General features: G+C 34.7%; 2 protein-coding genes, 3 long non-coding RNA genes and 2 other non-coding genes across 9 annotated transcripts in view; 4 read left to right on the forward strand and 3 right to left on the reverse strand.

The window, feature by feature from the left end:
- Positions 1-8,554: 8,554 nt before the first annotated feature.
- On the forward strand, positions 8,555-10,927 carry LOC113299864. Its single transcript, XR_003335229.1, has 6 exons — positions 8,555-8,765; positions 8,857-9,021; positions 9,345-9,413; positions 9,529-9,798; positions 9,927-9,984; positions 10,114-10,927. It is a non-coding gene; the product is annotated as an uncharacterized LOC113299864 (long non-coding RNA).
- Positions 10,928-33,735: 22,808 nt separating this feature from the next.
- Positions 33,736-38,065, forward strand: LOC113299866 (ribose-phosphate pyrophosphokinase 4-like). Its single transcript, XM_026548963.1, has 7 exons — positions 33,736-34,030; positions 34,634-34,949; positions 35,718-35,813; positions 36,066-36,134; positions 36,222-36,350; positions 37,518-37,617; positions 37,707-38,065. Exons 1-7 carry the CDS (start codon positions 33,912-33,914, stop codon positions 37,841-37,843), a joined length of 966 nt encoding a protein of 321 aa, XP_026404748.1. The 5' UTR covers positions 33,736-33,911; the 3' UTR covers positions 37,844-38,065.
- Positions 38,066-38,748: 683 nt separating this feature from the next.
- On the reverse strand, positions 38,749-42,984 carry LOC113293503. 2 transcript variants are annotated; one of them, XR_003332336.1, is made up of 4 exons: positions 42,849-42,984; positions 42,637-42,695; positions 40,961-41,102; positions 38,749-39,007 (listed from the first exon to the last, which is right to left on the reverse strand). It is a non-coding gene; the product is annotated as an uncharacterized LOC113293503 (long non-coding RNA). The 2 variants fall into 2 exon arrangements; XR_003332335.1 differs by lacking the exon at positions 42,637-42,695.
- Positions 42,985-44,390: 1,406 nt separating this feature from the next.
- Positions 44,391-44,462, forward strand: TRNAP-AGG. Its single transcript has one exon. It is a non-coding gene; the product is annotated as a tRNA-Pro (tRNA).
- A 179-nt stretch (positions 44,463-44,641) lies between these two features.
- On the reverse strand, positions 44,642-47,190 carry LOC113299867. The gene is made up of 7 exons (XM_026548964.1): positions 46,805-47,190; positions 46,627-46,721; positions 46,424-46,523; positions 46,169-46,287; positions 45,826-46,009; positions 45,458-45,601; positions 44,642-45,045 (listed from the first exon to the last, which is right to left on the reverse strand). Exons 1-7 carry the CDS (start codon positions 47,114-47,116, stop codon positions 44,755-44,757), a joined length of 1,245 nt encoding a protein of 414 aa, XP_026404749.1. The 5' UTR covers positions 47,117-47,190; the 3' UTR covers positions 44,642-44,754.
- A 17,403-nt stretch (positions 47,191-64,593) lies between these two features.
- On the forward strand, positions 64,594-64,665 carry TRNAP-AGG. The gene has a single exon. It is a non-coding gene; the product is annotated as a tRNA-Pro (tRNA).
- A 4,233-nt stretch (positions 64,666-68,898) lies between these two features.
- The window catches only part of LOC113299868, a 5,223-nt gene continuing 2,032 nt past the window's right edge, over positions 68,899-72,089 (reverse strand). Inside the window, exons 4-9 of one of the 2 annotated variants that reach the window (XR_003335233.1) lie at positions 72,047-72,089; positions 71,793-71,871; positions 71,019-71,201; positions 70,243-70,315; positions 69,506-69,636; positions 68,899-69,264 (exon numbers count right to left, since the gene is read on the reverse strand). The exon at positions 72,047-72,089 is cut by the window's right edge and continues 644 nt beyond it. This is a non-coding gene — a long non-coding RNA (uncharacterized LOC113299868). The remainder of the gene's footprint in view (positions 69,265-69,505; positions 69,637-70,242; positions 70,316-71,018; positions 71,202-71,792; positions 71,872-72,046) is intronic. The other variant, XR_003335232.1, reaches the window with a different exon arrangement.

The raw sequence follows: 72,089 nt of genomic DNA on the forward strand, positions 1-72,089 counted from the left end.
TAATAGAAGTGAAATGTATGTAAATAGTTAGAATACATTTATTTACTAAAATAAAGTGAATTCTAGTAATTAGTTAATTTATTATGTATATTTCTCACATGATGCCTAAATATTGTATTTGATGAATTTATTATGAAATTGATAAATGAAAGTATTTAGACGTATTTTAGAAAATAAGAAGAAGAAAAGTTTCAATTTGTAACGTAGATAATTTAAAGCAAACACAAATAACATTTAAGGTTATTATGATTTTAGTGCATGTACTTATTATGGATTAGTGAAAATAAAAATTAAAATGCATGAAGCCTAACAATTAATTTTATTTAATAGTATTGCATGTGCATGGAAGTATTGGTGGAAAATGATAGAATTTTCTTGTTTGATGCGTTATACATAGAGAATTAAGAAAGAGAAAGAAAATGAATTAATTAATTTTTTCTTTGAAGAGGGTTAATTGAGTATGAGTATAAATATGTACTTGCATCCTTGAAAAGGCTAGATGTACCACATGCTTGTAAGGCCATATACCCTTCTTCGTTCTTTCATTGTCCCTTTGATAAATATCTTTGCTAACTAATAGACTCCATCATAGCTGCCTGTCATATATTTATTATGTAGATCATTTGGTAATAATATTATGGAGTAGAAGAAATATGTTGTTGTATGGATGATTTATTGGTTATATTGGAGTATAAAACTGTGAGATGCTAAATTAAAATTAAGGTAGGTTTACTTGACCATTCTCTTGGGGTGCTTTATTTATTTACTGATTTCAACATCCAATTTTGAATTGTGTGAAATAATCCCGAAATGTGTATATTTTCTATGAACCAAATTTATATGATGTATGAAGTCTGCAGTTTGTAAAGCTTATTCTTATTTGCATAAATGCTTGAAAGGAATTCATCATTATTTCTTTATCGTTTGTTGCTATGCAATGGCTGCTAGTATTTTAAGAGTGATTTTATGATAAAATATATATGATTGTTTGAAAGGCGGGGCACGGACCGAGGATACTCGTGCAACTTGTCGGAATGATCCCGACAAGCGGATTGGCAGGGCACGAACTGAGGAAACTCGTGCAACTTGTCGGAATGACCCCGATAAGCGGACTGGCAGGGCACGAACTGAGAAAACTCGTGCAACTTTATAATATTGTGAACTCATGTGGTTGAAACTGAATTGTTTGATTCGTTGAAAATGTTATTGGAATCGTGAGCTTCTTTATCGAATATGTAATTGAATCCTTGAAGTTGTGTTCATATGTCCGTTTTTTTTTCGTGATTGTTTTATGTATCTTTTGAAGGATGGGAAAGTATGCCTATTGAGCCGTCAACTCACCCCAATTGACTTTTTTCGCAGATTTATTAAATGGTGGAAGTGTAACTTATGGATTGGTGACCATGTTGTTCTTGTTAATATTATTTGATGTGTAATTTAATTTTAATATTTTATTGAAAATGTTGTTAATGGACTTATATACTTAATCATAGTCATGTATAATAATAACTTTTCAAGCTTAGTGAAACAACTATAAAAAAAGAATAAACTTTTAAGTCTCTTTCGGACCCGTAAAGCTTCGAGTTCGGATCCCTAAATGGATTTGACCCTGGTCCGGAACTCGGGGTGTTACAACAGCAATACCCTTTTTTTTGGAAATTTAAGTTTCTTTTCACAAACACATGATGTGCTATGCTAGAAACTCTATTGAAGACTTGGTTTTGAGAAAACTCAGAACTTTAATGAATACCCAATACTCCATTTAACAAAATGAATGAATAACAAGTTCATTTAAAAGTTAAATTGTTCATGGAGAAATAATAAAACTAGGGAAAGTACTTTGAATTGAAGTGCATGCAAAAAATCATTACCCAATGAATATTGAAAGAACCCAAGGATGCAATTACATGTAAAACGATTTAAATTTGAAACTAAGAGAAAACCCTTAATTCTTCATGAACCCTAAAATCAGATTGAAGAACAATCACAAATACGTTTTGAACATCTCTAATTCATCACATAAAACATCATAAGAGCATAAAAAAGCTTAAAAACCATTGATTATGGAATTAGAGAATCAAAAATCATGAAAATTAATTCAAAAAAATTTCAAAGATGATTTTCCCCACTTTTTTAGCAACAATAGAAACTCCAAGGCAACCAATCCAAATTAAGCTACCAAACGGTTGTTAAATTAAGCTTCCAAAATCAAGTTTTCTGTGATGGAAATTTCTATTTTATTCTTTGTTGTATGATGAATGAAAAGAATGAAAGAGATGGTTTTTGAGATAATATCACGGGGAAATGTTTATTAAAGAAGGTAAAAGGTCAAAAATACACTTCTTGCAATTTTTACTCGACACATAGTCGAGGCAGGTGTCGTTTTACCCAAACCTGGGTTTAAAAACCCTATTAACGTTCGTGCACGCTAAGGGCAGGCTCACACAAAGAGAAATATAATTTCTCAAGCAATACACAACCAGGATTCACGCTCCACATTGCGCTATTTCTAGTCTTCCAATCCAAATGGATTGGGTTCGCACCCTAATATATTATTAAAAAGTATGCGGGTATTACAGATCTACACTAGGGTCTTAAGAAAAACTCTCTAGATCTAGGATTTGAGAAGAAGAAGGAGAAGAAAGAAATGAAGAAGATAAGTTTTATTATTCATGAAAAAAACTATACAAGAGTCTGTCTTTTAACAACAGTCACAGAAATAACGTGATTAAAACACGTAATAAACACACGATTGCATAATAATTACTAAAGGCACTAGGCACCTTGCTAACCACTATCAACAGGTCATCCCTTAACCAAACTAATGGACGAATCACTACACATACCAAAAAGAACATTGACTTTGTGTTTCAATCGATTGATTTCATCAGCCTGGATTCTAACGAGTTTTAGAATCATTGTACTCTCTTTGGATGCTTCCTTTTCTACTTAAGAGTCAGACTCGTAGGTAAGATAATCAGGATAACACTTGTGAATGCAAGTCTGTTTCGTTAGAACACTAGGTTCATCTATATTCGAGATTGACAAATCTTTATCTTTAATATATTTCATAGAAACAAAACTTTTGTTTCTGATGATGCGTTTTTCAGAGATAACACTACTGTCCATAGAGTCAGATTTCTACAAACACAGACTTATAAGGTCTTAAACATGTTTGCCTGCTCTGATACCAATTAAAAAAGCGGGGGTTTAACAACCACACCGAATATTTCGTTTAGGCAATTTGTATGGACAACTCCAATAAAACTTCAAGAGTATCAACTAGACAGTCAGACTCAATCTTTAGAAAAGTATATCAAAGAGTTATATATAAATTTCTCAATTCTATCTGCAATCAAACATATAGGAATTTGCGAGCCCGATTGAATAAGAGAAATAAATTGGAAGGTATCACAAACCAATATCCAAGTGTCAATCAATTCAATCAATAACCAAAGGCCGGATTCAAGAACTGATTGAACTTACGCATAATTTGTGATATTTCAATTATATAGAAAATATAATGCGGAAAAGAAATAACACAGACACCAGAATTTTATTAACGAGGAAATCACAAATGCAGAAAAACCTCGGGACCTAGTCCAACTTTGAACACCACACTATATTAAGCCGCTACAGACTACAAGTTAACTTCGGACTGGAATGTAGTTGAGCTCTAGTCAATCTTACATTGATCAAGGTACAGTTGCGCTCCCTATGTCTCTGAACCCAAGCAGGATTCTACGCACTTGATTCCCTTAGCTAATCTCACCCATGACTAAGAGTTGCTACGACCTAAAGTCGAAGACTTGATAAACAAATCCGGCTCACACAGAAAAGTCTATTGAAATAGATAAATCTGTCTCCTACAAAAATACATATGAGTTTTATTCCGTCTTGTGATTAATCAAGGTGCACAAGAACCAATTGATAAACCAGACTCAAATCCCCGAAGAACACCTAAGGATTATCAATCGCCTCACAATAATATTAATCGTATGGAAGCGAAACAAGATATTATGGAATCACAAACGATGAGACGGAGATGTTTGTGACTTCTTTTTATCTTACATATCGGAAATGAATCTCGAGCAAATCTTAGAGAATATAATATTCAATAGATAGAACAAAGTAAGATCAGAATATGTAGCTACAGAGAAAATAATTGGGTCTGGCTTCACAATCCCAATGAAGTCTTTAAGTCGTTAACCTATGAGGGTTTTAGGAAAAATATAGGTTAAAGGAGAATCGAATCTAGTCGCAACTAGTATCACAAAGGAGGTGTGGGGATTAAGTTTCCCTGTTGTTAGAGTTCTCCTTTTGATAGTCTTCAAGTCAGGGTTTGATAGGTTTGGAACAAAGCAATCAATATTCACTGTTAGATGAAACCTGATCTAAGATCCAAGCTAAGTTTGCTTGAAACCAAAGCAACAAATTCCATTATTAGATGGACTTAACTTGTTACACATACATGAAATGTATTTTCATTTAGCTATGGGTAACCTTACGTAAACATGTACACTGGGTTGGCTCAACAATAGTTTACCGAAGTTAGCCAGATGAACACTTTCATATCAACCTTATTCATCTTAACCACAACTAGTTCAAATGAATAAAATGAAACTAGTTATAAAGTTATTCAATTGTTTATATTCTCATAAAAGTATACGACACATAATTGAAGAAAAATCGATTTGAATCACCTGAATCAATTCAAGAACATTTTATTCATGGTTTTCAAAAGATTGCATTCCTTATTATATAAATTTATTAAGTCATGTCACAGGCGATTCTAGAACATAATCCACTCAAGTATGCAACCATGTACGCATACCTAAATATCCGGAATTGGAATGTGTTCGATAGTACGCAAATGGGTACATATACTGTCACACATCCAAACTTAAGTTAAAACCAGTATGCTTAAGGGTACGCATACTATAGTTCCAGGACTTCAACTGACGTCGCCAGTACACGTACGAGTACGCATGTTAAAGCTCCCGGACTTTACCTGACTTTGCCAGTACGCATACGGGTATGCATACTACATCGATCTTGGATCAACACATATGCAAGTACACATATTATGCCTATAGTCCAATTATGGTTAAGTGTTATAAACTCCATTTCAATCATTGAAATATTCTTAGAATACGATAATAAATGTCTCACACAAACTATCTTCAAAGCAATTCTCAAGTGATTGAATAATCAATACGAAACATTCCGAGTGTACATCAAATGACTGTCTCACTAAAATCATGTTACCAGGCGATTTCACATGATTAAGTTTTTATTTTCATCAAGAATATAAGATGAACTTGGTTAAAGCTAAAGCTTACAAACACATAATATTTCAAGAAATATGTAAGCGAGCTAAACTCAGCTCGAAATATCAAATGTGTATAAATCGAATACTGTACAATTACACGAATTTTGTCTCAGATAGGAGATAAAGTAGAAATAGACTTCTGAGTGATAGATGAGTTTCAGTCTCCACATACCTTTTGTTGATGAAGTTCCGCAATCTCTACTTAGTAGTTCTTCGTCTTCAATTGATGAACGCCATGAAGTTTAAATCACAAGTAGACATTCTATCCTAGTCCGAGACATAGCTATAAGTAGACTAGAAATAAGGACTTATAATTTTGATCACTAAACTTGACAAACAAGCTTGAGATAGCAACGCTTGCGAGTTTGACTGAACAGTGCTCTAACAGAGATGGATGCATGCACCTTCAACCAAATACCCTTCCTTATATATATCTTATTGAGATTTCTAAAACTCAAAGTTGGTGAGCACTTTGATATGCTTGCTTCACTATTCATGGAAGTTTGCCATGTATCTTTGAATAACGCAACATCATGGTGGTATTTCCTTCTCTGCCTGACGACCAACTTGAATATTGCACTTTCCTGGTCTCCAGCTGGTATGAAGCATGATTATAGTGCAACTTTTGTCTTGGCCAAGATGCCCTAAACATACAATATATACTTGAGGTTAAGTTTCACCTCATGCCAATGACAAACCTTTAAACATGAGCCACGCGAAAAATGCAGATGCTACAAGTAGTCATAACATCTACAACACAATCCATAAGATGACTAGTAATAAGCCATTTAAGAATTGAGTCTTTAATACCTATGTTGGAGTCTACGTCTTGTAAGACATATTGACCAGTTCGAATGACAGCCCAAACAAATCTTGAGAAAGAACAATACTAGATAATTATTTTCACTAATTTCGTAAATTCCAGATTCAGGCATGATGTTATAGTTTCTTAAATTCCAGAGTCAGACATTTTGCAAACATCATCCCAGTCGTGATTGTACCTAGCTAGCTTGCACTTAAACCTTGTTCTTTTTTATAAATAGGTGAATCTTCAGCCGACTCCCCAAACAAATCTTGAGAAAGAACAATACTAGATAATTATTTTCACTAATTTCGTAAATTACAGATTCAGGCATGATGTTATAGTTTCTTAAATTCCAGAGTCAGACATTTTGCAAACATCATCCCAGTCGTGATTGTACCTAGCTAGCTTGCACTTAAACCTTGTTCTTTTTTATAAATAGGTGAATCTTCAGCCGACTCGATCCACAGATGTAACACTAAATGAAATAAATACATACAAAGGAAGGGTCCCTTCGTACTTTTATTATCACACTATCTCACACGTTGTATGTCAGTTTTGCGAATAAAAATCAAACCGCAACGTATTTGAAGCTAATATTTTGGGAATATGCTACTATCATATATCTCTACGCTCCTACAAAAAATGAGTATATTCCGAGATGTATAACACCACCATCTATTACTTTGAAAACGAGCCGCTGAAAATCAAAGGAATTCTGGCCGTCGAAATTATGGTTGGTAGAATGTGAGTTTTATATTTCGAAATGTGGTCATTTTTAACAAGGCATATAAAGCTTGATAAGAGGTACATATCTTCAAAATATTAACTTAAAACCCGTTACAATTTAATTTTTGATCAAAATAAATGACGTCCATCGTGTGCGATAGCGTAATAATTAAAGTGGGAAGGAATCCCCTCTCTTGCGTAAATAGATGAATCGGTAAGCCGACTTGAAAAATTGGGTGAATCGACAATCCATGGCATTAACCTCCTCTGGGTCCTAATCCGTGCCCAAAACACCTAAGCGGCTTTGGAAAAACAAAGGGAAACTCCTTAATCCGGATGACACAATTTCAACCAATAGGAAAAAACCGTATTACTTTATTATTATTAATAGGGATCAAAGATTTCTTCCATTTCTCAAATTTTTCCTTCCGAAAACAAAACAGCATCTCAGACGATTCAATGGAGACGATCAAATTCAAGTCAATTCCTGAACTCCTTCCACCCAAAATTTCTTCTGTGAATCGAAGCATTACCTATGAAGCTGAAGAAGAAGAAGAAGTATTGGAAGATCAAGAGGTTACTGTCATGAAGAAGAAGAAGATGAAATTGAAGAAGAAGAAGAATTTCAGTCTGAATCCTCTCAAATTTATGGGAGATTCTCTCTTGTCATCTGTTCATGGGGAACTTTCGGTGTTCAATAACAGTTTTTCCACAGCAATTTCAAAAGCTGATCATGCTATTAGGGTTGCTGAAGAAGGAGTTAGGGTTGCTAAAGAAGGGGTGAAAGTTGGTGATAGTCTTGCGTTTTGGTTTAGGGGGTTGGTGGTAACAGTTGCCGTTATTGCTGGTGTTCATTTTGTTAGGTCTGCTCCTCCTCCCCCTCCTCCTCGTCCCAATGTTTAGGGTTCATGGTCTAATTAGAAAATTGTTAGGGATTTACAGTGGGGATTAGGGATTTACAGTGGGGATTACATTAACTTTTGGTGGGTATAATTTTTGATGGGTATAATTTGGAAATTATTAGGGTTTTATAATGGGAAAGTGATATGATGTGATGTGAACGAAGAAACAAACTACATGAATATAAATTTTAACTTTATCAATTGTTATCTATTATTGCTTTCCATTTCCAATTTTATTAAGCTGGATGTTGATTTGTTCCTGTGTATGCTTAGTTTATGATTATCTGTAAGTTTCTCCTTAGAATTTGTTGTGTCATTGAAGAACTGTAATGTGTTCATTATACATAGGAAAAGGAAATACTAAATTCACTAATCATGGAAAGATGTTGGAGCAGTACCATAGTAAGTTCTCTGTATAGTCAATTTGGAGTATGACTTGCTTGTAAGTTCTCATTAGAGGTCATGTTTCTAGGGTGGAGGTTGCCAGCTAAATGGCTAGCTCATAGCTGCAAACCTACCCTGCTTGGCGTTTAGGGGTAGATTTTATTTGCTTCTGAAACAAATGCAGACAACTGTAACCAATCAGCTGTAGTGAATGCGACAATGTGTGCATGTATGACATATTTGCTTGTCTTATTCATCGGAGGGTCACAATCAATACTGTTGCTGATGTATGCAAGAAACTCTCATTCGATGCTTTGTCACATTTCATGGTTGTTGTTCCTGTTTTGTGCAATCTTCTTCAGTATGAGGACCAAAAGGTAACCATGATTCTCCTATGCAACTCAATCCGGATCTTTCTCTTGAAACTGCTTTAACACTTCTTGCGTCGTCTGGATTTCACAGATTGTTCCAAATGTAGTTGTTTGATTATAATAACGGAGGCAATCAGCGACTCTCTTAAGATGGTGGGTCAACTTTGCGATCAAGATTTATCCAGCAAGTAATACCTCTTACAGCCTTGGCTAGTCAAACCAGCTTCAACCAGTGAATCTATGGTGTATGTCAGCGCCGACCTTTTATTTCATAATGTATACTAGCAAAATGTTATTGCTGATTCTTGACTTCATTTCTACATTATGTATATGCAGCCTCTAATTGGGCTTCTTTGGAGACTTGCATCTGGTTCTGCTATGGCTGTCAAGATGCTTTTTCAGCAAAAAGAAAGGTGCATATTGAAGAATATTTTATCAAGCTATGACACCTCACACATCAAAGCCTCTTCCCTTGTGGGTGGTGATGCAAACTCCAACCAGGTTCCCATTCCACTTTTGAAAGCCGACTTTTCAGGGTTTAAGTTGCAACTGTCTTCTAGCTTAACTATTGAGGAAACCAGTAAGAATGCCTTAGGTTAATTTACGCATCTTGTAAATCCATTACTGTGCTATTCCCAGTCATGTCTAAATTGCAAATGTGCATATTTCAGTCTGTATTCAGTCCTGCATTGCTGGTTTTAAACATTTTAAAATTTTTGAGCTAGCTACTTGTGATTATTGCAAAACTGACATTTTCTCTATAGACATATTTTTTCAGGTAACTGCAGTCCTGAAATTGCTTAATGTTCTTCTTCCTCCTGCAGAAGGATATCTAAAGGATCAACCTGAACTTCTGAGGCGTTTTTGTAGACATGATTCCTGCTTTGGCGGGGGTCAGTTCTTCTCCTTCTTTCTTGTTTCCTAATTCTGTATAATTTGGTTTTACTCTGTAGTGTTCGTTTTCTTTAATCATTCCGAGCTGTAACATGATCTTCCTTCGTTTTGCAGGTTGTAAATGGTGATGCAAATCTACAAGCCTGTGATGGATGAGTTTCTGTAATCTATTCCAACTAAGCATGCCAGTGCGCATCTGTGCTTAAAGGGTTCATTTCGTAAAGGAAGAGTGAGATATTTTTGTAATGACTCTTTAGATGCTGTGATTATTGAGACCGTTACCTCTTTCAATGCTGTTGAAAGATATTTGTGGCTCCATGTCAACGCCAGGAGAAATGACGCTCAGACAACATCTGCTGTAGATATGCAAGCGAATTAAAAGATGTATTGATCCTTTTCTCCCTCTTGCACACTGACGCAATTTTTTGATTCTGCTGAAAACTGCATTTTCTGTCCCTCTCTTTTAACGTAGACAGGTAACTCATGCGTTGACCACACATTTTCTGTTATAGGATTCCAAAAAGCCTGAGGAGCAGTCTTCCCCAGAGGTTAAAGCCACCCCTAAAAGAAGTCAGTTGGTGTTAAGTTTTCAGAATAAAGTATCTTAAAACTTTTTTTTCATCAGTAGTTATTTTGAGCTTGAGAAATTATATATACATCTACAACCCTCTCAGTTGGTGCCTTCATTTTCCTATCCAGCGAGTTCCTCTGTTTTGCTTCTGCTGCCAAAGAACATCATGGATCATGTAGTGTTGATGATCGCCATCAGAAGTTGATATTTTCTGTAGATGGAAGAAAGCTGGATCAAGCAATTCCGTAATTACAAGTGAAGGAAGAAAATGATGTGGCAAAAACTTTTGGTACGAAGTGTATAGTATACCATTTAAGAAGGCTGCTGAAGTAAAGGCAAGTAGTACCGAGTCCACTGCCTTGTTGGAACTTAAATTTCTATTTTGCAAAGTTATTCAGGGGAGGTTTACTCTGCTCTGGTCTGCTGACAGAACTTGCGTATAATCTGGAGAAGGCGGATCCGCTGTACGAGATTATTTTGCTTCTGGAAATTTTGGAGTCATATATAAACAAGTTAACTTGTCATCTGACGTCTCCAGAAAGATAACAGCTCTAGCCCCTTCTATTTCACAAGAAGACCAAAGTCTCAGCCAGATATCTAGGTACCAGACCCATGATAATCTAGGTAATGATTGGCAGCTTGTGCGAGTTAACCCAACCTTCAGCAACAGTGATTTAACCATGGAAGAAGCTGAAAAAGTTTCGATTGCAGAGAATCCCAGCCACCCTGCTGCTGCTGGAGATCAATCAAGCTATGCAGATCACTCTAAAACTTTTTATACTAGTGTCTCAATTTTATTTTGTTCTTCAATTCCTTCTTCGATTCACACTGATATTATAAACTCTAGTGTTTCTTATTGTTTATTGCGTACATTAAGTGATTCTGATAGTCTTAAGGTTGTTACTGTTTTCAACCCTCCCAAGTATAATCTGAGATTTCATCCTATTTGTTTTCCGCATACTATTAGGAAAGAAATAGACAGGAAGATATCTTTCTTTTTGTTGTTTGGTTGCAATACTGGAGAAATGAAAGTCCTTTCTCGGAATGTCCAAGGTTATGGAAATAAGGATACTAGGAACTACATGAAAGACATCATTAAATCAAATGACCCAGATATTATATTCTTGTGTGAGACTACCATCAAAAAAAATGGAAAGACAACCATTGAATTTCCCTAATGTTTGGTACCTAAATCCGGTAGGAGTTGGAGGTGGTTCTTGCCTGTTGTGGAAAGATGGTATTAGTCTTAGAGTTATAGAAGCTAGTTTAAATATGAGCAACTGTCTAGTACAATTTGATGCTAGAGGGGGAAAAACCCTGTTGTCCTGTATTTATGGAGCTCTTGGTGATTTTAACTTTGTTTTGTGTAATGAAGAAAAGCAGGGTGGATTGCAATCTCCCAAACTCGGTTAGACTACTTTGGAAATCTTGTGAGGTCAGTAGGTCTTTCAGATATCGGCTACTCAGATAACCCTTTTACTTGGTCCAATAAAAGACAAGGAAATGAATTAAATTTAGACAGAGTGTTTGCTAATGATGTCTGGTTTCAATTTTTTCCTAATTCTATAGTCTATCAATTTGATGCCTTTGGGTAGTGACCATGTACCAATTATGCTGGCTAGTACTAAATCGATAGGTATAGCTAAGAAGCCTTTTAGGTTTAATAAATGCATGCTTAGGGATGATTCCTGTAAACAGATTGTGGCCAGACACTGGATACATGACACTCAAAGCTCCCATGCTTTCAAACATTCCAAATCCTTATCTTATGTTAAACTTGGTCTTAGAGATTGGTCTAATAGAGAGATGAGGGATTTTAATATGCTTATTAGGGGTACTAAAGCTGAAATTGAAAGGGTTACAAATCTTCCTCATACGACGTCAAATTCTGAGTTGTTATCAGATCTTAATGCTAAATTAAAATACTGGTACGATATTGAACATGATTATTGGAGTCAAAGAAGCCATGATGAGAACTTAGTCTTTGGGGACACTAATACTAGATACTTTCATGAAAGGGCCAACTGTAGGAGAAGAAAGACTCATATAAAAACTCTTCAAAATATTATGGGCATCTGGCTAACTGATAGACACAAAATAGCTTCCGAGTTAACCACTCATTTCTCAAAAATGAGTATATCTACTAAGCCTAGTATCCCTCCCGACTTTATGGAAGATATCCCAGCCCGTGTTTGTAATGAGGATAATCTGAGGTTATTAGCCATTCCTAGTAGTGAGGAAATCAGAGATGTCGTTTTTAGAATGAAACCATGGACCTCTCCGGGTCCGGATGGGTTTCCACCTGGTTTCTACCAGAAAATGCGGGATATTGTTGGAAATGACACTGTCTGTAGGTACAGGCTGTTTTTCACTCTTAAGTATATCCTTAAGCAATGTAATCATAACTTCATTTCTTTGATTCCTAAAGTTACTTATCCTAGGAATGCTTCTGAATTCAGACCTTTAAGTCTATGCAGTACATATACCAAATTGTGTCAAAGATAATTTCTAATAGACTAAGGCCTATCTTGAACAAAATCATTAGTCCTTTCCAAGCAGCTTTTCTGCAAGGAAGACAAATGTCGGATAACATTGTCTTAGCACATGAATTGGTAGATACTATGAAGAAGAATGAAACTAAGAAGAAAGGGTTGATGGCAATAAATTAGACATGTCTAAAGCCTTTGGTCGTGTCAAGTGGTGTTTTGTTATTCACTCTTTACTTAAGCTTGGTTTTCATGAAGATTTTTGCAGAATAATTGAGCAGTGTATCTCAAAAATTTCTACTTCAGTGTTGCTAAATGGATCTCCAGTTGACATCTTTTATCTTGAGAGGGGACTTCGTCAAGGAGATCCGCTCAGTCCCTACCTTTTTTTCTCTGCATGGAATTTTTTTCCAAGTGTCTGTTGATGGCTGAGAGTAAAGGTCTTCTTCATGGCATAAAGGTTACCCCTGACTGTCCCCCAATTAGTCATTTATTCTTTGCAGACGATTGGCTGATTTTCCTAAATGCCAAGTATAATGAAGCTAGATTGTTGCATGATATTATAGGGAAGTTCAGTAGTCTGTCTGGTCAATCTATTAATTTTGAGAAAACGGGGTTGGCTTTTAGTCCTAAAACCGATAATAGAGTTAAAAATGACATTGCTAATATTCTAAGTATTAAAAGAATGGGATTGCAGGATAAATAATTAGGAGTCCCTTTACTTTTACAAAGAAACAAAACGGTGTCTTTTAAACCTCTATTAGGAAAATCAGAGATAAACTGGGTATTTGGAAACCAAATTAAGCATCTAAATTTAGCTGGTAAAGCCGTCATGTCACACACTGTCCTAGGAACTTTAGCATCTCACCGTATGGCTGTGTTTCTATGCCAAAGGAACTTACTAAAAAAATGGATTCGTATCAGATGAGATTCTGGTGGAACCAAGATCATGAGTCTAGAAGGCTAATCCTGAGGAAATGGGACTTTGTTGCTATTCCCAAAAAATTTGGTGGTCTGAATTTTAAAAAGTCTGATATTTTTAATATTGGTTTGCTTGCTAGGCTGGCTTGGCGAATGTTAGAGAAACCTGATGCTCCTTGGGCCATAATTCTAAGACATAAATATTTCATGATCATAGATCCGCTTACATATGACCTTACACTCATGGCCCCTGGATTCGGAGGGGAATCAGGTAAGGTTTAGAGATTGTTAAATCAAATTACTGTTGGGAAGTAGGCGATGGTGCTAGAATTAATGTCTGGAAACATAAATGGGTAACTAAACTAGATCGTACAGTGGATACTAGTAGATAGTCTATGAGTATTAAGAAGGTAAACAATGAAACTAAAGCATGGAACGTTGATTTGCTTGAGGCCCTTTTTGATGATCAGACTGTTGGAAAAATTACTCAAATTAGGATTCCGTTTTAGGGGAGTGATAGAATTAGATGGACTCAGACTTCTAATGGTTGTTTCAGTGTAAAATATGCTTATAGGTATATCCTTAATAGTAGATTGGATTTTGCTACTGTTTCTAATACTCAATTCCCTTGGAACAGGTTCTGGCAGGTTAAGTTTCCACAAAAAATTCTCTTTTTCTTATGGAAATGTATTCAGGAATGTATCCCAGTTAGAAACCGTATTCATAAGGTCATGAGGAACATAGATAATTCCTGTCCCTTTTGTAAGAACCATCCTGAAACAGCTCAACATTTATTTGTGGACTGTAGTTATGCTAGATAGATCTGGTATTCTCTAGATCCTGATTTCAATAACAGAATTCAAAATAAAAATTTGCTTGTTTGGTTTAGTGAATGGTTTGTGATATTTCCTGGTGGAAATGCTCAGATGCAGAAACATATTTAATTTGCATAATCATCTTATACCTGGGGGATAGTACTTTGGCATATATGGACATCAAGGTGTCAATTAGTGTTTGATAATCATCTTATATCTGTTTCAGCGTTAACTTCGCAGCTTACCAAGTACATAGCTGACTAGGAAAGGAATATGCTTACACTGACAGATAATAGTCAGATGGTGAATGACAGGGTTAACAGAAAGATTCGATGGACTCCCCCTAACAGTCCTTTTATGAAGATTAATTTTGATGCTAGTTTCAAATATACATAAAATAAATGTGGCTTGGGGACTAACCATGAGATCTGATGCAGGTGAATGCAAGGGGACAACAAGCATTCCTCTGACATCTTTTGACGAGGAGCAGGCTGAAGCTTTAGGTACATTACACGCAGTCTTATGGGCTAAGGAAAGCAACATTGAACATCTACATCTGGAAGGGGACAACATCAATGTAGTGGCTGCGCTGAATGGTTCACCTATGGCAGTAACATGGACTACCAATTCAGTTATAAATGATAGTTTATTTCTTTCTTTTTTTTTCTTTTTTTTTTTTAATTCTTGGAAATATAGTTATGTTCCAAGGGAAGCAAATGAAACGGTCCATCTATTAGCCAAGGAAGCTTATAACGCTCCCAACAGTCTTTTTAGGTCTCTAGTTGATTTTGATTTCCCGTGTGGTTAAATTCCTCTTTAGAGGAAGTCAATGTCGTTTGATCTTTCAATTAGTGAAGCTTCTTTTCCTAGTAAAAAATAAAAATAAAAATTGTTACAATAACAAGCAACGAAGAACCTTCACGTAGCAGCAGCAGAAATCAAACATCCCTCTATACAGGTCTCCTACCTCTTATTTACTTCATGTGTCTAGATGAATTGCAGGGTCCAAATGGTGAATTTCCTTGATGCAAATCTTTACAATTTTTAATTGACTGTTTACAGTTTCAGAATGACTTCTAGACGCGACATAATGACTTCTAGAAACAAAAAAAAATTAACCTTTTGTAAAGCAAAAATATTTTGTTTTTGACTTCTGCTTCTGGAAAAGTAAAAACACTTCCACTTCCGGTTCCAAATATAATGAAAGTAGAAAATAGCATACAGTCCTAGAAATAATAGATTAGAGAGAGTCTAATCCAATTAACCCAGTCAATTGTTTGTTTGGTCCTATTTGAAAATATAAATTATCATTTGGTCATAAAAATTATTATTTGGTCCTAGGATGGACAATACCCACGCGGGATGATGTCATCAATGATGTCACAGTCCTTTAATAGTGTCAAAAATACCCTTTTTTCTTTTTTTCTCTCTGTTAATAAAAATAAATAAATAACTTAAAACTTAAATTTTTTTTGAACCATATGTCCGACGATAGCTTTCCAACGAGTACCATAGTCGCTATGTTTCTGAACTTTTAATTTTTGCCTTATTTTTTAGCTATAAAATGAACTATATACGAGTTCATTTCTTGTAACAGTTTATTCCAGAAATGAAGTCCATATAAAAACCTAAAAAAACAGACTTCATTCCAGAAATGAAGTCTATATAAAAACCTAAGAAAAACAGACTTCATTGCATAAATGAAGTCCATATAGAAACATACTTCATATTTCTGGAATGAAGTCCATATAAAAACAGACTTCATTTCTACTTCATTTTATAGCTAAAAAATAAGGCAAAAATTAAAAGCTCCGAAACATAACGACAATGGTACTCGTTGGAAAGCTATCATCGAGGGCTTTCCAAATATATAAAATTTATCATTTTTGGACATATGGTTCAAAAGATATTTAAGTTTTTATTTATTTATTTTTATTAAGAGAGAGAAAAAAGATTTAAAAAAGAGAATGTGTAATTTAGATATTTTAATATTTTTAAATAATTATGGACCAAATGAAAAAGATGATTTTCTGAAAGGACCACCTACAAAAAACCAAAGGATATTTTTCCCATAATGAAACCCCAAAAAAGAGTGTGGCTTTAAATGGGAAAAACTTATCTTATATTTATTTTAGATTGCTTAAAATCTAGTTATTTTTTGATGAGTGGGACTTTTAGGACCTTTAAAACAACTGATTTTCCATTGTGACTACAATATTTTATTGAAGAGGAAAATATTGGATAAACAAAATTCTATTTTTTTATATAAAAAATGGTCTAAGAGTTAGAACTCCAAAGGCGTCATTATCCATATACAAAAAATCCATCAGAACAAAAGTAACACAAAAACCTCAAAAAACGAAAGTAACACAAAAATCCCAAAAAATTTGATGAAACCAATTTTGAAATTTGGGGTTTTTGTATCAATTTTATTTAAAATGGAGTTTTAATAGATTCCAACAGGATTTTTGTACCACGAATTTGGTCACCTTGAATTTTTATGACTAATTTTGTATAAAAAAGATCTTATTCTTTAACGTGATCTTTTATTATATCACGTGTTGCCTACTAAATAAATGGTAAATTTCTAAGTCATTGTAAACTCAAACATCTGCTTGTTGAGTGATAAAATAATTGTCATATTTCTATTACATTCTACTACAGGATTTTGTGCACAAAGGTTATATCTTTGTTTTGGGATACTAATTTACTCATAGGTACGTTTTTAGTATAACATGAGGAAACTAAACATGAAGTTTCCATGTCCAGTTCATGGAGATTATATGAGTATCATGTTTTCTTTTTAACTTAAAAGGTTGATGTATAAAAGAAAATGTAATAAAGTACAAGACCCCCATTTTAATGATTACAATAGGTCATGCTCGTAGCACTAAATCAAAACAATCTTACAAAAATTGTTATATGGAATGTATAACTACTTTCCAGTGAGTTATCAATTCTCTAAAAGTTAAAGCACCAAACCATTTGTGATGGCCTCCCCAAATATAGATAAGGTTTTTAATCTCCTTTATGTTTCTTCTTCTCCTTTAGGACGTTTATAAGCCACAACTCTTTCGTTTCTTTCGTTCCAGAGAGCCCAACAAACTGCAAATATGATCAAAGGCCATATCTTTCTTTCCCTATTTCTTCCTTGTCTACATTTCCAGGCTTGCAATTGCATGGTTATTGTGCCTCCTTGAACCCATCTAAGATTATAACCATTGATGAAATGTGACCAAACTTTATGAGAGTACTTACAATACAATAGTAAATGATCTACTGATTCTGGATGAGAGTTGCAAAGTGAACAAGTTGCAGTTTGAATTTGACAGCCTCTTCTGAGCAAGTTATCCACTATAGGAATGGCATTTTGAGCAGTAGCCCACATGAAATATTGAATTTTTGGCGGCACAAACTGCACCGATATGCAGGAGTAAGGAACTGCATTCACTGATTCTGGTAACTGCTCAATTATCCAGTTGTAACAAAGTTGGGCTTTAAAGCCTCCTGGAGTATTAAAAATGAGATCATCTTCTGCAGCATCATTAAGATCTGGTGGAGATCCCAAGACTGCAAATAACTGGAGCATCTCTGGGATTTCTTGTTGTGTGAGATTTCTTATTAGCTGGAGATTCCATGCCTCATTAGTCACCATCTCTTGAAGTAAAGCATCTTTCTTTGTTGCCAGCTTAAAGATATTTGGGAATTTAACTTTCAGTGTTTGATCACATGTCCACTTATCCCACCAAAAATTAACTGCTTTACTATTATTGATCTCCAGGGTAGTAATATGCTCTACTATGTGATTTTTTTAATATTCTTCCACATGCCTTTACCCTGTGGTTTGGAGGAATCTTTAACCCATAAAGAGTCTGATTTGTATGCATTTTTTCTTGAATAACTCTTCTCCAGAGTTGCTTCTTTTCTTTTGAGAATCTCCAAGACCATTTTGAGAGTAATACTTTGTTGTAGGTCTCAAGTTTCTGATTCCCAATCCTCCATTCTTCTTTGGAAAATTGATTCTATCCCATGCTATCCAATTAATTTTCCTTTTATCAACTGAAGATCCCCATAGAAAATATCTCATAATTTGGTTTAACTTCTTTTCTACACTTGCAGGCATTTGGAAAATAGACATGTAGTAAACAAGAAGACTGGATAGAGAGGTTTTAATGAGCAATACCCTTCCTGATTTAGTGAAGAATTTTCTTCTCCATGGAGCTAGTTTCTTTTGAAAATTTTCAATAATTGAATCCCAAATGGCACTACATCTAGAGTTTGCTCCAATAGACATGCCCAAGTATTTTAAAGGAAGAGACTCCACTCTGCACTTCAAAATGTCAGTAATAACTTGAACCTTATGATATTCTCCAATGCTTATGATTGCACTTTTGCTATAGTTTACCCTCAAGCCAGTTAGAGCTTCAAATATCTGCAAAAGGATAAAGATATTAATTTTCAGCTTCTTCAGTGCCATCAAGAAACACAAGGATATCATCTGCAAATTAGAGGTGGGAAATTTGAGTGGAATTGACGGAGAATCCTGAGATCATATTTAGCTGAACTACATTCTTCATTAATTTGGAGAAGATTTCTGCCACTAGTATAAACAAAAAAGGAGATAATGGGTCTCCTTGTCTCAATCCTTTTTGTGGCTTGAACTTTGGAGTGGAGCTGCCATTGATTAAGAGAGAATGTTGGGCAGTGGTAACACATCACCCAATCCATTTGATCCATTTATTTCAAATCCTGAGCTTTGCAAAACACTGCTTATTGTGTGCCAGCTTACATTGTCAAATGCCTTTTGAATATCCAGTTTGCAAAGAATGCCAGGATTTTTTGACTTGAATCTAGAGTCTATCAATTCTCCAGCAATTAAAATTCCATCCAGGATTTGCTTGTATTCAATGAATGCCCTTTGATTTTCAGATATTAACTTTGGTAGCACTTTCTTGAACCTCTGAGTAAGTGTCTTTGAGATTACTTTTTAGACACTACTGATTAATCTAATGAGTCTGAAATCTTGAGGAGACCCTACTTGTTCTTTTTTAGGAATTAAGCTGATGAAAGAGCAGTTCAACCTCCAATCAATCTTTTGTTGAGTTTCAAATTCCTTTATGACATTCATGAAATAATTTTTGATGACAGGCCAAGCAAATTTATAGAATTCCATGTTATATCCATCTGGTCCAGGTGACTTGTTGTTCTTAAATTGCTTGATAACATCCCAAACTTCTTCTTCAGTTATTGGATTATCAAGTTATGTACTTTCCTCTGGAGTAATTTTGGTGAAGTAATCTGCATTCATTTGTGGTCTGACAGGATGCTTGTCCTGAAAAAGATTTGAGAAGTAATTTGATATTTATTCTCTGATGTTAGCTTGACAAAAATCATCTTCCCGATTGATGACCAGCTTTTGAATTGTGTTTCTTCTTCTCCTTCCCTTGGCCAATGTATGGAAGTATTTAGCATTTGCATCACTCTCTTTAAAATGCCGAGTCTTAGCTCTGGCCAACCATTTTATAGCATTGTCAATGTTGATTTGCTTGAGTTTTTCTCTCATTTCAGTTCTTTCTATGAATTGTTGCACAATTAGTGCTCCTGTTTCTTCCAACATGTTCAGTGCATTGATGAGGCTTGTCAATTCTTATTTTTTAGTTTCCTGCTGCCCATATGTTTCTCTGCTCCATTTATTGAGAATTGTTTTTATGTTTTGAAGTTTTTTTCGCTAGAATGAAGCTTGGAGATCCTGTGAATTTGAGTGTACTCCACCAAATGGCCAAATTGGGCATAAAATCTGGATGGGAAAACCAAAAACTTTCCACTCTAAAAGGAGGTTTTGTTGTGGGTATATTTGAGGTGGTAAGTAATATTGCTGAGTGATTAGAGAGAGTTATAGACAGAACAGTTTGGGTTAATAGTGGGAATTTACCTTCAAATTGTCGAGAAACCACCACTCTATCCAACCTGCGAAGTAAAGGATCATGATTCATGTGAATAAGCCTCCATTGAGTGGACTATCCACTAATGCATGTTCTTCCATGTATTCATTAAAGAGTCTACTGTTTCTTCTAGAACCTCCGGGTTTGTTCCTTTCACATCTTCTTCTGGTAGCATTAAAGTCACCTCTTATGCAGCAATGCTCACTGGCCCAGCCTGTGAAGTCTTCGATTTCTTCCCGAAATTCCCATCTTTCCCAATATGTGCAAGGAGAGTACACATTGGTAACACACCATTCATAGTTGTCTTGCTTGCATTTGAGTTTTTGAGAGAGGGTATTGGGACCAACCAATTCCTCAGTGCATTCATACACATTGTCATCCAAAATAGTGAGTAGACCTCCTGATAGTCCTTTAGATGGAATATCTCTCAACTGATGATGCTCATTGCCCCATATGTTCTTCACCCACCAATCATTCATTTTCATCATATGTGTTTCTTGTAGCATACACACATTTGGCTTCACTTTTTTGATAAGATATTTAAGACCATCCATTTTATCAATAGATGTTAAACCTCGCATGTTCCATATAAGAATTTTAATATCCATTCAAACCATCTGTTCTCAAATTCACCGCATCCTCATAAATTTCAGTATCACAATTCTTTTCTTCAGTAGATTTAATATGATAATTTGTTGTAACTATGTCTGTGTATAGTGCTCTGGCTTGTTCTTCATGAGCCCCAAAATTGGCCCCAACTTTCTTGTTGCTTCCATGATCATGTCCACTGTATTATGGATATCATTAATTCTCATAATCTCTCTATTAAGAGTTTGAGATCTTTGAGGCGTTTCTAATACCATTTCCACATGGAGTTTGAGATCTTGTTGTCTAGATGAGTGCTTTCGTTGCTGGGAATTAATGAGCTTTGAGTAACCGCTGTCTCTGGAGATTTTTCTTTCAATTTTGCATTTCTGAAATAACGGTTAACAAAATCTTTGACTGTAGCTGTTTTTTCTTGACCATTCTTCGATTGGCCGATGTTGACCTTTTTTTGAAAGCTGTTGAATAATTGAGTAATTGTCTTGGGTGCAAATATCTCTTTAGAGTGATGTCCTTCTTCCACGTGGTTTCTTCGTGTCCATTTATTTTGTTCGTTTGAAAGGTATTGTTGTTGACTCTGACAGGCTTTTCAAAATTTGAAATTGAAGGATGAGGATAACGTTGAGCTGCTTTTACCTTTATCCAGCTGTTGTAGTATTTTCCGGTAAGAATTAACGGTGACACGTTTCACCGGTTGATAATCGTAATCCCATTCAATAGCTAATACCCAATCCATGCCTAACAGAGAAATGTTGATTGCTGCGGGAATGTCTTGAGCTAAGCACTTTACCCTTAATCTGCAGCACCCTTGGATTTTTTGAATTGTCTCAGCATCAACTTCTGCAGTCCTCCCATGAACTCACCAATTTTTTCAAAAGAATCTTTGGACCATAATTGTACTGGAAGACCTTTGAATTTGATCCAATTTTGCATCTGTGATAGAGATCTATGATTTATTGTTACATCATCAGAGATCCATCTTTTTACTTCAATGCTAGTGTCACCGTATTTCCGGTTGCCATAAACTGTTCCATTTATAGTCATTTTATGGTTGAAAATAAACCATATTATCATCAATGACTGTTATCTTCAAGTATCTATCCCATTTAAAGGGAAAGGCCTGGCCTAAACAAGATAAGGGTTCGGATTTCATCACCGTTCCCTTCTTTCCCGTTTTAGGAAAACAAAACCTAACGCGAACCCAAGCTTTAAAATCTGATTAGAAAGAGACCTATATGGTATCGAGCTTGTTAGGAAAATTTTTCGAAGAATATTGGTCACTTTTTTAAGCAATTTCAAAGTTCATGATGACTTCTGGGAGTTGAAACAAGCCGCCTAGTAACACCGGTGAGGCCTTGGGTATCAAAGATCCATTGAGCTTCCCTCGCCTCAGTTTCATCTCACATTATCTCGGATTGATCCAGAGGGGTTGCTCAAACTGTAACGAATTCCCCTTCGAGAGATAGAATCTGGTCTAGAAACAATCTAAGTGGAGCCATCATGCTTTTTGTTTTCGAGAAATCTTTAGGTTTGCTTTGGTGGAGTCGAGTCGTCCTTGTTTGTGATTGTATAGAATCCCTCTGTAGTTTATATTTCTTCGGTGATGAATCCTTTTGAGAAGACGCCACCTGCGATGACGTTGCGAGAATATATGTCTAGAAATTCTCGTTATCAAGAGACGTCTTCAGAAATGACTCTTGGTGAATATATGCGTGGACAGCGATATATGGATACTCCAACTTTTATTGAGGAATCACCTCTAACGATCTATGAGAAATATTATAAACATAGACCATGTAGTTGGGAACAAAGCTTGAGAATTCGTGAATATCAAAAATTATATTGTGATGATGATGATGAGGAGGATAGTGTTGATAATGATAATGATATTTCTAGTTCAAATCCAAATAATTTTAATAATTATTTACCTATTTAAAAGGAAGGGGATTTGACTAGAAATACCACCGTTTTAGACGATGATTATGAAGCCGATGATGGTTTAGAGGAACCATTTTATCTTGAGAGCACTGTTTTCGAGTCAAACGATTTAGAAACAGTAGTCTTAGATGAACTTGTAGAGATTAGTGAGGATGAACCTGACTTAGAAAAATCAATTGCCGACCTAGAAATTAGGGAGGTTATAACCAGTCTATCTAGAGACGCCGAAAACTCTAAGTTTGGGGGTGATTATCATTCTCCATTTGCATTAACTCTTAAAAAGATCCCTCACTTGGGACTTGACATCAATGCCTCACCCATCTTACGAGACTATCTTCGTACTCGTTTTCCCGAACCTAATAATATTCAACACGAGTCTCAACTATTAAAAACCCATCCTCTGGTTGATGAGGTTAGTCCAGGCAATAATGCCAAGATTGACTTTGTTTTCCCACCAAAAACTTTTCTACCAATTGTGGGAACATATAAATTTCAGATGTGTCAATTATTTTTTGAGACTAAACCTAATTACTTTAGGAGATTAGGGTCGACACATCTGTTTAAGGAAGACCACCACTCTCTTTGTGGTCAGATGTATAAGTCAAATCTGATTGACTTTAAGGATCCCCAATTATTCAGGTTATTATTATTTTTAATTGAGTTTTTCCAGACTTTTAAACCTGAACTGTTGGATCTTACCTTTAAGGAAGACTATCACTCTCTGGCTTGTGGCAGTCTCCTTTTGTCAGCTCTTTTTGGTTTTAAAGACCCACAGTTATTCCGGTTACTGTTATACGGTTCGAGTTGACTAAACCTTTTCTAAGTCTGGCTGAAGACTTTAAACTTAGCATTTCTTGGGAGGTAACCCAATCTCATGCAACCCGGTAATATCCTTCCTTAACTCTTTTGCTTCGAATAATAACCGTTTCTCCTTGTTCATGCTTTTAATTTTATCTTTAAAACATTGAGGACAATGTTAGATTTAAGTTTGGGGGTATTGGGAGAAACTTTTTAGTTGCATAATAAATAAACTCCAGAGCCTAGAAATTTATGCTTATTTAGGATGGCACTAACCAATCTAAGTGAATGGAAGCATTTTGGTTTTAGGAGTTGAGGAACCAATCTGACTAGATGGAAACGTCTAAAGAGTCTATTCATAAAAGCACAGAGCTCAGGTGTTAGAAATAACATGATAGTTTCGCCATATCTTGTCGAGTCCTTTTCACTTTCTATTTTTACTTTTCTTTTTCAAGTGATTTGGTGGGGCACACGATTCAAGTTGTTACCTTTGCTAGGGTGAAATAGAGTGACTGAGTTACCTTTTGAAAAAAAAAAAAAATTAGACCAGACTAGTAGACCAATCGGAATAAATACTAACACTTGGATAGCAATATGTGCGTGTTCTCCCTATCTCCGTCGCCTAAACAAGCGTGGAATGCAGGATCCACGGGAATCACCATGTAATCTGCTGACAAGAAACATGCGCTTCGGTCCACAAGGTCCAATCATGTTGTTAGTTCTTAAATAAATGTGTTTTTAATAAAGTCGACCACTGGTACCCTTGTATATGCCAGTTGTGTTGACCTAGAGTTAGGATTATTAACCACTGGTTCCCTTGTATATGCCAGTGTGTTAATATTAGTCAGACTGGTATCTCAGTCATTTAGGTTATTTTCACCTTGGCAGAGGCCTTCAGACAGATATGGGAAACACCGTTCACTTTTCAACCATCTACATTTTTCTTTTTCCATCTTCTTAATCTTTTCATGTGATTAGTCTGACTCCGAGTATGATGTCCATCGTGAAACTATCTTAGTAGAGCTCTGTCACTTATATGAATTTTAGTATGCTTGAGTGTGCAAACTCGTGTACATCAATTGGAATTGCGCATCAGGGTTCTTCCTCTTAGAGTCAATAATTGTATGCCAACCAAGGAGGTTCTTTAGTTCTTTCCAAGGTTTTGCGTAGATAGCTAGGGTCTGGAGTAAAGATTTTGTGGGTATATCTCTGGTAAGCCCTCCCGAGACTATAACTCGGACACTAGGGCCACCTAGAGGTTTAAAGGCTTATTGCATACGTTAAATGCAATCGACGATGCCTGCGAAAGTGAGTTAGGTTTTTATTTTGTAGTTTTAATTTGCTCGGGACTAGCAAATAATAAGTTTGGGGGTATTTGATATATAGACGCATTTATGTGTCTAATATAGCCTAATTGTATATATTGTTAGTACCCATTTTTGTACTTATTATGGTATTTTATTTATTTGTAGGTGTTTTTTGGAAAAATAAGGTTTTGCGGCGAAATAGGCTCAAAAAGTAGTGTTTTACACCCCGGAGAAATGCACCAGAGGCACCCCAGAAACGCACCGGAAGCATCCCAGAAATGTCCTGGAGGAACCCAGAAAAATTACTATTTCCACCCAAAAATTACTATTTCAGCCCAAATTGCTAAAGGGACACCAGAACAGGATAAGGGGAGGTCATCTTCTTCACTTTGAATTGGTGATTTGGCGGGAAAACATGTCTTTTACTGGCAGAATTAGGGTTGAAGTTTTGGTCGGGATTTACAAAGATTCGATCGCTGGATTCAGTTTTGTTGGACCTGTTAACACTAAACAGACTTGGTATAATCATTGTTTTCGAAAGAATTGGGCTGGATAATCAAAATCAAATTGTTGCAGTCACCGGAAAACTTAGGGTTCAAGCTTTGGAGTTATTAGAGAGAAACTCGATCGCTCCGATTAACTGGGTTTGTTCTTAATGTATAATCAGGGTTGGTTATAGCCTTTGATTCGACCAGAATTGGCTAGAATCGTGAATTTGAAGAAAATGGTATTCTCGGGTTTACTCTTCTCCGGGAAATTCTATTCGGACCTGTGTAGTATTTGGGTGAGATTCAAGCGTGGAATTGGAGTAGTACCAGCCTGTTTCGATGAATCAGGGGTGGTAAGTTACTTGGATTCGAGTGACGGGGAACGTTACGTGGATTGGAACAAAACATGGAAATTCTCAGCAAAACAGAGTTTGAAGTATGCTCGGGAAGGATTGGCTTGTGTCTGAGCATATTTAGAACACTATGAGACGTGTACACGACCATAAGACGTGTGAAAGAGATAAAATGGGAAGCAAATCCCGCAACATGGTAGGAAAAGAAAAAAATATCTTGGGAAATATTCTCTCTTTACTGTGAAGATTATCAGCAGTTAACACGAATGATTTGAGACATGTCGAGTATATAAAGGGAGTTGGGATCACATATAAGGGGGATGGAGAGTTAGGGCTTAGAATAGAGCGTAGAAAAGGAAGTTGCAGAGCTTGTCTATGCTGCTGCCATTAAAGGAGAGAACGAAGAACAATAGACTACCTAAAGCCGTCGTTTTTCAACAGTGGAAACGACTAATAGTTGTGGGTCGTAGTTTTCTGAATATAACTGCACCTCTCAAGTATCGTTCTTTGTAATGGTGTTTGCACAATTATAAACGTTTCAAACACCCGATTTTAATTATTTTCTCCTTTTTATCATTTGTACACCTTTTTGAGTAATGAAAAAATTCTTTTGAGCGTGTTTCCAATATGCGGATCTAGAACCCATCACTGGGACAACGGAGGAAGCAACTTTTCATGATTGTGGTAAATGAATTAATTCTTTATTTGACTTTTTGCATAGGTTTAATTGTTTAATGATTTCTATTAATTATTTTTTATTTTGTCTGATGTCGCATGCTTAGTTTAAATTACTTTTGATGCGTCATGCTTACGACTTACAGTAATGTTTTATGAAATCTAGTTTTGGCAAAGGATTAGAGTCACAACTTCTTTTGTTTGAGCTATATTGTCTAGAGTTAATGACTAAACCACAAGAATATGAAAAAGTGTGAAATCCTGCGTCCTAGTGTCTCTTCATCCCGTGACAAATTTTCGTATATATATTTTTGTTTTTAAATCTTTTCAAGTCCGAGCAACGAAACCCCTACTTATCGCAATCAAAATACCACAACAAAAATCCATATTCCCTCCGATTTTGTTCCTTTGAGCCCTAGAAGCGTTTCTCAACTCGTTCAAAGAGTGTGCAAGGATGGCAGTACCCCAAGAGTATTCATGAATCTTTTCAAATGGTTGCAAAAACTGGATAAAGTTGGCACTCACACGGGCACCGGAAACGTCAGGGAAGATAATAGCTCCCACGACGTAGATGACATACGCATTGGCCGTGGCGATGATACGTTTCCTGGTCAACACATTCGACACGAATCTTATTTATTCCCATAAAGTTGTCCCTCATCTTCGATAGATGAAATATTCTCTGCTTTGACTTGCCTACTAGCATCTCTGACTTGGTCCTCTCCTCATCCCATTGGAACACATCCTTGGTGAACGCGTAAATATTGTCCCACTCAAGCTCTTGCGCGCACTCTTTGTGCTTCACGACTTTACCTTCTATGCTTAGCCCGGTAATGAACTTCGCATCATTTGGAGTTATTGTCATTTCGCAAACGGAAGCTGCAAAACATCCGTTTCCCCGTAATATCTCTCGACAAAGGTGGAACAAAGAGGTTTGTCGTAACCAAGGTTCAAATTATCGACCGCAGGTATCAACCCCGTAGAATTTACTAGATCGATTACTTCCTGAACTTTTCCAATGGTTGATTATATTGTTTCCAGTGGCCATTTCCTCATCATACTCACTGACGTTCCTGGCTTCATAAGACGAACGACATCCTTGTGATCCTATAAAACAAAACAAACCCGATGGACAACAATCAAAACACTACATGGACAACAATTTTTTATGTCACATAGCATCAGGTTTAGGTACTTACTATGGCATGGAAAACGACGACGGCCAACTGTCTTTGTACCCCCATAACATATGTCCTTTATCACCTGGTAACCCATAAACAGAATCATCAGGGCCGCGAGGATACATCTTCAGCTCGTCGGGCATGTGGTCCCCTTTCTTCTTTTTTGGACCATCTTTCTTACCTTCTTCTTGAGCGTTTACTCCTTCAAATTGTTGTTGAACTTCTCCTCCTTGGACTTGTTCTTGAACTTCATCAATTTCACTGTCACTTTCTTCTCCACCACCTTCATTCTCACTTTCTTCACATTCTTCATCACTTTCACTCTCATCACTTTCTTCTTCACCACCAATTTCTTCTTGATTAACTTTCTCCTCACAATTTTCTTCTTCAGTGGGTGTATCGGAATTAGATTCTTCATGTGTTGGTTGCTCCGGTTGGGGTGGTGGATCATTCATGATGATCCCTTTGGCTTTACTTCCCGAGCCCATTCGCGCAGAAGCATTCAAATTTAGACCACCCTATCGACGAGGTCCCAAACTCTGAGGAGAAGCAAGGTCATGTTTCCTCTTATATTTCTTTTTGTCTTGCTTTTGTTGGTTTCCCTTGTTTGGCCTGTAGAATATGGAGTTAAGCGACAAACAACAATGAAATCGAATGCATTTTTTTTCATGTCAAGTAGAGCTGGCAAACAAGCCAAAACCCGCGGGTTTGCCCGACCCGACCCGTGAAAAACCCGCACCCGGCTCGGCTGGTGTCTAAACAAGACGGGTTAGGGTTGGAGAAATGCCGGCTTGTGAGTAAACGGGTTAACCCGTCCCGGCCCGTAAATCCGCGGGTTCAGCCCGTTAACCCGTCTACAATACCTAATTACTAATTTTTATTTAATCCTGACCGTCAGATTATCTAGGGTTAATCTTATCCCTAGGTTTAAGTTATAAAAGGTTAAACCTAAAACTAACTAAAGAGACATCGTTCTCTTTCCTTCTCTTTTTTTTCTTCTGCTCCTTCTCTTATTCTCTGCGTTCTTCGGCTGGTAATTAGAGATTATAATGGTGAGATTGGGACAGAGAGTTGAGGGGAAGGTTTCGTGGGTGTTTGTAATGGTGTTATTGAATTTAATTAATTAAGTACAAAGAAGATGAAGAAGTCGTGAATTGAAAGGGGATCTGGGTGTTTGTAATGGTAATCGACTTTCCGGAATTTTGAAGAGATGGATGGAAATGGTGGACAGTATAACCCAAGAATAGTAGTAGAAGAAGTTTTTAGGGATTTTAAAGGTAGAAGAGCCGGGATGATTAAAGCTATCACTTCTGGTTAGTGTTTGACTCTTCAATTTCTTGTTTGATTTTGATTTTATTTTTTTATTTTGTTTTGAATTTTAGGGTTTATGGGTTTTGGTTTTTAATGTTTGTTTCTGTTTTGCGTGGTGTAGATGTGGAACAGTGGAAGCATTTTTCATGCAGTGCGATCCTGGTGAGGATTTTTCTTCTCCTTCTCTTTGTCTCTCTTTCTATTTACACCATCTTTGATTTTTTTTTTCTGATTTTTAAAAAATTTTAAATTAGTGTTGATTTGGGGTTTTTACTGATTAGGGTTTTGATTTTCTGGATTTTTTGTTTACTGATTTGATGAGCTGACTGAATTTTCCTGTTTAGAAGATGGAATTTGGTTTGGTGTTTGAAGAGGATTTTTTAGTTAATTCTGTGGTGTTGAAATTGATGTTTATAAAATGGAATTTGGTTTAGTTTCTATCAAAGAATGTTTGTATTTGTAGAGGAATTTTTTGTTGATTTTGTGGGGTTTTGAAAATGAGTGATGGTGTCCTGTATTAGTCTGAGATAATGGGTTTTGATTCTAAGGAATGCTCGTATACATGTGGTTCTAGTAGTTAAATTCTGGGGTTATTTTGAATCAAGCAATGGAGGAAGCACTATTATAGATCCTTCTGTGTCGAGCACCGCCTTCGACGGAATTGGCTCATTGGGGATTGAAGGGTTCCAGAGTTCTAATTGCTTAGTTGGTAACTTCAGTTCAAACCAAGATGTTCAGTCTCAGATTACCACAACAAGCATGTTAGATTCTCAAGCCTTCTCTCTCCAAGAACTTCAGGACAATTCAGGAGGTACGTCATCCAGCAATATAGATCTCGATGACACTGGCCTCTTACAGAATGGCTCATGGCAGCAAATATCCCCACCTCTAAGAACGTATACAAAGGTATTGAATTGATATCAGTGTCGCCAGAAAATTATCTGTTAAGAGTGAATACTGATGACATTTGATGTTTTATCTTCCAGGTTCAAAAGGTAGGATCCGTTGGGAGATCAATTGATGTTACAAGGTTTAAGAACTACGATGATCTCAGATCTGTTATAGCTTGCATGTTTGGCCTCGATGGTATGCTTGATGATCCAAGAGGTTCAAGCTGGAAGCTTGTATATGTAGATTACGAAAATGATGTGCTTTTTGTTGGTGATGATCCGTGGGAGTAAGTCGCTTCTAGTACTTGTACTGCCGATTTCTGTTTGAATATGTAAACAGATTAAATAACACAATTGACAATCAGTAGAACTGATAAAAAGCTATAATTGGGTTCCATTGTGCAGGGAGTTCGTTAGTTGTGTCTGTTGCATCCGAATTTTGTCTCCTTCAGAAGTTCAGCAAATGAGCGAAGATGGAATGAATCTATCAAGTAATACGGTAGTGTAATGTGGAAACTATAAGAGGAGCACGCCTAGGCCCTAGCTAATTTCCTTGACTTGATGTTTTTGAGAACTTTATTCGTTAAATTAAGCTTTAATTTTGTTTTAATTAAAATTAAGTTTTAATTTTGTTTTGAACTAAACAAGCCGGGTAACCCGTGAACCCGCAAGCTTTACCCGTTACGGGTGCGGGTTGAAGAAATGACCACCCGTGAAGAATATCGACCCGCAGGTTTTGACCCGTGTTAACCCGAACCCGTGTAACCCGTAACAAGCCAGCCCCGGCCCGCCCGTTTGCCAGCTCTAATGTCAAGGTACACAATCGGTTTACTCGATATACATATAAAATCCGATTCCTAACATAACAAATAACCATTTGGTTTATTCAAGTGCTCATGTAATCCGATTCTAACAGGAAAAAAACATACATAAACGATGGGTTGTTCTTTTCAGAGGAATCGGTCTACTCGATATACATATAAAGTCTGATTCCTAACATAATACAAACAACAATCGGATTTTTTAAGGGCTAATGTAAACCGATTCTAATAATCGGTTTTCTCGATATATACATATAAAGTCCGATTGTTGACTAAGCATATAAGAATCTAAAGGCTACCCAATCGGTTTTTGTGAAAATATATGTAATTCGATTCTAACGAAAAAAAGTTATAAAAACAATGGTTATCAGAATCGGGCTATTTATACACTAACATTATCCGATTCCAATTCACATGCAAAACATTCGGTTTATGTGAGAAAGAACATAAAGAGTTTCTAAATAGAATCGGTTTATTCGTACACTAACATAATCCGATTATGTAAAACCCGGAAAATTTTGATTTCTAAGCGATTGCATGCTACTAAACTCTAGTGTAGAGGATTGGGTTGATAGAAAAGTACCTGATTCGACCCTTTTCATGCTGTTGTTGTTCGATTAGAGATGGTTCTTCTCGAGCAATCATTTTCTTCTTCGGTTTGTTTCCAATTGCTTTAAAAATTTCAGAATTACACTCACTAGGATAAGTGATTCCAGTGGCTTGTTTGTATCTTGATTTTTTCGACATTTTATAGAAGAAAGAAAACGTGTTTGTATCTTGATTTTTTCGACATTTTATAGAAGAAAGAAAACGATTAGTCGTTTTTGGGTCGTCGATAATCGACGATTTTTTGTTTCAAAAAAAAAGAAAAAAAGAGGGAGTAGAAGAGATGAAGAATCGATATGTGAGATAGAAATGAAAACTGATTTTAGTTTTAGGTTTATAATTAAGAGTTGATGGGGGTAACTTAATAATATAAATATTTTTTAGAAGGTAATTTCTGTAGTTTCAATAAATTTAGAACCATTTTTTGGGGACCATGGTTTTTTTGAGGGGACCATGGTTTTATTTTGGGTAAAGACATTAGAAGTAAATCTAGGTCACCCCTTATCTAGATATTTATATTAATACATAAATACCCTCCTGATTAATTTTGGGTGATAATTAGTTAGTGTTAATAATAGTTAGTGTAATGATTAGTGAGATGATTAAGTTAAAGATAATTAGTGAGATTGCAAAAACAAATTATTTTTTTAAGAAATAGAATTACTGAGAGAGTAAAGTTAGAGAAGATGAAGAAGGAAAACATGAAAAACGATGGATTTTACCAACCACAACCGGAGGAAGGGTATTTGGGTACCCATGTATGCTTCAAACTTAGATAATGTTGGTTGAATTGCTCCAAACTTTTAAAAAAATAAATTTTTTTTATGTAGTTTGTGCCAGTTCGGTTACCATATGTCAAGAACATGTAAACGAACACACCTGAAAGTGTAGTTCGGTTACGTTTTCCAAACACGCAAGTCACCGAACTCGCTCGTTAATGGAGGTTTTGGTCGTACAGTGTAATGTTCGGTTACCTATGATAAAATTGTAGGTAACCGAACTTTGAACTTAACAATTTATTTGGGTACATCTTGTGTGTTCGGTTAGTTCGCAAACTTGAACGCAACCAAGTTCCCAACCGAACCTAATAGTTCGGTTAGTTGCAAAAAAAAATCCCAACCGAACTGCAGGTTAAAAGTAACCTAGTGTTAGAAGTTCGGTTGGTTCGCAAACTTCAACATATTTTGCGAATCAACCGAACTGGGCTTATAAAATTATTTGGGTACATCTTGTGTGTTCGGTTAGTTCGCAAACTTGAACGCAACCAAGTTCCCAACCGAACCTAATAGTTCGGTTAGTTGCAAAAAAAATTCCCAACTGAACTGCAGGTTAAAAATAACCTAGTGTTAGAAGTTCGGTTGGTTCGCAAACCTCAACATATTTTGCGAATCAACCGAACTGGGCTTATAAAATTATTTGGGTACATCTTGTGTGTTCGGTTAGTTCGCAGACTTGAACAAGACCAAGTTCCCAACCGAACCTAATAGTTTGGTTAGTTGCAAAAAAATTTCCTAACCGAACTGCAGGTTAAAAGTAATCTAGTGTTAGAAGTTCGGTTGGTTCGCAAACTTCAACATATTTTGCGAATCAACCGAACTGGGCTTATATATGCATATATGCAATTAGGAAAACATTCGGTTACTACGAAATTTATTTCTTGGAGAATTAGGTAGAGTTCGGTTACGAAGTTTCAAACGTAGAGTTCGGTTATAAAGAAAACTTAACATTTTTGCGAAGGAACCGAACTTATGGACTTGTGTTGTTCTACAAGGAGTTCGTTTAAAAGTATTTTCTTGCGAATCAACCGAACTCTAAGTTCGGTTAAGAAAAATCTAATTCGTGATAACCGAACATTTCTCTGAAAACAAAACCCTCCATTAAACCTCTTTGCAACTTCCATTTTCAACTCATTTTGATGATTACTTCTCGTTTATTCAACCAAAAACGAATGACAACTAATGGATTTGGGAGAATATCTTTGTTAATTTTTTAAATTAAGCTATATATATAGTGGTGGTGGTGGTTGGTGGTGGTGGTAATCGGTGGTTGGTGGTGGTGATAATCGAAGGTGGTGGTGGTGGTAATTGGCGGCGGTGGTGAGAGGAGGAGGTGGTTATATATATATATATGTTGTTATTAGATTGGTTTGAAATTAAATTAGGTTAAGGGTAGGTTAGTCTTTTCAACATTTTAGGACACCCCTTATAACTATTGGGAAGGTGGCCTAATAAAACCATGGTCCCCTCAAAAAAACCATGGTCCCCAAAAAATCGTTCTAAATTTAGACACCCCTTAGCATTGTGTATAAGGTAATTGAAGTAATCTATAGGCTCAATTAAATGACATAGGTCCCAATTTAACAATGTTAGTAATGATGTGACAAAATATTATACAGACTGTATGATTCAATAGTTCATAAATACGTGTATAATTCGTTTTAAACTAAAATTCGCCAACCTAAATGAAAGTTCAAATTATATAGCCTATGTATACAAATTCGGTCAGGATGGATTCGCGAACTATACGAGTATAATTCGCGACCTGCACCTAAAAATCGACTAACCACATAAATGGTCGAGGGATACCAACCGTTTATTTACAACAGAAATAAAATAAGGACAGGGATTGCACCAAATGACGAATAGTCGCGACATCTAAGCGGACGATGGCAATAATTGCGACATCTAGGGTTTTTCTTTTCTGTTTGAAAACACATAAACCCCTCTCCTTCCTCCTTGGGAGGAAATAAAAGACAGTCCAATCTGATAGCACTCACAGATAGAGAGAAGAGATGGAGAAGTGCAAGCAGAAGAAAGTGTTGTTATTTTACTGTGTTGAGTCGGAAGATCTTGCTAGAAAAGTTGCTGCTTCACAGTCCGATTCTATACAACTTCAGTCTATTAATTGGAGGTTTGTCTATTAAAACCTTGGTATTGTTGTTTGGTGAAGAAGATTGTAGGGTTTAGGGGTTATTTTGATTGTTTTGGATGTTAAGCTGTGTTTTTAATCAATTGGTATTACTCTCATAGTAATCCATTCTTAATTTGAATTTTATGTTGTAATTCCAGAAAGAGGGATAGTATTCTTAGCCATTCTTAATTTGAATTTGAGGTTGATAATGGAAATCCCTATGGGGTTAGGTTTAATTTTTCAATAAGACTCAGACACAAAGGGATAAGCCAACTAATCTTGTTATTGAATGGTATCCATGGTTGATAAGCAAGCTTAGCTACCCTACTCTCTCAAGCACTGTATATTATTTTTTTTTGCTACCATATTTTCTTTTTTCCCTACTTTTTACATGCCTTGTGATGTAAATTTGAATTCTGTTTCAGTTTTGCACTCTTTTGCATTGTGTTATATAGTTGCTGTTTTATAATTCAGAGTCATTGGCGCTTTCTATTTTCACATTTCATGAGTGAGACTACAACTATTCTGGTCATGTGAAGATGAACTGAGTGTTTTCTTTTCAAAATTGCGGGACGGCTGATACAATTTTAATGTATCTTTCAGGAGCTTTGATGATGGATTTCCTAATCTATTCATCAACAATGCGCAAGATATCCGAGGCCAGCATGTTGCTTTCTTAGCTTCTTTCAGTTCTCCAGCTGTCATCTTTGAGCAACTCTCAGTCATCTTCGCTCTCCCTAGGTTATTTGTTGCATCGTTTACGCTTGTTTTACCATTCTTTCCAACCGGTTCTTTTGAACGCATGGAAGAGGAAGGAGATGTTGCAACTGCGTTTACCATGGCAAGGATATTATCTAATATACCCATATCAAGGGGAGGTCCAACCAGTTTGGTCATCTATGATATACATGCTTTGCAGGTTGGTTCTTCTGTGCTCCATTCTCTGTGTACATTTTTTCTGATTTACTCTTTTTCAGATTTCATAGGTATTGCAAGATCGGTTAACACATATAATAGTTTAACAGCAACATCTTTACCAGTTGAATCATGATTTCACCAGAATACATGATATTCCTGGATATATATCCATGGACAAATCTGTGGGTCACATATGGCTTAGCCAACCCCTGGTTTGCCTAAAGTTTGTCCAAACAAACCATCTTAGAAAAAGAATTATATTTACTATTATATCATCCTTTTTCTTCTTGGTTTTTCCTTCAAAATTGATCTTTTTCGCAGGGATGGTGCTTATTTGTTGATTTTAATACAAGGTTCAAGTTCTTCTGAGAAATAGATTTTACACTTCAGAACAATTTCAATACCCTTCACCCTCTTACATAAATCCATCCAAAAGACATCAACTTGAATTTTGTTGTGCTAACAGAAAGATTAGCATAATTTAGTTCCACAAATAGGTATTTCAGTTTATAGATCAAGTTTTTAACAATTTTTTTCGTATTGTAATGTTTTGCTTCTTCACAACATCGCTTCTTATTGCTTCAAAAAAAAAAAAAAAGAACAAAAAAAAATCGCTTCTTGATTGTTGGTTGTAACTCTGTGTATATATTCTGCTTTTATAATTATCACTACTAGTCAAGTTCGTAATTTCTTATGTTGTGTGGTTGTTTTCCTCAGCCATGTTGATTTGATCTTTGTATTTATCTTGGATAACCATTTTGTTTTACAGGAAAGATTTTACTTCGGAGATCACGTTTTGCCATGTTTCGAGACTGGAATCCCCCTATTGAAGCAACGGCTTGATCAGCTTCCTGATGCAGACAATGTGTGTACAGATTAGCCTACTTAATCAATCTTCCAGTTCAAAAATATATAAAAACTAAAAGTAGTTCCTGTTGGTTCTTTCCCCCAAACCGTAATCAGTTGGCCTCATAAGGTTTATCAGTTACTGGATGAAAAATATGGCTAGGCATCTCAAAGATTTGTTATAGTATCAGTTTTCTATTACATAAATTATTAAATTATAAATTATGTTGTTCGGCCTAACTCATCAGTCTAACAATCAATTGCTTTCTAGATTGTCGTGGCATTTCCGGATGATGGAGCATGGAAACGTTTCTACAAGCAGTTGCAGCATTATCCCATGGTTCTCGTGTTACATATACATCTATTACATTTCACTAATATTTGGTTACCTCTGTTCGCTGGGTCTAATTTTTTATCTTGTTGACAGGTCGTGTGTACTAAAGTTCGCGAAGGTGATAAAAGAATAGTTCGACTCAAAGAAGGAAACCCAGCTGGCCGCCATGTCGTAATTGTTGATGATTTGGTGCAATCTGGAGGGACCCTCATTGAGTGCCAGGTATGCGGTTTTCAAATTAAACAGCCACAATATATGGTTTCATGAAGAATCATTCGATTCATGAAAATTCCTTGACTTTTCTTTTCATTCGTATTACTGTTTTTCTTGCCACCAGCTCTATTGAGGTTAGACTTAAAATTTAAAAAGTGGGCCATCTCGAGTATAATGAGAGGAGCATAATGATACATGCAATGAGCCGCATCGCTGCATGATTGCCATTAAAGGCTACATCACATCCATGTTATGAGAGATGGTTATAACACTCCCCCTTGGATGTCCACTACTCTAAAATGGTTGCAATTCTTCCTCCTTTCTGGTTTTTGTCCTTTGGGCATTTCCAACCAAGATTTTATAGAGGCAATTATTTTGGAATTGATAGACATCCAAGAGGGATTGTTGTAACCACCTCTTCATTTTTGGCTCTTTATGTGTCTGTCCTTTCTGCCGAGGTACGGTACCATCCTTGCAATCATGTGGCCTACTGCATTCATCTGTGTCTCTCCATACAGTTGTATCCAGGGGGTTGCATTGGATGTCTTACAGATGAGTTAGCAACATTGACATATTTCTCAATCTTTTATGCTCTTATCTTTTATTCTCAACTTGGCAACTAAAATTATATACAATGGTAGACCAAAGTACTGTCAAACAGCCATTTTTCTTCTGCATTGACAGAATCAGCTTATTAAGTGTAACAACTTTTTAGATGTAAAATCTGAATCGCAATGCAGATCGCAAAACCAAAGAAATCTACAACTAGGAAACAAATATGAAAAATGAGAATGATCTGATGTTCAGTAGGCTGTCAAGCTAAACCATTGGGTTGCTGAAGCATTCAGTATCACTTGAGCGTGCAGAAGCAAAACAAAAGTTTGTCCAAGTTCCATATATAAACATTCTCTACTTTAGTCTATCCAATGCGTATAAGATGAGAACAATCGCTTGGACATTTGTTAGAAGGATATGATTAATGCTATGGGCAACATTAGTTGACGATCGGATCACGTGTCTGTTTGACTTTGACTTGGCTGATGTGACATTTGGTCAGATTAATGCTAGTACAGCTCATTGTTTATTTATCGGAGTAGACTTTTAGCAATCATGTATAAGACCCCAATGGCCTGCTATTGAATTGATGATCTTTGTCTTTGTTTTCTATATGCTCAGAAAGTTTTGGCAGCTCATGGTGCTACTAAGGTTAGTGCGTATGTTACCCATGGTGTGTTCCCTAAGCGTTCATGGGAGCGATTTACATCCTGCAATGAAAGTAAGCACCCTATTCACCTACAGTCATTCTGATTTTGCTCGTTCGGGATTGTAATATTATTTTTTTCAACTGTTATTTTTACCTTTCAGAGGAGGAATCAGAAAGAGCATTCTCTTACTTTTGGATCACGGATTCCTGCTCGCACACAGTGAAAGCTATAGGTGACAGAGCTCCTTTTGAGGTTCTGAGTCTGGCTGGGTCTATCGCCGATGCCCTTCAGATCTAATGACAAAAAGCATCTGATCTTAGAGTTGGCATGGTGCAAGGACCAACCCATGGCTGAGTTTATAGAAGAGGTTAAGGCTGTGATCTCTGATGGTTTTCTTTGTCTGCTGTAAAGCCTGTAATACTATGAAGTTAAATTTTTGTGCAGAACTGATGGCTTCAATTAAATGATATTTGAATAATATACAACCAGGAAAAAAGATCAGCCGTTTTATTTATTTTTCTGAACTTTTACCAAAACAGGTTCTCTATTGTTTTCATATACATTGGCCTGTCAGAGTGGCCAAAGCCGAATAACATTTTTGTTCCATGGGGTGGTAAAATCTACCAAAACATTTTTTTGTTCCATGGGGTGGTAAAATTTACCCAAACATTTTTCTGGAATTTACATATTGAACTTTGTTGAGAAAATGGACGATGATCCAGTATACCGTGAGGAAGGATGGAATTTCTTGAATTTCCAAGGTAGGACGGACGCATTCAGTCCTCCCATGATCTGACTACAAATTATTGCAGAACTAGGCTAGTGCTTGAATGAACATTGAAAATAGAAAGACAGGAAGCAACTAATACCGATTACTATGCTCTGCTGATACTTCTTCAATACACAAAAAGCCTCGGTTATCCTTCCGGAACCACATTTTATACATCCAACGTTTGCTCCAGGGGAAAATACGGTTTAGTCCAAAATCCCATTCAAATATACTATTTAGTCCTAACCCATTCAACTAAGTACAAATTAGTCCTTTTTTATATAAAGTACACAAATAACCTTCCTATTTATAATTTAGTCTAAATATTTATAATTAAATCCAAACTGACTCGTGATGATGTCAACAATTTTAAATAATAAAAAAATAAAATAAAATACAATCAATTTATCTTTTGAACTGTCTGTCCAAAATTCGCAAACTTTATATATTCGGAAAACTCTTTCCGAGAGCTACAAAAAGAGTACTCATATGACTATATAATTTTCATTTTTAAATTTTTTTAATTTACATTGATGTGTACAATTATGTACACCGCTGCAAAGATCCAAAAAATCCAGAGTCTATGATAGCCAAACTGCCACCCTAATTTGCACAGACTGATAAAAATACCAACCACGCCAAGCTCCAGTTGGGTAACATCCAAATTTGCAGAGGTAAGTTTAGCAGATAACCTGCATCGAGGACAAACCAATGAACATAAGAAATCGCAGCTTGAAAAGAAAGTGATTATCCTTTCACCAACATCCACATAAGAAAACAAAACAAGAAAACGATCAAAATAAAAATTTACTCAGTTTATGGTCAGAGACACAATCCATGTGGGCGTTACCACACAAACTTAATATGGCTTCGAGACATCCCAGTACAATGATTCATTGCACTTTACCAAAAACGAGATTACTAACATGCACAACAGATCAATCAATCATGCTCACACCCAGACCTACTTTTTCATGAGAAGTATATTGATGCATCAATATATTCATCCCAGTGAAACATTCCTAAAGCCGATCATTCATAGCCACAAACAAACCTACTTTTAATTGAAAATACACTGGTGCACCAATGTGTACACCTCTGAAAAACATGCATAAAATCGGTCATTCATATTCACACTCTGGCACACTTTTTCATGGGAATTACACAGGTGCACCAGTGTGTACACCCCTGCAAAACATGCAGAAAAACGATCATTCATAACCACACACGAACTTACTTTTACATGGGAATTGTAGAGGTGCACCAATACGTACACCGCTTCAAAACATGCATAAAGCTAATCATTCACAACCGCACACAAACCTATTTTTCATGGGAGTCACTCCCCACAGGTGCACTAATATGTACATAATTGTAAAACAAGGGAATTGTACTTTTTCATAAGATTTACACAGGTGCACCAATATGTACACCCCTGTAAAACATGCACATCAAACTGATTTGGACCCTAAAGTCATAAGATTTTTAGCCCAACAAACTGAATCATCCTCGCAGCAACATCAATTGAATATGCACCAGTAGCACAAGCTGTTACAACACCATGATTTGGACCCTAAAGTCAAACACATACTTTTAATACAAAACATTAAATTCTACTACTCATATTTACCACATACATTCTTATTTTCTTTTTCAAAGTGGTGACTATAGCAGTTCTTCAGTAGCCTTTCTTTCATTCCATAACCATGCATTTTCCAATGAATAAACAGAAGTCTAAAGCCAATAGTAAGATGTTGTGCGCATATAAGGATCTACAGGTATACGACTATGTGTACATTAAAAATCAGTATGTGTAAAATTATGTACAAATCAAGAACTAACAGGTGTGCAACACATAGTTACTCTATATGCTACATAAGACATGGACTCGATGCAAAAAAAAACACGTAAGTATAAGCTTACGGAGTCATTACTTTCACAAGTATACTAGTTAGTACGCCCTAGTTATTTATGCAAGCACAAGCTCATGAAGTCATTATTTTTCACAAGTGTACTAGTTTGTATATCCTAATTATTTATGCAAGCATAAGATTAAGGAGTCATTATTTTCGCATGTGTACTAGTTTGTACACTCTAGTCTTGCATAAATAAGCTTATGGAGTCATAAATTTTACATGTGTACTAGTTTGTACACCCTAGTTATTTATGCAAGCATAAGCTTGTGGAGTCATTATTTTCACGTGTGTACTAGTTTGTACACACCTATAAAACATGAATGAAATAAAGTATTCGTACACATAAACAGGCTACTTCTTATAGGAAATAGGCTGATGCACCAGTTTGTACACCAGGCTACTTCGTACCCTGGATTCCGCCTACAATATCATCACCATTTTAACTCATAAAAGATTTTGAACAGTAAAACCTAAAATCTGAGTAAGCGAAACTTAATTTCTAAGTAGCATTTTATTTCACTACACCAGAATAGATGTACTAGTTTTATTTCACTACACCAGAATAGCATTTTGTATCATGATCAAAAGGTGTACAATTATGTGCACATTAAATATCAACATGTGTACATTTACGTACGCATTGAAAATCAGCATGTGTACAATTATGTACACAGCAAGAATCACATTTTAAGAAAAAAGATAGTGGAAAAAAGGGAACCTAAGGCGTACCTTTTTGGTAATGTTCTCACAGATGGCCTGCAAGAAGTTTTCGAGAATTCAAAACTCCAACCACAAAGTCTCATGCTTTCTAGTCTCATCTCCTTTTCAATTTACATACAGAGTTCACATTGGCATAAACACCTGCGATATTCTGTACCACAAAGAAATATGATCAAAATAATTTTAAGAGTTTAGAATTAGAATTTTGGGCATTGTCATTCCAAAATCTTGGATACATATGTTGGGCTAATGCTACTTTTTCAACATGATTCTGCAAACCACTGTAAAAACATTGCAGTACGTCGTTCAACCACAATAAGAATGTGAAAATGAAAACAATAAGAGCACGTGCAAATGCTAGAAGAATAGAGCCTAAAAGGATACATAATGTAATGGATCTTTCAAATATATATGCTCAGTTTAAGCATTACGTTTCAAACTTTCAACCACACATCAAAGCTTAGAGAGAAATTTGATCCACCTATGACTTTCAACAAAAAGAAAACTTTCTAACTAATCCATAGGCTTGGACAGATTGCCAAAAAAATGGAACACAAATCAAATTGCTTGTAAAGAAGCAATTACGAAGATTCTCATACAATTTTTAAAATCATAAGAATGGAGCCTTGCTTGGTGTCAATAAATAAAAGTTATTAGTTAGATGACTAGATAAATTCATACAGCCATGCACTAGACGCACTTCATGTGAACTGGTGGAATAGTTTGTGCTAACTTGGATTAAAGACTACATATCAAACGGGATTCATCTTACAAGCCAGTTACAACGTGGATCAGTTGGCAGTCCACCCCCTGCAAGAATATACAAAACATAAATCCTCAAAACTACTGTCTCATATGGTTTTCAATTTTGGTATCCCTGACTTCAGTTCTTCTTCACTTTTCACATCTGTAAACCGTAAATAACAAACACAATAACAAGTGGTCATCATTTGCAAAGCTTTGTTTTTGTTACAGAACAAATATAATTTGAAGAGCTATTGCATTTCGGTATCTGTACTGGATACTAAATCGAAATTAGTCGGTATGACTGTATGAAACCAAGAATTATTCCAAGTGGTATAGTAAATTCTAAATTGAATTGAATTTTCCAACTGTAAGATCATTTTGAAGATTATAAAAAATTCAATAGAAGGTCACTAATCAAATCCACATTTCTTACTCCCAACCTCAGGGGATTTTTCATCGTCGACATTTATATAATAAATGAATTTTATATAAGTTCTAAGTATGCTATCAAGATATAAATAATCTTACAAATCATTTTTATTTGAATGTATTTGATTTACTAAACATTTGGTATCTTAAAATCGTAATTTGTAATGAATAGTTCAGAAATGGTAATGAATAGTTCAGAAATGGTGGTGAGCAATAACAAGACTAGCATGTTTCAAATCAGTAAAGAGCAGTAAATATAAGTATAATAGGACAGGATTAGAAAACTACTATGTTCTTCCATCATGTACTTTCTAAGCAACATCCATTGATATACCATCTGAAGAGGACGCTCACTTCCCTTCAATAATATAACAACACAAAAAATTACTGATTGCTTAAATAAATTTTTCGATCACATTCTCTCCCAATGCAAATCATTCCTCAAATACAATATGCTCACTTCCAATTCAAATTTATAAAAATTAAAGGAATCAAATGGATTCAATTACCAGTAGACTGCTCAAAAAGAATCGCCATGAAACCAACACTCCGTTTAATGAAAAAGCGCCTTTAGATATAAGAAAAGAATAACTTCTTATAACTAATCAAAATAAAATGAATACTTCGAGCATCATAAAAGAAATTTTAATAAGATTGCGAGGAAAACAAACTGCTCATGTAAAATTAATGAATTTTGTTCAAGATTTAGATGAAATTTTACCAGATCTGATTGTTTTTAGATCTTCTTCCAGAGATTCTTCGGTATTGACAGAAATGGGAAAGGTAGAGATGTCTAAAATAATTTAAACCTGATCATGAATCAAATCCGAGATGAAATTTTGTCAAAATCTTACAGGGGGTTAGTCGTGGGAGAGTTCGAGAGATTTTAATGTATTTGGGTTTTCTCCTGTTAGTCCTGAGGGAGTTTGAGGGAGTCTCTCCAAATCCCCGTTAGTCGTGGGGGAGTTTAGAGGAGTCTCCTAAACTCCCTAGAAAACACCTGTTAGTCGCTGGGGAGTTTAAAAAAAGCTCTTGAACTCTCTGTTAGTCATAAAACCCTACAATATTAGGGAGTTGGTTTCTTTGGGGAGTTTGAAGGAGTTTTTAGTGTATTTTGGTCTCACAACAAATCTCTCAAAAGAGTAGAGATTTTAGTGTATTTTGGTCTCACAACCAAATTTGGTTCAAAATCTTTCTTTTCAAATCATACGGATTTCTCAAATTTCAGCAACAAAAATGTTGTTCCCAACATGATGAAATGATTATCAGATGATGGCCATTATGATACGGTGAAACATTTCTATGAAAATATTAGGATAGTGATCTAGAGTCCATGAAAACGTGTGGATATATAGATTTGTTTAGATCTACATATCCCGTAAGATGCACCAGCAAAAAAAAAATGTAGAAGTCTTCACAATTAGCGCTTCCCTGAGTTGAATTACATTACCACTTCTGCAACACCGTCAAAACTATTTTCTCACCACCACCATCACCACCTATAACCAACCACTATTCCTTTAACCACCCCAAATAAGAACCCTAATTTCAGAAAAAGGGAGTTAGAATTGAATGGAGACCGTTAAATTGAAGGGGAAATAAATTATCTCGTTGCACAAAATAATATACTATTGATACAGAGATATGATCATTTTCATTTATTTTTTTTCTTTTGATTAAAGATCAATGTTATTTGCAAATGAGGGTTTATTATTTCTTAAAAGAGAATGAGTTAGGAGTGAAATCTCTCAAACTCCCTACACTCCCCCAAACTCCCTGAACTCAAACACACCAAACTCTCTCAAACTCTCTCAAAATTCCTGAGATTTAAAATACACTCAACTCCCCAGAAATCACTCGAGGACTAACCCCCTGTTAGGCTGTCGTCTTCAACCGGAGTAGATGGAGAGCTCTCACGCGAGTTTCGACAAATGAAATTGAAGCCGCCAATCAAGAAGAAATGTTTGATGGGTATTTTTGTCCCCCAAAAATTCATTCTGGACTAAATCGTTCACTAAAGGACCAACTCGTTTTGAATTTTATAGATTTGGACTAGAGAGTACTAGGCCTGAGATGAGTGGACTAAAGCGTCCCAAACCCAATAACTTTGGGACTAAACGTCAATTCTTAGTTGCTCCAGCTCCTAAGCAACGAAATGCAGTAGCCAAGTAGCCTTATCTGAAAATCCTGAACCCGCAGGAGACATAGATTTGGCCTGATGCTATGAATCTGATTTGGAAAGCTTTACTTTTGCATCACAAATGGGCATTTGGTCTAGTGGTATGATTCTCGCTTAGGGTGCGAGAGGTCCCGAGTTCAATTCTCGGAATGCCCCTTAAATTTCTTTTTCTTTTCCAAGAAAAACCCTGCACTTCAGTTTTGTCTAGCTGCAGCTTTCAGCATATTCACTCTGTTTTGAAGAATTTAACAATTCTCTGTTTTGTCAACAGCCAAAAATTCAGGCATTCATAGAGAGGAAGGGAATAAATGATGAATTGCAGAGTAAGAAGCACAAAAAGGAAAGATGTAAATCTCACAAATGAATCAAATTATGAAGAATTGATGTGTTACCACATTTAACGTGTCCCGACATGCAAAAACAAGGATATACATCACATACAACCCCCTCAAATTTTGATTTCGTAAATGTATGTTGATGACACTGCCAAACCCTCAACATCATATGTACGTATAAGTCTCTGTCTCTTGGTGGGGGATTCTAACCAACAGAACTCCAAATGGAAAGACTTCAATTCTGCTATGCTGTTTGCTATATTACAAGGGCACGCCATGTACATTCCTCCAGGTAAAAGAGTCATTTGGAAGCCTCCATCAAATGTTATTAGGTTATCTGATACAGTTCCTGCCCAGTGGACATTTGTAGTGACATCTCCGCCATCAGATGTTGATGTTATATCCTGTTAAAGTACAATATGCTCTCAGAACTTAACTCCATCGAAGTTACAGCACAAATGCCGATAGGCACCACAAAAATCTAGCATAACGAGACTCATTACGTGTATGACGTAGAATTAATGTTATGTGTGCTTTATTTCAGACGACCTTTCTTGTCCAAATTTTCCAAACCAGTAAAAAATCAATCATTTTGGTCGAAGGATAACGCATATCGGAAAGTACTATTTATGCCATTTAAGTAGCTGCTTAACGTATGTCTGCTAACTATTATGGTTTTGTGTTGTATCATACATCAGCAAGTGATTTACGCGACCTAACTGGAACTGAATAGTTGGTCACATACTAGTTGCATATGAGAAACACGAACACCGATAAAAGCTTAAATCCTCAAAAGGTGATTGGAGAATGAAAAACCTGAATTAGCTGACCCTTGTCATCATATTCAAGTAAAGCCACAGTGTCTGCTTCAGCAATTGTAGCATCATACACCCCACTCCGATTAGTAATAGAATGACCTTCCCACCTGCCTAGGAATGATGTGATCCTACTTGCGCTATCCTGCAAACAAACAGGAAACTTGAGAATCCCGCTAAGAAATTTTGAAGATTAGAGAATGGTTGGACATTTCTGTAATCCTATTCAAGCCATACAGTGGAGAAGCAAAGGCCCACCAACTGCATAAATAATGGTCCTCAGAAGATGTCATTGACAACATTTGGAATTTTTCATACATAAAACACCCGTAGTAATTGATCACATGCTTATGAAAATTAATAAATAACCTCAGAGGAAGCAAAGGAAGGCGGAAGAGGCGAGCCATCTCTTCCTTCGACAAAGACAAGAAGCATTTCAAGAATGCCTTTTGGGTCCATTATATGAAAGGCCCTCGCTCGCATATCTTTCACTTGTGAATTAAGGCAGTTCTCACAAACAACGGAAGGCTGACGAGAAGGAAGCTTCAGGTTTCTGTGTGCACAAAACAAAGAATCCTCAGCAATGTAATGCTAGACTTACACTAGTTAATGAGAAGCACTCATAATTTGTTGTTCAAATCGCTACTTCAAAGTAGAGTAAATTATAATAAAAGAGATAGCTCTTTCAAACAAACAAAAAAATACTACTGACTTAGGTGATTCTTCGCCAGTATCATTTTCTCCAAGAACCCCTTGCCTCAATACATGTTCAAGCATTCCAGCAGTCTGGTACCGTAGAGAAAACGCTCGTTCTTTAGGGAAAAAACCAATCTGCAGACTAACAAAAACGACAATTCAATAAATAACAATGACGATTGCGAATAGAAGACTCGAAGCAATTCTCCTTCAACACTGATTACCCTTCGAAACAGCTCAAAACTTGAAATGAGTTTATCGATAGTCTCACCTGCTGATATTTGTCTATAGTGAACATATTGGTTTCTTTGATTTTGTACTCTGCCCATTCTTCCTCATCCTCATATAATAGAGGTTGTTTTATATAAAGCCTACAGTAATTCAAATATTATCCAATTGAAGCCCTAAATTGTGACATTCGAGTTAACTTCAAAAATCTTGAAAATACTAGATAAGACCATTAGAATTACTTACGTTTGAATTAGACTAATCAATTCACCATCACCATATGAACTGGAAGAAAGCTTTGTGGTTACTTCTTGAAGCAAATTCCCATGAGAATCAAATTGCTATTACCAAAAAAAAAAAATCACACACATTAAAATAAAACCCTAAGAAAGCAAAAACAAATAATTCAATCAACGACAGTTACATAGAAGAATCCGTTCCATTTCCCTAAATTGATATCAATAAATCGCTTCAGAATATCAATACTGATGGCTGTATCGTCTAATTTCTCATCTTCTTCTTCTTCTTTAACTGTAGAAGTAGCAGTAGTAGTGGAAGCTGAAGATTCAGCAGCAGCTACTTGAATTCGAGGAGGTCTGGTAAATGATGAAGAGATGGTTGGAGGAGAAAATGGAATTGAAGTTGATAGTGCAAATGAGAGGTTAGGGTTTTGCTTTGAATTCAGGAGGGTTTTTGGTAAATGAGGTGGTATTGGAATTGAATAAAGTGCTGCCATTTGATTTCTCCTGAAAACCTTATCTGGTTATCATCAGTATTGATGGAATGATTCAAATTTTCAAAGTAGTCTTTTATATCCGAATATTTTGCTTTTGGATAACAAAAGGGCAGTTGGTCAAGTGGTATGATTCTCGCTTAGGGTGCGAGATTTTTTTTTTTTTTTTTTTTTTTTGCTCGGAATGCTAATTTTCCATTTCCAGTTTCTTCTACCGGACACGGGATCATCGTCGTCTATGATATGGCGGTGTAAAGTTTGAATATCAATTTACAAGTATATCGCGAAGAGAAAGAGCCATAAACTGCAACGATATCCAATTTATGTATAGGTAGTAGGGAAGAATGATGCTATTATGGTATGCTCCTAAAAGAAAGGAATACTTTGCCCATAATCTTGTAGATCCAAACGTACCCCGATGCCCTAAATCCCTTTGATTGAATATGGATTCAAAGCAATACCTTGTTGAATCATTGATGTTCTTGAATCGAGAATAACAAGCCACAAACCAACAATCAAGGTTTGAATAAATCACCCTCAAAACGAAGAGAAAATCGGCCCAAATGACAAAGAAAATCCGCTCCAAATAGCGGAAAAATATGTCAAATGACATTAAAAAAAACAAAAATAAGTTTTATTCATAAGTTAGCTACTAAAACTTAATAAGAGAAGAAATCTTGCTTATATCTGGTCCCAAAATGATCAAATCTGAGCAAGATGGTAATGGATGCTAGGTCTTTTTTCTTAGGGTGAAGAAGAAGGAGAGGAGAGAGAGAACGATGGTATTTACTCGGTTCTGGTCCTTTGAATCTTTGACAACTGATGAGTATTTATTGAGTTCTCTGTTGAATCTGTAAGCGAGGCTGACAACTGATGCTAGGTCTTTTTCCTTAAGGTGAAGAAGAATGAGAGGACAAAAGAATGATGAGTATTTACTCGGTTCTGGTCCTTTGAATCTCTGATAACTGATGGGTATTTACTGAGTTATCTGTTGAATCTGTAAGCGAGGCTGAAACAACTACTCTTCTCACTCCAATGGAATGGACTCAACAACTCAAGCTAGATAAAGTCTTTTTCTTTTTCTTTTTCTTTTGTAGATCACTTAACTATTGTCCAGCCGCCGAATGATAACTACAATGGTTTCCAGTGGGAGGACCAAAGTCTTCTTTCTGATTGTAAAGACATGTATGTATAAAGGAAGTGTAATCATGTGCTGCTGACACTTTGGCTAAAAAAAGCTTTACTATCTACTTCTTCTTTTGCTTGTACTATTTATATGTCCCCGTTTTGATTAAAATTCATTTGTTTCTTTGTGTCTCTTTGTAATGGAAATTGTCCAAGTCTGGTTTGAGTAATAAAAGTCTTCTTTTCATCAAAGAAAAAAATATTTGTAGAAAAGCCCTTATATTATAACTCAGTGGTAGAGGGCCAAACTTGTATACTGAAGGTCCGCAGTTCAATCCTGCGTGAGGGCATAAGATTAAAAATCTGGAGTTTCACAAATATTTTTACATATTTTAACTCTAATTGTATGGCTTCTTATTCCGAAAGATTATGAAATTCAAATACATCATTCAAGGCATTTAGAGACTATTATTATTTTTTACTAATTGTTACTCTTTTTGATGCTAAAAAATGTGTAATAAAATAACACATTTATAAACAATAATTATAAAGTTAACCCAGTAAAATTAAATATCATCACTTCAAATCAAGTTAGCAAGAACATTTAGAACACCACGATGAAAGTTGGAGAAGAAATAGAGGCTAATAGTATCGTGGTATTTTCCCAGAACTGATTTCAGGAGCCATGATCATAGAATAGAAGGATTGCAATCTCGAAAGAATGATTATAAAGTATGAACTGTCATATCACTCATTCGTGAGCAAAAAATAAAGTATAGCACAATACAAATTGTGGCATTACAAAGACCATTTATTATCTCCCAAAATTCCAAGTGAAATAGACAACAATGACAACTGAATTCTTACAGACAAGATTGACCGCGCTTAAGAAAAAAAAAAGTAGAAATAAACAATCTACCTGAATTTGAGCAAGATACCAATATCTTCAGAGGCTCGTGGATATGTTAGTAACTTCTCATGGATTTCTTCAACACTTCTTTCTTAGAAGATCTAATAATAATCCCAAATAATTAATGCCTATAGTAAGTCGATGCCCCTACCGCCTGGTAGTTCTATCCATGCATCAGTTGTTTCTTTCGATTCCCGCACAGAGAATAATTTTCAAAAACCCATTAAAGGAAATATTTTTCTTGTCTTATTTGTTTTTAAAACAAAAAATAAAGAGGTTTCAGTTTAGGATTTTGTACATAGTTTCTTCTCACTAACATTTTTGTCCGATCTCTTCTTGTTCTTCCAAAGCACAGTAAATTTAGCATCACTAGATTTACTATTAAAACTTCATCAAGCAACAATAGTAATACTTTAAAGTATATAACTAAAATTATTATATATCATCTATCCATCGTAAAGATTTATTTTTAGGGTTTAAGATACTCATGGAGTTTATAAATATTGATAAGTTCCCGGAAGGGTTACATGTTTTGGCGGTTGATGACAGCTCTCTTTACTTGAATCTTCTCGAGGCTTTACTAAAAAAATGTCGTCATGAAGGTCATCTTCATTACCTTTATATGATTTTTGATTTAGGGTTTATTATTCTTTCTTTTTGTTATTACAAAAGTGATCCTAGATTATTGTATTGATTTTACAGTAACTGCAACGCTGTCTGCAAATGCTGCTCTTGGTTTATTAAGAAAAAAAAGAAAAACTTTGATATTGTTATAAAAGATGTACAAATGGACGAAATGAATGGTTTTGAGCTATTGAAAACCAAAAATGGAGTGAGAATCAATTTTTCGAATGCTACGACATTCGTCAGCAAAAACTCTGGAAACTTCATCTCATTTAAACATCTTTAGATACATGCAAATCTCAACAAACTTTAAGTGATATGTCATGCATCGCAACAACAACCATGCTTCTCTGTTGTTTCCCATGATTCCTGAATCATATGGTACCTAGACATAAGATTATATTGGGGATAACAACTAACCATGTAATCTTATAATTTACAGTTAATTAGATTTTGCTACTCAAATGTTTTAATATATGGTGTTTAGAAAAAAAAATACATCAATCAAGCGCACATGTTATATATTATTATTCGTTAAATGCATGTATCTCTCATTGTTTTAAAGAAACAAATAAACTTAATATTTCAAAGTAAATTAAACAAGGAATCTAACTTCAAATTGTTAGCAGTATAAACAAGTGAGAAACGGTCAAATCAGAGAACTTCATAACTTAATAGTCCTAGACATGAGTTTATATGAGAAAGAAAAAAAATTATTTTTATTAATATTACAATTAAAAAAATAAAAAATATATTTTTTTATTAGAAACACAATTTTCTTTTATTATACGCTCGAGCCACGATCCTTTATTCATGAGCAGGTTCCTCAAATTTCTTACAAAATTGTTATAAAATAGGATCACCAAACCTTGAAAATTTACAAACCTGATTATATATTTATTAACTCTTTCAGCTAACCAGGATATAAGAGCGTCATAATCGCTCTCTATGTTATTGCCAAAAGAAAGACGTTAAAAAAAGTTTAAGTCTTTTCATGTAATGGTGAGCAAATTCTTCTATAAAAACTGTGTTGTTATGCTTTTCCCCACACATAGTATTTCATCACTTGTTAAAAGCTACGTAAGGAAATTTTCATCATCATTATTTTCAATAGAAAATATAGATTTTTAAAGCTTCTCAGTGAAGAGGAATATTTAGTGGTTTGGAGATCCTCAGTTGTTTCTACGTTATTGTAGCGATTCAACAACTTAACTCTTAACTATTAGAGAAACGTAAATAGAAATCTATAAATGATATTAAATCACAAACATTAAAAACCTATCATAGTTATAAAAAGGTATGGGGTTTGTCTCCATGATAGCTATGGGTATCAGACGAACGACGTTTGATGGGGACCCTGATCCTGCGGCCTGGATATTCCGGATGGAGTTTTTCCACTGGACGGTTAGAAAATTTAGGTAATATAAAATTCCGGACACACAATATTTACCATATAAGAGCCTCTCCAATGGAATGTGTGTGAAGAAAAAAGTCCCAATCCACGTAGGATCCACAACAATATTTATAAAAAATCATCCCCAACCCATTGATGTAAAGATGATGTGGCAAAAAAAAAGTTAGACATCCTCTAGGTAAACCTCTAGTTTTAGACATTCACTTAGAGGATGTCTTCCCATCCTAGTCACACTTTTGTTAATAAAAGTCAATGAAAAATAAAACTAGAAAGGATTCTAACCAATTATATGCCTACAAATAAGTAAACAAATAATAGAACACTTTATGGATTGGAGATAAAAATTTATTTCTCCTAACATTTAGGATTTTATACTCAAAGGATGTCTTAAAAGTGATGCCACATATGAAATATTCACATTCACCATTAGAGAAGCTCTAACATTCTCAAATCAACAGTGCCGAACTATATTGTGTGAAATAACTGCTCCCCGTAAATTGGAAATTCAAAGTTCTAGATCTTGGTAACGATATACGGATAGCAATTCTGAAATGAGTATCCAACTTTTCTCTAGGTACGATTTTGGTTGAAAACAGTTTTCACTTGGTAAACCCTAACCCTTATGTTTTCTTCCCTGTTATCCTTTACGTACTAACCTAAAAATAACTGTGTACACAAAGAAGGAATCAACTTTTATGTAGTTTTTGTTATCCTTTAGAATATGGAATCAATATCCATGTACTTTCGTTTCTCTAATCAATGAACCCTAAACCTTTTTTTTTTATCTACTCCGAGGTAAGATTTTGATTTAAATTTTGTTTTGAATCAATGAACCTAATCAAAACACTTTGTCTGCAAGCATGGTTTTTATTTCGGGATTTTCTATGGTGAAGTTCTGGATTTGTAAACTTCAATTTTATTTTATTTTAGTATATTTTACTTCTAGCTTCCAGGGTTGTCCTTGCATATCAGGGGATCTCTAATAATCTTGGTATGTTCAGTGTATTTTTGCTCAATTTTAGTTGTTGGTGTATTTATCTGTTATTAGAATCGATTTTGTTGTTCTTATCTATTTTTATGATTGATGTAGATATTCTTACTTAGTTATATCCATTTATGTGTTGTTCTTTATCTATTTTTATGATTGATTATCAATCTACACCAGGCACAAAACGTAAGCAATCCAAGGGAATACCCATTATTATGAATGGTTTGTGTAATAAGTTAGCTCCTCATGATTACTTAGACTTTTTGGTTGCCAGCTTAGTTTGCTAATTCTTAGTTTGGTATATTTTTATGTTGTTGGTAATGGTCTGTATCTTATACACTTAGGTGTTGTTCATGGAGTGATCCCAACATACATGTTTTTCTATTGTTGGTAATTTCGGTTCTTTACAACGCAGGCACGATAGGACAAAGAGAAATAATTTGCGATTACATATTCTTATTTGTTATTCTTCATTTGAAAACCTGCGGCTCATACTTTTCAGGTAATCTTGATTCAGTTTTGATAACATGGGGTTTTTACTATTCTAGATGAAATTTAAATTTAAAAGATGTATCTGCGTAATATTTTATACGTTGCTTAACAATTTCAAGTCAAATCTGTTCACCTTGATGATACCTTTGTGTTTGATCTTCATAACCAAGAGTTAAAGTGTTAATAATTCCTACTTTTTGCTATGTATGCAAAAGAGTAGGACTTGCTGTTTCTGATGAAACATTTGTAGAACTACTGATACTCAAAACTATTTTGTCATTATATATTGAAACTATTGAATATAGTCCAGAGTGTTATTAAATATAGTGCCACAAGTTCCTGTAAGGAAAGCATGTCAGACAATGAAGTCGATGTCACATTTGTTAATAAAGTAAGTAACCTCGAATGGCTGATGATTCGTCACGTTTGGAAGTGATATTAGAATGGTTGTAGGTATTCTTTTTCAACTTTAGGTTAACAACTTCTATTAGTGGATCGTGTCGATATCGGAATTCTTGGTATGCGGTGGTTGAATAATCGTATGAAGTTTATTTATAAGGATGGTTTGACTTGATTTTATTATTTGCCGATAATGGATAACTAGGCAGGTGATGATAAAATAAATTTGCATGTAATTTTAATCTAATAAGTAATCACCGGAATTGGTGTATTTTCTGTCGTTTCGAACATGAATACTGTTTCTGTAATTTTTAAAACACTCATCAATCTTGATTTATCTGGGTATCTTTGGATTTATCCAACTCTTGCGATCATTGTTGGAAGAATACTTATGTATAAATCATAAATCATACTACATCAATCTAACAGACTGAGAATGTTTTTTTTTATTATTGGTAACAGATTGAGAATGTTGACGGTAGAGAAAAGCTTTCAACTACACCACTTGAGGATTTGGTTAGCATGATAAGAAATCTGCAAAAAGCGAAGTAACTTATTCAACATGCTTTGATGGCCAAAAGTTACAAAAGCAGCATCTAAATCCTTGGAGTATGAGAATCTTAAGTTGCTGATCAAAAGGTATTTCATAGGCATATACTCTATCAACTTTATAAATCTTAGCGTCGACTTAAATCTTATTATGTAATAGGTTACAAGTGTAAATAATCATGTTGTAGGTGACAAGTGCTTGGTAGCAATGAAATTTTCTTTTGTGAATAGAGAACTAAGGAACTTATTTGTGCAGGTTTAATTAAACAATTAACGGCCCTATAAAAACTTCTTTTTTTGCCCACTTACATTGGAAGCAATATCTGCTATCTTAGCTCAAATGGAAGAGCACATGATTTTCAACCGTGTAGTTGTGGGTTCAACTCCCACATATGGCATTGTTATTTGATACATGCTTCCAATGGAAAATAATGACTCCATTATTTGATGCTCACCGAGTGAGACTCCAACAAAAGATATGGAGTTGGACCAGGATCTTGAGATGATACGGGAAAACTTTTTGGATTGGACAACCCAACATAAAACTACTATAGGAGTTGTGCAATCCATTGACTGTTTATGAGTAAGTTCTGTAAACTAAATAGTATAGGTACTTAAGGAAAACTACTTTAAAATTTTGTTCTTATTGTTACCTTTGTTGTTATTATCTCAATTACAATTACAGATGTATCCACTTAAATAACCATGGTGCGGGGTTGATATGTACTGGGCGAAGGTATGGAGTTTAAGCTCAAATTGCGCCTTCGGTCTAACTGTATGTATGTTTTGATTAGTTTTCGTTATTTTTTGTATCATAGATGATGCCTAATAGTACGTGATGTGCATTATATGGATGAATCGAAAGTGCATCATGACGGTTTCATTGATTCTCAATCATCTCCGCCAGTCCAAAACTGGTTGTTGATTTCATCATTACATAAAAGTTGATTCCATTGGTTAGGGTTCATGGATTAGAGAAACAAAAGTACACAGTTATTGATTCATGTTATTGATTACTCTTATTCCTTTTGTTTTCTCAATCATCTCCGCCAACAAAACAGGTTATTAATTCCATGTACTCAGTTTTTCTTATTTTTGTTTTACTAGCCTAAAAATTGACTGTCCTGAAAAGCATGTTCATTCACCTTAGTGTATGGTAAGATATTTATTCCTTTACAGTGCAACATCAAGCTCTAATCAGGTCTTAGTGTATATATTCTAGCGAATCTATTGTTATACCACATCTAATTCAATGTTTATTTATCTTGCACCAAAACTAAAACAACTATAGAAAAGAAGTGGATTCAAAGTAGCATCGACATAATTCACAATAAATAACAACACATTAGGTTGTCAATCAAAGTTTATTTGACTTTGTTTGATCGGTTGTTTTCTTTTTCCTTATCATAGCTTTGGAAATTATACTGTTCATAGTGACATCCTTGCAGCTAGAAATACAACTGAAACTTTGTTGACGAGGTCATGTTTTGGAAAATGCAATGGCAGAAGATGGTGCAAACTTTTTTAATGAGGGGAAATCAATCTTAATCAACATGGTATTATTATTAGAGCTTCAGATATGCAAGTAATTTGGAAAATTTGATTAGGATGTGTTGTTTGATCTTAGGTTACTTTAAGTTGGTAATTGAACCTCTTAGATGTGCATGAAACCTTTCATTTGCGGCTACGTGTTAACTACTACCCGCAAGTATGTCTTGATGCAAAACTTGGAGTTTTCTCATTTTTTTGAGTCTTAGCAATCAATATTCTTATAAACCTTGATGATGTGTTTAGTTGTTTTCAAAAAAAGATAGCAGTTTTCTTCTCTAAAAAAATTACTGTCCGAGTTCCCTGCAGATCAAATAGATACTTCAGGTTTGAATTAGATTGGCGGATGTCGATGGGATATAAGTAGCTAAATGTAATTTGATGGGTTAAGTTAGTTATGATGGAATTTTTTATTAATCAGATGAACATATAACCATTCTGATTTTTTAGTATGCTCAATTGAACATCTCGATGTTTTGGGTTTAATTAATAGTTGGATTTTTTGGATTCAGGTTAAATCTATACAACTAGAGGAGGAGGAAAAAGAAGGCATGACGAAAAGAGACAGAAAAAAAATATCAACAAGCATGAGTTCAACTTCAGAACTAAGTACAAGGTTAGGTTTAAATAATGGCTTTCTACAAACTTTGACTGAAAACCTAATGTCTTTTTACTTATTGTTCAGTTCCCTATACCTTTTTTAGTTTTGGTGCAAGAGAACTACATTTGCAATGGATATTTCCTTCTATTGGATCAGCTTTCTTATAAATACCAAAAAGTTATGATGTTTCTTGAGGAGCTTAGCCAAACTATTACTGAACTTAAGGAGTATAGTGAAAGTTAGGATCACATTCTGATTTTATTAAGTTTTGGGCTAAAAATTTAATGTTGATAATCATGTACTTGGTTTGAATTTTTTGTATTTATTGCCTAATTTTGTGGGAATTTTGCTATCAAACGATCCTACCCTTTGTTGCCGACTTAGTGTTGATGCATTTTTCTGCTTTGTGGATTTTCATTTTTGGTATTTTTATACTGCAATCATAGATTTTTAACTTAATTTTTTGTGTTTTACTTGAAGCTTTCAGGGTAGTCTTCAATTCATGTGAGTAGGTTCCTAATTTTCTTTGTGAGTAAAATAATTTCATCCTTCAATTGATTGTTTAAGCTTTTTGTGTGATTGGACTGGTGATGTCAAAGCTCCAGTTTATGGTATTTTCTTAGTTTAGTTCACTACAATTTTTTGCTTCGATTCTCTGATTCGTGTTATAATCATTGGTTGTGTGTATCGCTCACGGTTCAGGTTTGTAAACTAAGCTAGGTTAATTTTGTCCAAGTTGGTTATTCTGAAATGCTAAATCTCAACTCTTGCAATCTCCTTAGCTATCCTTAGTTGTTTTTATTATAATATTTTTATCCCATCTAGCATAATATTTTAAAATAAGAACCAGACCAATTGTCAGGGTCAAATGTTAAGTATGGCAGGGGGCATAACTGATGAAGTGTTGATTGATCACGGGTAGGTCCAAGGATATCATATGCCAAGGAAACATTTCCGAAAAAAATTATCGTGGTTAAGAGGTACATGTGTGGTTAGTATAGAGTGGGTTTAATGGAGATTCACCATAGTCAGCTAATATGCTCTCAGCTTTTTCCATCCTCAATGCTCATCTTTTTATGCTGCTATGAACCTCTTAGTTCGGATGGATTCAGATATGTATCACTATAAAAAACTTCTTGGGGAAGTATAAGTGAAATCCGTATGTAAAATATCTTATACATTTAAATTATTTTGGTGTAGCTCTATGTGTACAATTTTTGTAGGATGCATTCGGCAACAAAATATACAAAAACGGTAAGTTGATTAGACCATATAATCCATAGGATTTTTTTACTAACCTTTTATCTATGGCGGTATTCGTATTCTGTGTTCAAGACATTCGATAAGATTGATAGCAGTATAAAAAGATGAATTTTGATCATATTCAGAAATGTGACTTTATATGCTGTTAAAGAAGGGTGTTCTTTTACTATTTTTTGAAATCTAGCTCCTCAAAATTCATCAACTAACCCGTTAGTTTTATGGGTAATGAGAATTCTAGACTTAATGATACAACTGAATACATGTTTATAAATATTTTATAGATAACACTGATCATTACTAATTGAATTTTTACGCATGTAGTATGGGATGCAGAACCTGATTTTTCATCATATGGAAAAATAACAATGATGAAACTTGGACCATTAATTTAGATTCACGTGAAAGAAATAACAATGATGAAACCTGATTGCCTCTCAATGGTTATTCATGGAACGACGGTGAGTTGTCTCTTTTCTAAGTTGAATAATGGTTGATTTTCACCACTGCAAATAATATTGAACTAACTTTGTATGTGAATACAGACACAAATGTCATCTCACACGAGTCACCAACTGGTGTTGGATTTTCATATTTGAATACCTACCAGACCATCATTGACAGGAATTTCGTGCAAGTGCAAGCTTTTTTTGCAGTTAAAAATGTATCATTGTACTATGTATTAATCGATTTGTCTGTGATTTTACTCGATTAAGGTCATGCATATGCTTTTACAGCTCCAATATATCGCCCACATAAAACTCTAATCAATAAACATACTTATGTTTCAATTGGTAACAATGTTTTCTACTTTTTCCAGATCCACTTATATGAGCTTTCACAGCTCTAAAGTCAATGAGTTCGTGATCTTGGGATCTTCATATATCTGTGGTCAATAGTAACTTTTGACTAAGTTATGTGTCGCTTTGGTGTCAATTTTGACTCGGTTAAACTAAGTAGTGTGGTTATGATAATTAACAATAAAGTTTGTAGTTTTTGACGCGGGTTATTCTTTGTGTCCTTTCAGTTATTTAAAATTTACAGTATTATTTACTATGAACTGCACTGGAACGATGATTGTCAATTAGAAATACATGCTCCATATATATAGGAAATACAAAGAAGTCGTTTCCGTAATTTTTGCAGGTTTCGAGTTCTAACAGTATACTTTGCATGACCGAGGCGATAACGACCTGTTTTCCTCCTGCATTTTGGGACATCAATACATACTTAAAAATTTTCTAAGTGGATTTTTATGCTTATTTACGTTAATATGTTGAAAGGTTTTGTAAATTTTAATGTTGCTTGAGCAGGTAATGTTGTAAGCACCAGCACTGTGAATTGAGAGGCATTAAAAACTAATAGTATAAATGATAAATTTGAGGTTTTTGGGTACCAAAAACCAACTATTAATGATCTAATCTAAAATTAATTATATGCAAGTTTTACAATTGACTCCCTAAGTTAGGGGCCGAAACCAAGTTTTCTGTGTTGGGGGTGCAAAAAATTGCTTTGGGGTGAAAAATTCTTTTAGGGGTCTAAAGAATGATCATTTCAATGCAAATCATGGCGAATTCAACTGCGTCAATTCAAACATGACGGAGCAGATAAGAACCTTGGAAATGAGTAGCTCGGATCTTGATAACACAGACTAACACTTTGAAAATAAGTCTGAAGGAAACGGAGGATAAATATAATGTGCCAATTTTGAATCCATAACTTTGAATATTAATGGTACATGAATAGAAAAATGTCAAAACTAAGTTGGATTACGTGAGGGATTCTATTCATGAATTATGTGATGATACTACCAAATTAAATTGAGAAAAATCGAGAATCTGTAGAAAAATATATCTAAAATGGAGAGTGAACCTAGATTTGTAGAAGCCACACTTGAGTTGGTATCAGAGACTGACTTGGAACTTAGGATTTATTTTATTATTTTTTTTTAATAATATAGAAACATCGTGCATACTAGAGAAACAACTAAATGAATACTGCATTTTGTGACAATATGCGAGGGATTTTACTAAAGCAAGTCACGAGAAGCAGAACATGTTAACTTAATGAAGATCTAACATTTTTTAACGATAAAAAAATGTCAGCATACATCCTCACATCAAGAAGATGATGCAAAAGCTATAACAAGTAACAACATAAGTTATTAGTATGAGAAAAGAACTTATTTTTAACCTGAAATATACTATCAGTATGGTTAGTTTCTACGAAAAAACTAAAGTTGGGATCAACTTTACATGTCCAACCTTAAGTATGTGGTCCATAAGTAAGTAGGTATAAGAATTATCATATGTGAAATTATAGGTAATGAAGGTGATATTTTGGAAAATGTACTACGACTTAGGTGACAATATATGGTAAAAAAATAGAAACATAAGACCGGGTTTACTTCGGCATTTCAACATGACAACTTTCATTACCTTGGCAAAGATAAATAAAAATTTTCAAAATGTATATTTTATTTGTAATCTCTTTTATTTGTAATTTTTAGGTGATTTGGAGTCAAAGAACATAATATGCGATACAGAAAATAGATTAAGATTCTTACCTAAAAATTTATTACAAAAAAAAGATAAGAAAAGATAAATATAGAAAATCAGGATCATAAACTTGATAGGAAATAAAAGAGAGTCGAGTTAGCGAAGACCAAAAAAGACCAACAAAGTTCGGGGAGGTAAAGAAAAACCATCTAAGTTAAACAAGGCCAAAATATCGATGAACTGGATTTGGAAGACCTGAAAAACTTGCTTACTGATGTAATGTCAATACAATAGGTATACTCATCGTGAAACCTTTTTGTGATTGCTTTGGAAGAATAAGCAACAAAAGACAAAATCAAGGTCGAGTTGTCTTTACAACAAGATCATTAAATAAGAATGTTATAAGTAGAAAAGAAAAAGTCTTTTGATGTTTTTCCTGATTTTCTCGATATTAACTGATTGATGGGTGAGGATGAAAGTAACCATAAAGTTATATTTTTAGTAATTTTCTGAATGATAAATTGTATTTACCTGTTTGTAAAAATATAAAAAAACTAAAAATGGGGATATATATCATAGATATTTTTGTATAAGTTAGTGAATGATCTTTAACTATTAAGAGTATCATTTTCTTTCATTAAAAGCATTTGAAGACTAATATGGCGTAGGTTCGTAATTGTTGCATAACTTTACAACTTATATTGTAAAAGTTCAAAGCCAAAAACTTTCCACTTCTAAAAATTATGAACCAACAAATATATGAAATAAATAATGTGATTCCTTTTGCATACAAATTTTTTGAAGGATTCCTACCTACATATGATCCATACATACAAGTGAATATATACATTGTTGTAGCTATTAGTGGGGTACATGAATGTATTCTGGATTAGGTTCCAATAACACTCTAGAAACTTAATATTATTGTTAAAAAATTGTATAAACGTGCAACTGGTCCAAAAAATTGTTTCTTATACTAAAAGAACAGGTAAAAACATTTTAAATCTTCCCTTCTAAATAATATAGGCTCATCATGGTTTAAATCATTGTTGAAAATATAAAAGAAAAGTTAGGAATTATTCATTACTGAAAAATCAAACTTATATTGGATAACTACGGATAACTAAAAATATACCATGATGAAGGTTGAGCCCATAAATGTGGTCCGACTGACGCCTGGAAACAAAGAAAAAGACAACCATCTCTTGACAACGAGGTAATTAAACATTTTTTTTCAAAGATCAAGAGATTATGGAAGGTAAAAATGATAGTGATATTGAGAAAGAAGAAAGCGCATTGTTAAATAAATAAAGTGATAGAAATTCTCGCAAGACTCCCCTGAGTCCTTAATGAATAGCCAATATATCCAGATAAGGAAGACGAAGACAAACTGGAGAATACTTTGCAGGATCTAAAGAAAAAGAAAACGACATCGAGAGTTTGGGAAGATGCTTGACAACTATATGCAGAATTTATTGAAGATAGGGAGGATAACCACAATTAAACACTCATGAAAATCAACAAGGATATGATTGCAGTTTTAAGAGGTGGAGAAAAAAAAATTGTGTCAACAACGAGTATATGCATCGTTCTTTTCCAACAGATGGGTAAACAAGAAATTTACAAATACATGACGTTAATCCATGATAATCTGGTTAAGCTAAAACAAAAACAGAAACTCAAGGTTATGGCATAAGTCAAAAACATCTAGAACTGATATATACAGATATACAAAACCGACACCGAAAAAATCTCTATTCGAGAAAGAATACAACTGTGCAAGAATATTAATGCGACTGAAATGCATGGATCAGTGAAAAACATATTTATTCACGTTTCAGAGTAGTTTTTAATGGATCTAAATTCTTTTGGTATTTTCGTCAGTTTGTATTGTTGGCAAGGTATGCCATATCAAAAGTTTTTCGCATTATCATATTTTTCAACATGCTTTTGGTTGTGCCAAAAGGCTTTAACAACTACTTGACCAACTTCAATAACTTATGCATTATGTACCTCATTATTTACCTTATTATTGATTGGGTAATTTGAATTCTTATTCAAATCAAAAGAAAATTCTCGTCGAATACAATTGTTACATTATGTTTTTAAAATTTATCTTCAATGCTTCCAAATCCTTAAAAACGTTTCAAAGCAAATACTAAAATTGTTCATTTGTTCTTATCAAGTAAATAATTAAAACTTGGTTAATCGCTTTCATATATATTCAGAATATGCTTGCATATTCTAATTTGTTAGATGAAAAGTTCCCGCCATTATACTTTGACTGCCAGTAACTTTCACAGGTGATGTATTTAGAATCAATGAATAAAAAGGCACCAAAAATATTTTTTAGGTAATCATTATTGGTAATACCTATAGAACATAAATCAGACTATATCAATGGGTTACCTGGACAACAAAAACGTATTAATTATGTTTGAAAGTATTTTCACAAGACATACCAAGTTAAAAATCCCGCGATAAATACCAAAGTCTACATGGAGCATGATACTAAATCGGAGGTTGAGCCGGAAAAGATCCTCTATCAAAAGATACAGTCTCACATTAAGTACAAGACACCTTGCGTGAAGGTTAATCAAGGAACGTGCAATTAGATGTATGTAATCTGCAGTATTAAAATGTAATCGGCAGTATTAAAATCAATGTTCGTATTGTTATGATTTACACTGAACTCTTAGTAAAGAAGTTATTAAAAAATTAATTTATTTATAAAATCAATATGCGGTGGTTGTATGAAGAATTCCACATAACAATGTCATTTCAGATAATTTGTTGAAATACAATCAATTCTTTACGTAGGTTTAGTATAATCAAGAAACTATGAAATGGTTGTTTTTTTTGCAGACTATATATGAATGAATGTAAAAACTACATTTAACAAAATGATTGTCGATATTAGTATAATGCCTACAAATTAGTAGTTTTATCAAATTTTCAATTTGCATTTGTCCTTTACTGATGTATCTATAATGATTCTCGACATTTGTCCTTTACTTATGTGTGTGAAAGAAAACAGTTGCATTTGTGATTAACATTCATATATATACACTACCGATATAGTTTTAGTATCAAACTATTCAAATGATTTTTTGTATTTCATCGGACGATGACAACAATGAAAATGCAAAAATAATAAATAACGTTGAAAATTAAATTCTTGCCCTTAACATAGTTCGTCACTATCTTGGAGCAATTGATATTTCAAGTTTACATTGTGTATATTTTGAAAAATATTATTTCGACGGGAAAGTAAATCAGGATTTGATTGATTTGTATCACTACGATGATGATCGTTCGACATTATTTCGAAAAAAATATTCAAGAGTATGATGCATCAAATGCATTTACCAGTCTTGGATACAAATTTGATAAACTATTTTTAAAAGATAGGTGTTAGGGATGTTCTTTTATATATGGGAAACTTCGACACAAAATTGGAGTGATATTCATTATTGCAAGATCATTCAGAGTTCAAAAAATGAAGATCCTATTTATTATGGAATATGCTAGGTTCAATCCGGAAAAAAAAAGTGGACATAAAAGAAAGTCGAGTCATACAACTATAAGCAAATACATAAATACAGAAATGACCAACCAAGCTAGAGGAATTTTTTTTGGCACATAAACTGAATTCTAAAGAGTTTGGAAAGTTGGTTGGTCCTTTAATGACGAGACAAGAAGAACTTTCTTTTGTAAGAATTCTTTCGAAGAGGATGCAGTAAAGTGGAATATTATATCATGGTTTAGGAAGAAAATAACAAAGTTGTTGTTACTGTTGATTTTCTTAATGTTACTAATTGATAATAGGTGCACATGCATGAAATTGGCGATAATAGTTATTTTTTTGGTGATTTGGTGAATGTAGGATTTTATTTACCTGTTTGGCAGAAATATGACAACTACAAATGGAGATGAATATTTCAATTTGCGGCGTTAGGTGATCTTCGATGATAATTTTTCCTACCTTATTTTTTCATGTTAGATGTTAAATGATCTTCAATCTATATGGATATAATTAATTATTTTAAAAACCACTTAAGGAAATAAAAGGATATGCTTTTTTTTTTAATCGGTAAAGAATTTGGTACTGACGAGTTTCGATCTCCTTTCACTGGTATCATTTTACCACCGTATTACAATACCGGCAAAAATAAATAATTATTTTTATTATTTTGGTACTAAAAATAATAAAACCAACAACTGTCAATTACATCTTTGGTGCCTTATGTCTACATTTTTTTGTACATATTAGTAGATACGAATTAGGTCTAAATAACACACTAAAAATTTGATAAAACTGTTAAAAGATATTCACATCGGCATGTAATTGCTTCAAAAGTTGTAAGTTATCTGTAGTCTAATAGTAAATTAGGTAACGCAAAGGCAATGAACAACATCTTAGGAACTTTCTTTCCCAAAGCAACTAGACTATGGTCTAAACTATTGTTGAAAATGTAAAAGTAATCGGGATAAACCATAGGGATGAAAAAAGATCTCCATAACCAAAAAAACACTTATACTCAATTGCCATAAATAAATGTCAATATACCGGTACGAAGGGTTGAGTCGGGGCCATAAGGCCCCGGAGATACCTAGTCTGGTATGAATTGTAAATATTAATAATACAATATTAATTAAGACAAAAAATGTTACACATTAACAAAACACAGTAGAACATCAATACTGATGGATGCATCGCCTAATTTCTCATCTTCTTCTTCAACTGTAGAAGTAGTAGTGGAAGCTGAAGATTTAACAACTAATTGAACTCGAGGAGGTCTGGTAAATGATGAAGAGATGGTTGGAGGAGAAAATGGAATTGACTTTGATAGTTTAGATGAGAGTATATGGTTTTGCTTTGAATTCAGGAGGGGTTTTGATAAATGAGGCGGTATTGAAATTGAATAAATTGTTGCCATTTGATTTCTCCTAAAAAAAACAGGGAAACCAGTAGCCTTCTCTGATTATCATCACGAACCCACGTACGGAAATATTAAAATTTTCATAGTATCTGGTTTATTTTACAAAAATCTTACTTTTGGATCGCAAATCGGCATTTGGTCTAGTGGTATGATTCTCGCTTAGGGTGCGAGAGGTCCCGAGTTCAATTCTCGGAGTGCCCCCTGATAAAACATAAACCTTCTGTTTTGTTTTGCTTAGAATGCTGATTTTGCTCCCTAAGAAATCTCGTTGCCTAACCAGCTCAAGCTAGATAGAGTTCCTTTTTTTTTTTTTTTTTTTTGGTAGTTCCTTTTTTTTTTTTTTTTTTTTTTTGGTAGATCACTTGACTATTGTCTAGTCACTGACTGAGAACTACAATGGTTTCCAGAGGGAGCACTGAGAGGACCAAAATTTGCTTTCAGGTTGTAAATAACGTCAGTCTTGTAAACTGAAGGTCCACGGTTCAATCCTGAAGGTCCGCAGTTCAATCCTGCGTGAGGGCATTGACTGATTGAATATTTGTTTTACATTTATACTTTAATTTTTGTTTTTTTCCATTTAGTATTTGATTGAATATTTGTTTTACATTTACACTTTAATTTATTGAATATTTGTTTACATTTACACTTTAATTTTTGTTTTGTTACATGTAGCATGAGGGTAAAATATAATTTACACACGTTCTTTTCTGGAGTTTACACACATTTTTTACATATTATAAACAATAACTGCAAACCTAATTCAGCAAGACTCATCATGTTATGAATAGAAACTATTTATGGGTCATGTGGAGGAGCCTCGTCAGATACTTGCCAATGAAAAATCTATTGCAGGGAACATTGTCCAATATTCATTGACATTTCTCCTCATGTTACATGGGTAAACGGCCTGTAGCGATATAATGTTTATCGGTTAAAATCAATTTATATGAACAACAATCCGGCGCTATAAGATTTAACGCATATGACTACAAATACATATTGAAGGTTTTAGAATTAGATCAACAATCAGTTTATAGGAACTCCATGAAATGGGGTGTCAACAGAAAGCTAAAAGGAGACTAAGCACGATTCAGTGATTTCCAAGTCTTGGCCATTAAACATTCAGGTAAAAAATTCCTCACCTAGGAAATTTTGATCATCGGCATCTAGTTCACTTTCACCACGATCGACCTCTTTCTCGCTCTCATTTAAAGCATTATCATCAACAATTTTCTGTGTCGCATGCACGTTGACCCAAAAAAAAAAGATTCATTTGACATGCAAATGTTAGAATAGCCTCAACGGTAAAGTTTCCTTGACAAGGGAAGGGTTCCGTTTAGTTAGGTCATGTGAATTCATTTCTAGATGAGCTTAGAAAATATACGTCACCCAACACATGTGCATCATCCTTCATGTTCACTTCATTTGCAACTAGATCAAGCTGCATTGTAGAGAACTGATCCTGCAAATATAGGGAGATTTATGCTAAACATACACACAAGAAAGCAACAAACGGCCGCTAACAAATGATTCTACAGCTCAAACATCAAAATAATAATCTCGCATTTCTACAGCTCGAACCACATGCACATATTAAACAACAATCAAAATCCACAGCCCAACAAAAATAGAACAAAGTGTAAACATTAACCATGCATCATCTTAGATACCTTTGATAATTGAAAGGTGGCTTCTTCTGCAACATTCTATAAATTCACATTTGTTCCCAACGGAACAAATTTTCCACAAAGCAAGGAAAGCGGGTCTTTCGCTTCTTCACCTTTTGCTTCTTCAACTTTGGCTTGTCCTTCAAATGTTTCTTTGTCTTGATCATGTTATACAGTAAAAAAAACTCTATATAAGAATATCTTAGGGACCGCAACAAATTATTCTTATACGGAGGTTATTCTTATGTAGAGGTCTACTTTGAAACGATTAATAAAAATTTGTTACATATGTATCTAGGATAAAACATAATTACGAACAACAAACATCACAATATACCTGGGCAATGCAAATATTAGTTAAATTTTGTTTAGTTTCACATGTATGATACACAAGTTAAATATAGGAAGCTTTTTATGCAACACAATGTACCTAGACAATACCTAGGAAAAACTGTTTAGTTTCACATATATCAGTCAAAATATACGAAGTTTCAACGATGATATAAAAAATTCCCAAATAAAATCATATGATCAAAGATATTTGAATGAGTTCTTAAAAAAGAAAAAAACATCACACCCGCTAAAAACTAAAAGGATTTTTCCAAATTGGTTAAAAGAATCTTTTCATCTTAAACTTTGATGTACGATATGACTTATATTATCTATATAATATTGCGAATTATTCTTATATGGAGGTAAGTTCCTTAAGACGGGACCGAAAAAAATTATGGAGTTGATTCTTAAATTTAACTGGCCCAAATCGGGACTAGAAATTTTTATTCATATATGGAGATATTCTTATATAGAGGTTATATTGTATATCTTTCTTTGCTCGCGCATCCAATACTAGTGTTGCTTTTCAGTGACGTCGGTTTCTGAAGAACTCTTATTTTGGCATCGTATGGGGGGTGACATCTCTGTGGAGATCATAGCTCCGCAATTAGGTTTGCTGATCAAACACAAAAGAAAATAAAATAAAAGAAGGCTAACCATTGTACGCTTCTAAAGAGAATTGTTGTGGTTGCTGGATCTTTGCTCAGTTTACCTGGAAAAAAACAAAGGAAAATTATTATTTTTAGCAACAACAAATAAGTATGAAGCTCTCTCTCCCTCACACACACTCTTTTCAATAATGAAGCTGACCGTTGAGAACCATATGAACCACAACTCTTGGAATTCATGTACTATTACCAACTCAAATCCATGCATAGTCGGACGTTAACTACCAACAGTTGAAAGGTCTCATACACCCATACTCAGTTGAAAACATGCAGTTTTTCTTAGTTTTATTCACAAACGAAACAAACAAACAAGGAAAGGAAAATAGCAAGATTGCTATCTTTCTTGCACTTTTTTATATACAAACAACCATACAACTTGAGGTTAGAAAAACAAACATGTGATGCGTAGCAAGATGCAAATTGTGCGCCTCCACTGCAAATTATTTATTTTATATACAACACATGGTAAGCTGCAATAATACCTCATGCCAATTAAAATAAGAGATATAATCTGAAAAGCGAGAAACATATAGAATTTGATATGGAAGATAGGCTAGCACGACTAATGTAACAGTACGTTGTTGGAGCTTAGCTTGTTAGGATTCCCAACTAGTTTCTTGTAATAATATTCTTTATCTAATAAATAATAATTTATAAAAAAAATATTAATATGTTAAATTTCCATCGAAATAAATTCATTATTGACTGATTATCATGTAGACGACATTGTCCCCTCATGAATCTAATTCGCAATACTCTGTAGCGAATGAGAGTGAAAGATCCATAACATTATACAAAATCCGTTTATTAGCTTGTTGCATTGCTCCTAAAATAAAACTTGGCATATTTGTATCATCTCTGAAAATTCCTAAACAAATTTTTCCGGTAGATGTTATCACAAAATTAGCTTTATAATCTTGAATAATATAATCAGCTTGTTGAAAATGAAATGTTATGGAAGGATAGTTACTGATATTAAATCTTCCCCGGGGACGGAAACAAATATTAAAATTATATTAGGAACCAATATATTCAATCCCGAGCTCGTTAAAATGAGCCTTCACCAAATTTGCAACTCTATCAAAATGATCTTTATACATAAAGGATATTGGAGAACTGGGATCTATGATTGCACCGCCTTCTCTTTGACTGTTAAGCTTGAAAGTGCCTCTAGGAAATCCGACTATTTTGTTACGCACACTAATATCTTCCAGGTTTAAGTAATAGATTGAAGTTTTCTCACCAATGCCTCCAATCGTCGCATCCTCACCAAACCTTAAGTATGTATCTGATCCCTCAATATTATAGTTAAATGTCTCGAAGCAGTAAGAAATTTACCTTCTCCAATAGCACCTAATTGATTTAAGAAAGACCATTGTCCTGATCCTAATCCGAGGAATCCCGCAATAATATTAGGTTTGCCAAACATATGATTCTTACCGATAAAATTTTCGAAATTTTCTTGGCGAAAACCACAACCCATACTAGTGGAAGTTGAAATAAAAAGTCCGCCAGAAACACACTTAAAACGTTGAAAAGGGACTGTTTTCGGGAGCCCAACTTTGTAGTCTTATTTCCCAATATGACTGCTTCTGAGATTCGTTAAATTTTTCAAATAAAGATTCAAACTGATAAAAGCAGCCGTTTTGCTGGATTATATTTTACAAAAAAAAATGAAATTAATTCAGCTGAATTAAAACTGATTCAGCTGAATCGACTGGATCCAAAACTGGAACCATCTATAAATATGAAACTAAACTCAAATATGACAAACAAAAAATTGAATTAGCATTTTATTAAAAACAGAATCTGTTGTACAAATTAAAAAAACCAGAATCACTCATGATCCACATCTGAATCTTCTTCAGACAAAACTACCAAGGCAACTTGACCTAAAAAGTATAACAATGCATATGGTAATATGAATCTTCTATTTTCAGATTGTTGCTAAGGACGACGTTCTGAGTTTCAACAATTTTTTTTCTAAAATACTTCATAGTTTAGTAGTAACATTTTACACGCAACACCTTGAACATGCCAAGAGCTATCAACTGCAAATGCCATGTAAGAGCCTCCACTTGTTTTTCAACATTATCCTTCGCTTCTTCAAGTGCACCAGTTTCTCTTGCAGCCTGCAAAACATTGAGTTGATAAAACTCAGTTATATGATTCACATGCTCATGCCAATAGTAATAAGAAATGATGAGCATCCAGATGTCCCAACCACCCATGATCAGATTTACATAAATTATCAAAATTATGGAGCTTCTCAACTAACATAGAAATATCATGAGATAGGAGACGGTAGGAGACCTAGTTAAATTATGAAAAAGAAATCCTACAAAAACACAACGAAAAGTTGTAAGCAATTACCATTCCTTGCTAATGTTTATCTTTATAAAAAGACCAAAACCTAAGCTCCATGACATTGCTAGGGTTGTCAACATTTTCAGAGTTAAGGATTTCATGTCGACATATGCAAGCCAAAAATTTCTTCATCTCATCTGCAATCAACAGTTAAATTCAACAACATAAGTTAAAATAATATGATCATCTTAAGGCATACAAATGAGATATGTGTCATATCATGCAAAACAAATAGGTGTGATTAGATTCTGGAATATAAAAAAAAAGTATAAAAACAGTAGAAATGCAAAGGACTTAAGATGTATATGAATCAAAAATATGATATATGCCATATCATACCAAACAGATACGTGTGACTAGATTCTGGAATATAAAAAAAAAAAAGTATGAAAACAGTAGATATGCAAAAGAGAAATGAAATCCCCATTCAATCTACAAATCAATTGCTTGTACTATCCACTTGTATATCAATCACTAAGGTTGCACGCAGTACTTCACAATGACAAAAGCTATTAGGACTATGGACATGTCACACCATAGAAAATCAAAAGAATAAGTTTCATAGTGACAGCTGGAGCTGGTGGACCTACTGGTACTCATCTTTGTCAGCAATTGCTAGCATTCTAATCAAAATGTCACACCTATTTCATATAGAACTTCAATACAGAACTAAAGGACTCATGTTCTTGTTACAATCTTCCTAAAAAGTGTTTCAATTATTATGCCAGTCCAAAAATACATACTCTTTAATTTCCTTGTATGCCTTCTGCTTCAAGCAAGAGCAAACTCAACCAATCATAATCACCCACTTCAAACCTACAAGATAAACAAGGCGTCAGCTTTCAAGGAATAGGCAAAAGATGGGAAAATAAGATATTTTATTTCTTATTCAGATAAATAGATCAGATAAGTGTTGCCAGGAAAACAAGGGGAAAAAATATCAGGTTCAATCCACAGTATCGGTTAACATCCAGAATCACATTTGTCCACAATAAAATCTTAAAAGGTTTCATTTTAAGGAAATTTAATGATGTGAGCCACCTTTTCATTGATGCATGGGTAGCCTAACTTCATCATTCATACTTCCCTAAAATCCCATGATTTCCCAACTTATAAAGTGACTGCTAGATACGAGCACTAAGGTCAAGATAAACTAAGGTCCACAAAGCATGAGATAAATTTGAACCAGAAACCCAAGTTGTTCAAACACTCTACAATTCACAACAGATGGCAAAACAAAAAACGCTTATAAAAAATGTGATGCTTAAGCATAAGCTATAACAAATGTGTCCTATGTCATAATCCACTTTGAAGAAAGTGTAATCTTTCCATCAAGATCCTTACTGAATTTCTCCCATGCATGATATAAAGCAATCAAGTCTGATATCTAGTAATAATACGTCATCAGGATGAAGAGATGCATTTTGTGCACTGACAAGACTGATAACCTGCAGTAATTCACAACTCGAGCACCAAAAAAAATGAAATTAACCATGATAATCTCAAGGGTATGTCTTACGCAAAACTAGTCATTGAGTGCCAGCTCCTCGGCATTTGGATAGAACTCCATGATTGTCTTACAGGAAACTACACCATGACCAGCATTGACAGTATATGCAAGTTCTGATGCACATTCTTACTGGATACATAGAGCAGCTGCTTCAGTAAAGACTTCGCTACTGAATACACAGAGCAGCAACACCTGAAATATAAATATAATAGTTTAGCAGACTCTTAGAAGGTTCACAGTCACCAAAACCCATATTTAACCATTTTTATAGGATAACCACATAAATCTCAAAGAATCTAATTATGTGTGTACACCTGCAAAAAGAAGCTACACATTTTTATAAATTGGTACTAACTTAAGTAGATACACATCTCGTCATATGTAGCTCCTTGAACAAAACCCATAAGCATGATTCAAGCAGCTCATAGAAAGAAAAAAAATTAGGCTACAACAGAGATTATCCTATAAGCATATTTACATGATATTTAATGTTTAAAGTTCGGAAAATCTCAACTCCACATCAAGAACTAATAAAGAGGTCCAAAATTCAAAAACGAGGAGACAAATGATCTACGTTACAGATTATCTACCACGCATTAGGACACATGTTATATACCATAAACCAGCTAGCACTTAGTTATTGGTGACTTAATTAAGTTCTTGATCAACTCAATATTTTCTAGCAGAAAACTAAGAAATGGCTCAAGTAAATATATGTTTTTATAGGAAAATTTGCATCTTGTAAAGTTCAAGAAATGAAGAGAAAAAGTATGAATAGCCTACCAGCAGGTAGTAACATCGCTGAGAACATGAATCTAGTTGATTTTTTACCTCCGTTTCAGCTCCATCACCATTGCAGTGCCTACAATTAAAACATATGAGCAAAATTTAAATTGTGCACGACTTAAAATGGTTATTACTGAATTTACAACACATGAGAACCTAATTGTCCCCCATCCTGTAATCAATTATACAACACACGAGAACCTAAAGGAAATGACATGACATGTGCCTGGAGAATGATTAGAAAACCATACCAAGCTCCACTACAAGATAAGACGCAAATATCTTGGATGTGGC

This window comes from Papaver somniferum, chromosome 7 (assembly GCF_003573695.1).
Source record: "Papaver somniferum cultivar HN1 chromosome 7, ASM357369v1, whole genome shotgun sequence".
NCBI classification, from domain to species: Eukaryota; Viridiplantae; Streptophyta; class Magnoliopsida; order Ranunculales; family Papaveraceae; genus Papaver; species Papaver somniferum.

What these genes read in the sequence shown, in the direction of transcription:
- LOC113299867 (XM_026548964.1), bottom strand. Translation starts at nt 47,116, where the DNA reads ATGGCAGCACTTTATTCAATTCCAATACCACCTCATTTACCAAAAACC. An exon ending in AATGGAACGGATTCTTCTAT is followed by an intron (nt 46,722 to 46,804) that starts GTAACTGTCGTT and finishes TTTTGGTAATAG; the next exon opens with CAATTTGATTCTCATGGGAA. An exon ending in TTGATTAGTCTAATTCAAAC is followed by an intron (nt 46,524 to 46,626) that starts GTAAGTAATTCT and finishes GAATTACTGTAG; the next exon opens with GCTTTATATAAAACAACCTC.
- LOC113299866 (XM_026548963.1), top strand. Translation starts at nt 33,912, where the DNA reads ATGGAGAAGTGCAAGCAGAAGAAAGTGTTGTTATTTTACTGTGTTGAG. An exon ending in AGTTGCAGCATTATCCCATG is followed by an intron (nt 36,135 to 36,221) that starts GTTCTCGTGTTA and finishes TCTTGTTGACAG; the next exon opens with GTCGTGTGTACTAAAGTTCG. An exon ending in ATTTACATCCTGCAATGAAA is followed by an intron (nt 37,618 to 37,706) that starts GTAAGCACCCTA and finishes TTTACCTTTCAG; the next exon opens with AGGAGGAATCAGAAAGAGCA.